The sequence below is a fragment of the Mycetomoellerius zeteki genome, unplaced genomic scaffold (assembly GCF_001594055.1).
Source record: "Mycetomoellerius zeteki isolate Tzet28-1 unplaced genomic scaffold, Tzet1.0 scaffold62, whole genome shotgun sequence".
Taxonomy (NCBI): domain Eukaryota; kingdom Metazoa; phylum Arthropoda; class Insecta; order Hymenoptera; family Formicidae; genus Mycetomoellerius; species Mycetomoellerius zeteki.
In genome coordinates, this window is record NW_017257632.1 from 3,854,813 (window position 1) to 3,921,048 (window position 66,236).

Below are 66,236 nucleotides of genomic sequence, written 5' to 3' on the forward strand. Positions count from 1 at the left end.
AATGTCAAATACAATTGCTATTTCTAATATCAGAATGATATGCAATGCTTATTTATGTTAAGAGCATGAGAATGTATTAAGTATATGTTCTAATATTTGTAAAAAGAAGCAGATGAAAATAGCAGAGTCTAAGAAATTCAAAGATAGTTATGCGACATTACATTTTATTTTATAGAGTCAGAGCTCGAAGAAAACATTATGTGTACTACCTGAAGAGATTATTTACGAGAGAAAAGTACGTTATTGTACAAGAATCTGATATTAATATCTATAATAAATATTCGCTCTTTATTAACATGTATGAAAATTTATTATATTGTCATATTTGGGAGATAAGGTTATAGTCTGTACATTGGTATTACAAAAAATAGACTTAATAATCTGTAATAAATATGGCAATGTTGTATCTTTTTAGGGTAATCATGCTGCCCTCACACCGCTGGAAGACATGTCCGCGGGACGAGGGCAGGCAGGTGGAGGGCCTCCTCAGAACTGTGAGAAAGTTTTTATACAGCGCGATTACAGTGAAGGTACTATGGTCAAGTTCCAAACACGGTTTCCTACAGAATTGGAAAGTAGAGTAAGTATCGCAGTCAATTTCTAATCTATGTATATCGCAAAGCTAATATATTTTCTGAAAATCAAAAGAAACGATCGAAAAATATTTATTAGAAAATATTTCTTCTTTAGTTGGACAGACAATTGTTCGAGTACACGATCAATCAGTTGAACAACTACTTTGCCGAGGCAGAGCGTGCCAGTTGTTCTACATACTGCGAGAGCTGCCTATACTGTCTCACAGGTTATCTGATAAGCATATGTACCGAAACGCACTATGAAAAGTGTCTACGCAAGGTTGCCAAGTTCATCAGCGAGCAAAACGATCGAGTGTACAAGCCACGCGGCCTCCTGCTGACAGATCCAACAACGCGCGGGCTCAGGCTAATAGAGATCTCGGTACTGGATAGACCTGCGTCGTGACTGCATATTAGCCGATCCAGGGAGTTCTTCATGTGACCCCCCGTGCAGTACTCTAGACATTATGTCGCCAGAATCACGGACATGCACGCGCTCGTGAGTGCCTGTCGGCACAATTATGGGGCATACCGGTTAGTTTGAGTCATTTTCACAAGGTGCCGAAATTCTGCAAGGCTTGAAAAAAGAAATTTTCCGTCAACGATATCTTGTAGGCCGCAATTTGCTCAGGTGCATCTTGCACGATTAATCTTGCCGAACACACGTGTAATGAGTCAAAACTCTCTTGTCGTTGGGCCGTACCTCGTACTTAATTCTGAAAGACAAATGTAGATTGATCTGCTGTGATCAGATCTGTAATACATGTATAAAAACCTGCGGGAAACAGGGATACATGCGGAAATGTACGCGATGGATTTGTAGAAATTTCGCACTGTCAGATCTATCTATCAATGTAATTGTAACAATGCAAGGTTATACAAGGTCAGTCTAATTGTGGCAAGAGAGTCTCGTATTCATTCGCATTCGTGATGTCTCGATCCTAAGTGGCAGCTGCTGCGTTCTTGAGGGAAAGCATGTATCCAAGCGCGTGAATGGGTAACAAAGCCGTGGCACTTCTATAGGTTCAATTTTCTATGTGCGTACACAGAACATATAACATACGAAAGTATATGAGGTATATATGGCGAATCAGGGTACGGTAGGAAAATGAAACTTTGTCTTCGTAAATGTTACTGAACGACGCGAGTTAACTTACCATGAACCACTACTTTGATTTGTCATATATATATACAACGGGGTCTACATATTTTTTTACTGTTCATTTATGACTTTATCGTATCACCTGCATTTAATTAATAAGACGTGAATGAGATGCGTGTCAGCGTAAATTACTTAGCAAAGAGATGGCATTCGATGTTAGCGTTTGTAGCACGTGTTTCGTTCAAATTCCGCCGAACTGAGAACCTCAATTACAGGCGAGTCTCGACGAATGCTGACGAACGAATCTCCGAGTTCTTCTCATCTTCCGCGATGTATCTTCCATTGCGTTTGTGTATCCACGCACGTTTGTGTATAAAGCATAAAGCTTTTTCACATACGTATGTACATTGAATGGGATGTTCAGTTCGTCGCGCGTGTGGATGCCTCTCGACAACAAAGATGGTAGATTTAATTGGAATTACTAGCACAAACATTTGCCGCGCCGTAAAGAAACCCGAGGATTGGCTAAAAAAAAAAGAAAAAAAATTGTGTAAAAAGCAGTGATCTATAAAAAAAATAAGTTACATTACAAATTGATTAGCATTGTGATCAAGGCGAAAATCGTTTGCGATGTAATGCGAAAAACTTTGTACATTTTAGTCCGTTCTCTTAGTCGAAACTGGTCACCCATCGCGACGCTAGACGCTTTTCATATTCCGTTCCCGCTAATTAGTTGTAAATACTAATGATCTCAAACGATACAACGATGCAACACCATGTTTACCTTTACTTTTTCTTACGCGCTTTGGGAGCCTAAAATAGCACGCGAGACGCAACGCCAGGAAGTCTTTTTTTGGCATAATAACTTCGATTCCAACGTAACGTGAGTCTCATGTAGAGAACGGTACGATGTACATATTCACACAGCACATTTTATCTGACGGATGTTCTGAGAACATCCTTAGAATGTACCTTTATAGAAATCTAATACTGGCCAATACTGAAAGATAACAATTAATTACTTATTTTAAGTATTAAAAGCACTGTTGCTCCTTACTTTTAATACTCAAAATAAGTAATTAATTACTCTCTTTCGGTAATAAATTGGCCAGATTTCTGTAAAAATAGGAACGTCTAAACATTTTTAAGATATTCTTCGGAGATCTTTGCTGTATGAATAAATACGCGTAAAAATCTCACGTGTCCACAATATCGAAAATTTGGATCGAGGTTCTTCATCGACTGAAAGCCTCGATTTACGCGCACTTGCCGCAGACACAACGGCGAACGATCTCTTGTTCTTGATCACAATGCCCGCGGAGTCTGCCCGACGTTGTAATGCGATGTTGGTGTTTGCTGAAAGGATCTTGCCAAATAAGCGTGTCACTGCCTCGGCATACGATTTCCTAGCGCGTATGAGCGCTTGGAGAAGACGTACGGAGATTGTCCAAGAAAGATCTCCGAGATCGAGCGAGAGAAAGATGATATCGAAAAAAAGGAAAGGAGAAAACAAACGAGAAGCCACAAGAAGGAGGTCTCCCGAGAAGTTTCCCGCCAACCAATTCTTTGGGACGTCGCAATATCACGTGCATAGGGCTCTGACTGCATGTACGTGCTCGCGTATGCGCATGTTTACATATAATGTATATAATAGCGGATTATTTGTCGACACGAAATATAAGGAGACGGAAGGAAGCAAAAAGAAAAAGGGGGAACCGTTTGTTATACTTAATTTAATGTAGTAGGACCAATATTGGATTGATGATCCGTAACTATAAAGGACACCATCGTACGAGTGTAATTTCTAAATGTTTTATTAATAAAAACGGCGTAAATATATGGCCTGTGTTAGATAATCCGCTCTCGATTCCCGTCGAGATAACGTTTCCGGCCTCTTTCTCCATTCCTCGTTTCATTCAAGTGTCCTGATTTTTTTAAACACTGCAGTGGAAGGACAAAATGTCGATAATAATATTTAATTTTTTATAAGTTATGTAATATATGTATATATATAATACATAATTAAAATAATAATAAACAAGGTAAATATTACAGATTAAATCAACTTTTTACTACGAGAGATAAATTATCGACTGCAATTGGAAAAAGCATAAGAATCCAGGCAACAAAGTCCAAAATCAAGACATGAGACGTTCTTAAGTTTGGATCTGCAATAGATGTCTTAAGCCTTAAGCCGTAAGAAATTGACCAATTACAGTCGAATGCGAGGAGAATAATTGATTTTGATTCGTCCATTTCTTATGACTTAAAGCTTAAAATCTATTATAGATCCGGGCTAAGACATCTTATGTCCCAATTTTTGACTTTGTGTTTGGGTTCTTGTACTCTTTTCAATTGCAGTCGATAATTTTAGTTTACAAAAAATTGTTTAAAATTATTTTGAACTAGATAAGATGTTTTTTATAAATTTTTGGATGCTGAAAACGATGCCGCAAATTAAATTTCACTAGCACGTTAGGTTTCCGAATTATTGAAGTTTAATGTACAAAAAATGAATTTTTTACGTTATTTTTTATATTTTTTGTAACATAAAGTAAGTGGAAAATTTGTTATCTTAGAAAAACCCTGTATTTGAATTCTTTACAACCTAACTAAAAAATAAGATATCAAAATTTAAAAAATATATATTTTACAGGGAATGAACAATACACTTTTAATTTCAAGGTAATATTAATCTTTAAAAAAAATGTCGAATATTGTTTAAAAAAGCTATTTTTTGGACATCAAACCTCAATTATCTTGAAAACCTGACATACTAGAATATTTTAGCTTGCGGCATCGTTTTCAGCATTCAAAAATCTATAAGAAACATCTAGTCCAGTTTGAAGTTTGAAATAATTTTTTACTGTAAACTAGTGTAATTTATCTCCCATGATAAAAAGCTGGTTCAACTGTTAATATTCATCCTGTGCTGAGTCCTGATTCCCATCCGAGTGTCACCCAAGTATTACTCCATTCTTGTTCTTTACCGAACGTTAGACAAGGATGACATGACATTCGGGGAGCACCCAGGTGGTAATCCGAACCGAAGACGAAGACTTCCTCATGGAGGGTATGGAGTTTTCCCAGAGTTCCTATGGATGGGATGGTTGAATTCTACATCCAGAATTTCCGAGGTATTTAACAAAAAATATGTGTTTATTTTTGATAAATTAAAAAAATTTTGAGTGATTTGACAAAAAACAGTATTTGAGTAGGGTGTGTATGTAAAAATGTATTTCGTACATACAACAAAAGATAAAATCTCTAGGGTAATTAAGTCTCTCTTTTTTTTTAATATTGAAATTATCATAATCACTCAACACGAGGGGGTAATCACTTAATGTAATTGTGGGACAGAGTCTCCGAAATCATTATAAAATTTATATGAAATTCCTATGTTTAATGCGATAATTACATGTGCAATCACGAGAAATCATTGTGTAATATTATATAAAATCGTTTATGTTATCAAATAACTTCATATGTAGTGAAAACAATTATTTGTAATGAGATGAAATTGTATGAAATCAATTGAAATCATGTAATCTGTAGGATAATATTTCAGCTAGTGGTTACCCCCTCGACTCAACACATGTGTCAGCAGACAATTGACACTTCAATTCTGGCAACTTGTGAGTGACTTATCCTTGATGAACTGACATAATCGACATCAATTTATTTATCCTTCGCTGATGATGATTCAAAAAGAGTCGAAACGTCCGAAATAAATTGTCATTTATGTAATCGTTTTAATGAATAAATTGTAAAAAGTCATTAATTTACGCATTGTAAACCGCACTGTATTCATTAGCCCGTTTCTTTGTTATAAAATATTTGTGTTGTTTTGAAATTACCTCCCCCTCCCTCGTTTGGATGACTCCATACCCAGAAAAGCCAAAAGAGTCTCCATCCCCGATCCGACACGCCTCTATATATTATATAGGTATAGGTCCGTATTCAGAACGAGCTTACAACGACGTTAGTGAGTTAATATACTTTAGGTCACGAATATTATAGAATTTCAGAGATAAAATTGCGCTTTTATCGATAAAAGCGCGTTCTGAATACGGGCCATAGTATTTAAGTTATTATATATTTATAAAATATTATAATCTCTAAACTATAAGACTCTTAATTATTGACGTTTAATCAATCAAAACGTATTTAGCAATTCGTTCTCTTATTTAAACAATAAATAAATAAGGAAGCATTTAATTGAAATAATGTTGATTTACATGGAAATTCAACGCAGAACTGGCACTGTGCACTGGCGCCCTCTCAGCGATAGACGGCTGAGGCAAGAAGCAGTAAGCCATATCGAGAAGAAACCAGAAAAAACTCGCAATATCATATTTCGATAGAATTCGAATCAGTTACGAAATCGAATATTATTTCTGCATTGAATGTATAAGTTCGTTTCAATTGTGTGTACGTTATAAATATATAGAAAATGTAAATGATGTAGAGAACGAATCTGAAAACATTTTATAGAGAACAGATCTGATTATTGTGAAGTTAACCAAAGTTAATCGCTTCGATGTGATATTTCGAGAATCGTAACGTCTCACGAACAAGTACAGATGCATATTCTATATAATTAGTTATTGATTCCATATATAATATAATTAGTTAATTATTGTCGCGATAATTCGTTATTCAAACAATGATGTATAATTTTACATCATAATTCAGTAGCTCTTATATTTGTTACATATTGGTTTAAAACAGAGTTGTCCAAGGTCGGTGTTTTTTGGCTTGAAATCGAAATGTATTGGTATTCATACCAATACATTCATATTACCGTTCCTACTCCTTCATTGCTGTTTTGTTCGGTCTCACTAATTTGAAATCGTTAAAAGTTTTTGACCTATGCCTTTCACTGAGTTTAAAAGTATTCTGTTATTCATATTTTTATAGTTAAATATATTATGAATAATAGTATCTTATAATATTATAGTAACAGAATACTTTTAAACATAGCAAAAGGCACAGGTCAAAAACTTTTAACGATTTCAGACTAATGTCGTCCATGAGACCGAGAATCGCGCGCTACGACAAAACAGCAATGAAGAAAAGAGTAGGAACGGTAATAGGTGCAAATACCGACACATTTCAATTTCAAGCCAAAAAACATCGACCTTGGACAGCTCTGGTTTAAAGATTGATCTCGAGCGCGAAAAATCTGACTCAAACATTTTTCATGACGCGTTAGCGTCGCATACAATCGCTATTTCTTATTGTCAATATTGTAATTTCAGCATCGTGACCTGCTTCCGTACTCCCGAAGAGTCAGGGTTCGGAGTTTCAACTTCAACTTACTTTCTCATCGAGGCGGAGGGTGTAATGGCTGCGCGATCATCACGGTTTTAAAATCATGACATGCATGCACAGGTATGCATGTCATGATTTTAAAACCAAACAAAAAAGATCTTTATATGCCTATTAAAAAATATATATAGAATCGGGTATTATGAGCACCTTAAGGAAATATTTTGATATAATATCTAGCATACTGAAGAATAAAAAAATCTTATGCATATCGTTTGATAGATTTGTTGATGTTTTATGTATCTTAGTATTGAAATTGATTATTTTAATGCAAATGTTGAAATGGTAGCGGGTGCTCATTACCCTCTGGGTAATATGAGCATCCTTAGGGGTAATATGAGCACAGGAAATTTTTTGTAAGAAATTATGCAGAAATAAAAGATTTAAATATATGTATATTATATATATGAAACATTTTATTAGAACAAATGCCAATCAAATGTTTGGTTAATATAACAAAAAGTAATGTTACATTTACAGATATTTAGTAAGTATTACCAAATGATAACAGTTTGGTAATACTTATTAAATATTTGTAAAAGTAACATTGTTTTTGGTTATATTAACCAAACATTTGATTGGCATTATTTCAGTATACATTTATATTAATAACTATTACCAAACTCTAAGGGGGTCAACCACTGCTTAAAAAAATGTACACTAATGTACAGTGGTTGATAATTATGGCAATACAACACACTTTATTGCTAGCATTGCTATTGTATTGTTAATATTGTTATCCTATATTGCCACCTATTGCGCGCAATATTACCAAGTATTGTTAATGTATTGCTATGTACAGCCGGCATTAGCATTACGCAAGTTGTCGGACCGATGGCTAAAACCTCTTGAATGTTGTTCAAGATCATGTCCTGGATAACATTTATCAAGATCAAGGCCATTGGTGATTGTACTTCTTATTTTCATTTTTACGTAAAAATGAATTTTTAATGCAAAAATGAAAATAAGAGGTACAGCCTGCAATGGCCTTGATCTTGACAAATGTTATCCAGGACATGATCCTGAACAACATTCAAGAGATTTTAGCCGTCGGTTGGACAACTTGCGTAATGCTAATGCCGGCTGTACTGTAACTTTCGAGCCTTATAACTCGAAAAATACTTAATGAAAAAATATTTTATTATAGTGTTTCGAAAAGCTCTCGAGGTAAGCTACAAGAAAATATAATTAAAAATAGGGGTTCCATTTAAAAAAATCGATGTGACCTTGATTTGACCTTGGCGATGCCACTCAAGGTCAAATTCATAGCGCCAGTAAATAGGTCTTTAGAAACCCTACAACTTTTATTTGAACACTTTTTCGATTGGACCTTATCCTGCGAAGATAAAAGGGTAGGAAGGGTGGTCTGAAACCCCGTATATTTAATATATATTCATTATTTATATATTTTCTGATTTATATTAATTAGATTAAATTGAAACGTTTTATTTTCGCTCATTTATGAGAATAATTTGAAAGGATTTAGATAGGATGATGTATCCTGACCGCAAAACCTGCGAAGGCAGATTTGGAGTAGAATCTGCTACCAATTTGCGCGCAAATTGCTAATATTTTGTTATCAGGATAATGATTTTTGAATAATGCTTCGGATAATTGTAAGATAAGACATCCAAATAAAACAATCGGTTACATTTTTAAGGTATTTCAAATAATTCGACACATCCGCGCAACTGTTTGAGCACATCCAGATTTTATTTAACCATGTGCAACAATTTCTGGTAGGCATATTGATTCGCAGCTATATCAAAAGACTAGAAACCAGTCTCACTCTCGTGTTGCTCAACTTTCAGACTCACACTCAGAAAACATAACACGTTTGGGGAATTTTATGAAAACTAATGAGGGCACTCTGATTTAACTGAGTTCCACAGTGTCCGACCGCAATTCGACTGACGTCAATCAAACGTGAAAAAAAGAGAAGTGTTAAATTACAGACTTTGATTGCTCAGAGACTGAAATCGCTCGATCCGGATACGTACATAATGATGGAACTTATATGGAAATGTAAACGAATTTTGCAGCGAGTAACGTAATTTATGTACTTGCCAAAGGGGGTCAATAGTTTGACAAAATTCAAACTGCGAAAATAATCGGTGAACTCACGATCATGCTTGCGTCACAGATTACGTATGTTGCATGCATGATTTAATCCTATCATTGTCTCCGTTTATGAGACATTGATGTAACATCAAAGTATCACCGCTCGCTATGTGCCCACGATCTTTACGTACACATAAAGATCTTACATACATATGTAATGAGATTGAAGAATAAATATTTCCGGACTTACGCGACTCCCCAAGTCAGCCTCAAATTCCTTAAAAGAAAAATCTTGTAATACATAATTTTTATTTATTCACGTATGAAATTGGAAATGCGTCCTGTTTAAAAATTTTTTACTTATAAAATTTAAACTCGTTGAAATTCTTTATTTACACAATTTGAAACTCATTAAATTTACTTGCTTATGAAATTCTTTTGTCTCATGAAATTCAAAATTTTTAATTTGTTACATGATTTAAATTATTTTTCAAATACATCTACTTAAATATCCTTTTTATTCATAAAATCTATGAAATATTTTAAACTTATTTATTTATTTGATTAAAAAAACTTTAAGGATTTAATTAAAATGAATAATTCGATTTTAAAGCAATTTTTTTTAATCATGTCAGTTGAGCATCTCTCTCTTTTTCTTTGTTATCGCGGAGATCGCTCTGAAGACGGGTCTAAGATGATAAGACAATTACTTAAACTGCGCTTGTTTCTGACTTAAACTGCCATATCGTGAAGCAGCGTGTCCGCGAGTTCGATTCGCACATTTTCAATTCGTAAGCGTCATCATCACCGATCCCTTCGTACGCCGAACTGTATAGCCTAGAATATCGTCAAGATGTGATACAAAAAGATTGTCAAAATTGAATTCATCATCATCATCATCATCATCATCATCATCATTATCATCATCATTATCATCATCATCATCATCATCATCATCATCATCATCATCATCATCATCATCATCATCATCATCATCATCATCGTCATCATCATCATCGTCATCATCATCATCGTCATCATCATCATCGTCATCATCATCATCGTCATCATCATCATCGTCATCATCATCATCGTCATCATCATCATCGTCATCATCATCATCGTCATCATCATCATCATCATCATGATCATCATCATCATCATCATTATCATTCTCATCATCATCATCATCAATCATCATCATCATCATCATCATCATCATCATCCTCATCATCCTCATCATCATCCTCATCATCATTATAATCATCATCATCATCATCATCATCATTATTATCATCATCATCATCATTATCATCATAATCATCATTCGACGACGCCGACACATTCACACATACAACACGCTTCCTCGTGTTCTACGGGATTACGATTATGAGCAATGTCGTTGTGAGGTGCAACGACCGACCGTCAAGTTCACTAGCTACCTAGCCATCGACTAAGCATACGTGTTTTACGTAATACCGTTGTCTACGTATTATCGCCTTAAAATCTACGGGCAACAGTCTTCTCGGAATCTGACGTGTGATGTATGCGAGATCACCTCGGATATTTCCCTTTGATTCTTTCTAAACTTTTCTTCTTCCTTTTCTTGGGCTATGTAGTTCATCGTCTTTGTCCTACGAAGATTCGCCATTTTGTTAATTATTTCGATATTTTGATTCGTCGTTTTCTACTCTGGCAATGGAGATAGTGGAAAATACTCGAAATTAATAGAGTATCCTCTTTGAGCGTATTTTCCTTTACAAGAATGTTTTCCGGAAATTATGTAAATATGCATTTATTTGGTTCTATAATTTTCATACTAATTGTAAGTTTTACATGTCTGACGTTGAACTTTGAATACATTAATTCGAATTTGTGCCTAATTCGGTTAAATAATATTGAAATTTTTATTTTCCTTTATTTTATTTAAATTATAAAATGAATGATGACAGAGTATCATCATAATGAATATCATACTTTATCTTTAGCATAATTTCTCGATTAAAAAAAATTAAACCAGTTTTTTGTTGAAACGTGATCAATTATCACATTTCGATCTATTTTACTTTTGGTTGAAAATTATTCTTTGACTTGAATATAATTTTTTTTGTCCATATTGTCAGTTTTCTCAGATCTAATTAAACTTGTTTTTTCTTCGCAAGAATATTTACTTTTTACAAATTACTAAATTTATCGTTATTTCTTCTCATTGCAAATTTTTTTTCTGTCTTCTTATCTTTTATTTCTTTTAATCGATCTTATATCTGATCAAATATTCTTAATTAAATGATCACATATAGTGATTTAATTAGCGCGAGCGTGGCATGGCAGGCAGCGCACTGGTCTATCATGCCAGAAGTCCCGAATTCGATCCTGGTAGGAACCAAAATATTTACGCTCGTGTCTCGTTTCGGAAAAGGCAATCTCCCGAGAGTATCCTTGCAGCCCACAGAAACCTCTCGAAAAATTTGCCATTCGGAACTGGCATTAAAACTGTAGGTCTCATTTGCTTGTGACAATTGAATAATCAGCGTGCGCACCACAAGCATATGAGAGAGGTGTAACACAGGTCAGAGGCTTAACGTAAGAGAAAGAAGAACAAAATATAGTGATTATTTCTGCAAATATCAATATTTCTTCTTTTAAAAGTTCTCTCAAAGGATTCATTTCCTGTATGTATTTCTCTGCAACTGAAAGCAGCCCCAAAAGAGCTTTATTCAAGTAATTTATTCGATATCATTCTACTCTTCGAGAATAGTCTGACTTAGTTATGGAAGCAGACAATATTATTCCTCTAAGAGCGACTTCTTGGTTCACCCTAAAGCTCTTTTTTAATGACAGCTCGCGTCTACACATCTGTCAAACTTCAGCTTCCAGGCAGTATCAACGTTAAAGGTTTTGTCTTTCGCGATCTCTCTGGAAGTTGCGATGTGTATTTAAATATTCATTTCCAAGTATTGCTATCCGTTGGCCCATCATTCAGGGATGCTTTCGAGCGTTGTCGAAGTTAGCCGTCAAATGAGCAGGCACAGCTTGTTCCGATTCTTCCTTTCTGGGAGCAACGCCTTCGACTTACCGGCATCCTCCGAGCTGCTTCTCGCGTAAAGAGATCTGCTGATGCGATGTCGGACTCCTTTGCTCAACGTACGTCCACCCTTTCTCAATGAGGCGAACCTGCCGAGCGACGATCTGTCCGGCATTTGTTCCTTCTTGTCAGCATGAGCGCAGTTTAAAGTTGTGACCGTGAACTCAATGTCTTTAGGTTCGTAAGAAACGAATTCTTCCACTGGTTCCTCGATCGTGTCGCGATCGATCCATGTCAGTCCCATCTCGACTTTTTCCGCCAAATCCTGCCAGTGCTTTCGATTTTCCGTGGTGCCTTCGTAGAGCGGCAGTATCCATGGAAACGTTTCCGATAAGACCTTGTAGAGTGGCAGGCAGATCACGTCAATGAAGCCGACCTGCATTTGTGGTAATTCATCCCTCCTCTCGCGATCCATCATCGCCACCGGCTGCTGGTTGAGCTGAAGGCGCTCTAGATCGCCTTGGTCGAAGAACTCATCAGCTACCAGCTTTGCCACGCGATGCTGCACATCCCAGGGCTTTGCTATCGCGCTCACGTCACACGCTGTCATCATCATGCCACATAGCACTGCGAAAAAAAACAAAATTAATTAATTATTTGTGATATTTGGAAAACTATTGAATAAAGATTATTATTAAGGAATTACATTCTTTCTTCTCCTCGCTCTGCCAATCAAACTCGCCCTCGTCGATCACTTCCATGAAGCGATTCCTCTTTTTAAAATACATCGCTAGGTCGGTTGACAGAATAGCACTCTCCACGACTTTCATCACGCGTCTGTAGTCTTCCATCGATAAACTCTGGAAGATATTGTTGCTATCAGAATTCAGGATCATGACGCACTGATCGAAGTGATGATGCTCCATTGTGCTGGTTGAGTAAAGGATTGCCAGTGGAGACTCGGTTTTCATCTGAAACGCATTGTTGGTGCCACGGTGATCTAGATCGTGACAGAGACAAGCCACTAGGAGTCCAAGAATTTCCAGATCGGTCATAAATTGTTCCATTTTGCCGGTCTTCAACATCGCAAACATCGTTTGCGCGACATTCAGCGCGTGCCGCCAATTATGGTACTTTACTGGTCTGTCAAGAATAATTCCCAATTGTAATTTTGTTTAAGATTGCATGTTTAGAATTTTCATGAAGAAATAGAAGCGTGAAACAAAATAAATAATGAAAGGAGAATATTTACCTATAATTTTTCTTCACACTCAGGATCCACCTACACAGAACGTCGTACGGTATGTGGAATTTCTGTATAAGATCACACTGCTTGAACATTCTGATGGTAGCACGGCACGTGTCTTCGTCTGTGAGATCAAAGTCGATGAATGTGAAACTGTAGAGGTTGTACGTTTCGGCGGACGGTATAGGATCGGAGACGAGGCGTAGAGCATCTTCGTTGTTGGCGGTCGCGTGATAACTCAGGCACTCGAGGGCCACCTTCTGCTTCGCCATCAGCTTACACGCGGATTCGTACATCTGCGTATTATGAATACCGAGACCGCAGAAAATAGCAAATGCCTCGAATATTGACACGTCAGAGTCGGTGAAGGATGTGCCGTTGTCCTGCAAAGATAATTTTGTTCATTATTAATCCTACATTACTCGCGTAATTTTTTTTAACGTAATTACTCGTGTGAGGTGATTCTAATATCTCAATATTATACTTCAATTTTCATTGTTCTCTTTGATGATTTTTATAACACATTTTTCCGGTCGAAAAGTCCTCTACCATTTTGTAATTTTCGCAATAGTTAACGAGATATTAATTTCTAAATATTGCTGAATAAACGGAAAATCGATATATAAGACAATTTTAAGATATCTTTCCGTATTTTTTGTGGAATATTTTGAAAATTTTTCTCTTAAAGAACTCTTAAAGCTATCTTAGAGCTATCTTATACGTCGATTTTAGACATTTTGCTCATTGGGTAACTAAAAAAAAAGTATTGCGAAAATTGCAAAATGTAGAGGACTTTTCGTCTCAGTTTTTTATTAGGAATAGCTATATAATTAGCGGGCGTTATTTCAATTACACCCTATATATCCTGGACACTTCATACGAATAATGAAGAATCAATAAGTACCAGTCGCTGTTAATAATTTTATCTAGTGATTGTTAATAAGAGAAGAATATCTCTTATTAAATAATGCCAGAATTAATACCTATTTTTTTTTATTATCATATGATGAATTTTATCATGCTACAATATCATTGCTTAACACTCAGCGATCTGTTCTCAAGCAACGTATAATATAGTTTAAAAAGTCAATAACATAAAAATTGTGTGATATATAATGCAGCACATATGCAGATTATCATTAACGGATTATTAAAGATTAAATGCAAAATACGTATATCTAAATGCAAATACAAACTATCAATAACAGATTAATAGATTATTCAAGATTATTATGGATTATTACGGATTATTATTGTACTTAAAAATTAAAAATGAAATTTTATCAATTCAAACCTTGTTGATCAATTGAGCAACTCCGATGACAGTTCTTTGTCCGTTGACGATCGGCATACATAGAATACTTCTGATGGGTTCCTTTCCACTCTCCATTACGTCTTTCTTCAGCCACGTGGCGACGTCGCCAATGTTGAGAATTTGACCAGTCGCGGCAACATATCTTGCGATCTGTCCCAGGGAACTCGATAGATTGTTGTTACTTGGTCGATACACCCGAGCTTCTTGTGTTTCGTTCTCCATCTCGAATACCATGGTAAATTTACTACCTTCGGTCGATGCCTGAAAACAATAGATTATGTAAACACTGAAGAATAAAAAAGATCTGTGGTATCTCTAAGAAAATAAAATGTTAAACTATTAAAAAGATTTAATGTGTTGATTAACGTCACAGAAGTTAAGCGACGAAGGAATATACGTTTACTTCGTCGGAAGGGTTGAAAAATTGCGTCTTCTTGTTTATTTATGTAGGTATATATTTGATTTATAAAGTCGAGATTACTCACATGCTGTTGAATAATGTCCTCCATGTTGATGTTATTGCTCTGAGTCGCCAGGAAAGAGAAAAAGATCATCAGACTTACAAATTCGAGTAACACGTGGCGGTGCCACTCACCTCTCTTCTCGACAACGGCTTTCTGCTCTCTTGCACCGACTTCCCGGGTCGCTCGACAATTTTCTCAAGATGTCCCTAAAACAGATTTTAGCATCTTTAATTGTGTTTTTAACTGCCATATGAGGTATTTAACTGGCATTTAACTGGGGCATTTAAAATTAAACACTAATTCGTTTTGTAACTAGTTTGAAAAATTGCTCTACATTTTTTTGCGACTTTATTATACAATCCGATACAATATTATCGTAGGTAATATATCATTGAAAAATTGAATTCGTGGAGAGAAAGTACTTACTGCCTCGCCGCAGTCCAAATCCAGCAGGTAAACGGCACATCTCTCGCACTTGAGCAACTCCTTCGCTTCGGTCATGATCTTTGTGACGAGACACTCGAGATTGTTCTGTTCTTCGAATATATTCCGCGCCAGATTGAGGAGTATTTGATTGCGCCGGTATTCCTGCACGGACAGCTCGAACAACTGCGCGTTCTGTATACCGATGCCACAGAATGTGAGGTATCTGCAATAATCGATGCCGTCGTAAAATTAGACGTGCGATCGTATTAATAAACGTATCGATCAACCGCGGTGCCGATTATAATTGCGCGTACATGGCAATTACATAGTCTTATAACTGGCCTTGCGCCATTATGTAATCAGTTAATGTTTACACGTTCCAACGTCTATCTAAGCGTCCGGTACCTAGTTATTATGCACAGTTATGCGAAGCTATCAATTTTTGGAACATATCTTCTACAATTTTCCCACCTTTGAAACACCTCGATGTCCCTGTCTGTAAATTCGTTGCTGCCGTTCGTCTTATTGATGATCTGAGCAACCCCGATAACGTCGCCCTCGTAATTGCAGATTGGCATCGACAGAATCAATGTCGTCTTATATCCGGTTCGCATGTCAATGGCGCTGTTGAATCTCGGATCCTGATGAGCGTGAACAGAAATATCTATTTTAATCTTGTCGACAAAGATACAAAACTGGTCATCGATTATAATTAGCTCTTAGACAATTACTCAGAGGGTTAATTACATGTTTTCTTTATCGAGCTACGACGTTGTAATAATCACGACGCCATGAGGTTAAACAGAAAGTTCAGAGAAATGTATCGAAACACCCTAGGAAATGTAATCTGAAACCTTGTAAGCGTCTTTGATGTTGATAATCTCCTTAGTTTGCGCTACGTAACCGGCGATGCCGACTCCGAACGGTATTTTTAGTTCCTTGTTCTTAGCCCGTTGGATGGCTTCCTCGAGCTCGGTTTCCTGAGTGACGTCAAATAGTTTCGCCACCAGATACCGATCCTCCAAGGGTCCCTTTGCCAGGAACAGGCTGCCGCGATCGGCATAAGTGAGTAGGCCGACGTTTACCAGGATCTTGTGGCAGAGGACATTGATGTCCAATTCGTTTGCCACGTCCCTTATCAGCTCCATAAATAGATCGCTCTCGTCCAATCTACCGAGCTCCTCGCGACGACCCATTAGCGTGCTGTAAGGCCTGGAAGATTTAATACTTGCGCTACCTAAGTACGAAGCGAGTTCCAATTATAAGTTCAAAAAGATTTTTAAAAGATTGATTATTTTATCAAAATATATAAAACGAGTTATATATGATATTTATATATCATTTAGTTTATTATATTTTATTTATGTTATTTATCTTAATATGACTTGGAGTGATTTGATTATATAACACGAAGATGTGAAATAAAGTTATTTTGTTGTTAATCTGTTGTTTTTTTACCTGTTGGGACTCCTGCTGCGCTTAGCGGGTGAACTCGAGGCCAACCAAGTCTGAAAGAGATCGGATGTGACGCTGTTACGTTTGTTCCGGTTGAGAAGGTTCTCTTCCTGCTGCACGCTGGGCGCGCTTGGTACGTTCGGTGTTATCGTTTGCAGCATATACGTGTTCTGCAACCTCTGTCGAAGCTGGAGGCTCGCTTTTTCCCGCAGCCACGTTTCGACCACAGCAGGATGCGTCTCCAGATATCTTTGTCATAAAAATTTAACGATTGTGCACACACAAATTTGTCATAGTTTTTATAAATTTTTGTTTACTATTTTCTATAATGGTTAACAATAATAATAATAATATCTAAGTGTTTAAACGTTATGGAAAAATAAAATAAAAATAATTTGTGTAAAATGTACCTAATATGTTGTTATATGGCAACTCTAACATTTCGTTAAAACTCTTCAAAAAGATTTAAGAATAATTAATTCAACAATATGCTGTCATTGAATAACACAAAATCAATATGAATCAATTACCTTCCAACTCTATCCATAGTGAGGTTGTCGTCCTCGTCGTATTCGTGTATAGTGTCTTGGCAGCTGATCCTCTTGCTTCTACACAGCCTGGCGATCTCAATCTCCTTCACATCAGTCTTTGTGCTTGTACTTAGGGGTACTTTTGATTCTGATCGCGCGGACGTTTTCAACTTTTTAGGACTGTCGTCGGTGGAGCCGACAATGTCCGATTGCTCGAGATTGGACGAGCGCACTAAAGGACAGTCGTCCTTCTCCGGTGTCCTCTCGGACACCGGCTTTGTAGAGATCTTCATCGTCTCGAAGTTTTCGAGGTTGTTGTTATGATTCGCCTACCAAAGGTATCGGAAATCGAAGCTATCTGTTTGTTCGCCACAATTTATCTTTTATCTCGCTATTCTGTGATTCTATGATGTTATTTTGTGAGATTGAAAAGAGAAACATAGTAAACTGAAACTCTAGGAGAAATTGAAATTCTAAACTAAATAAACAAAATTGAATAATGATTGACTTTTAATTGACTGGGACCTGGATTTCAATAATACACTTTTAGAATGAAAGAATTAGAATGAAAGAACAGTTTTAAAAATACATACATTTTATCAATTAGTAAACATTATTTTTTAAATTATTTCGATATGTTATTATTATTATTATTTTTACATACGTGAATTTTATAAAACATTTTGTATCTCTTAAAAATATGTTAGAATCTTTTACAGTACGAGAGAATTTATATAATATAATTTTTTACTTTTTAATTTTTTATAAAAGAGAATTATGAATAAGTAACAACATTAAATAAAAATTTTAGATAATTATTTTGTTCTAAAGTATCAAAAGCGACATTTAAGAATTCTTATTTTCTTTTATATAATTTTTTGACAATTTTTAAATCGTTAATATCCAGGTTCTCTAGTCACAAAGTGTCTTTAATTTGTTTAAATTGCAGCCATTCTGTTATAACGACAAAAGCATTAATGCAAATTGTTTAATTACTTCCGTGTCGACGGCCTCCGACAACTCATCATCCACTTCGTCTTCTGCTTCCATATCACCTTGAGCTTAATGTAACGTGCATCGAGCGCAATAGGAACGTTCACTTATGCGACGAGAATTATGCGAATAAGAAAAAGCTTCACATCTCGTCACTCCTTCGTTTCCCGCACATCTTTGTAAGTCTCGGAAATACGAATCTGAAAAGATTTGAGGTTTCTTCGTAAACTCTGCTCTGATAATCTTTCTTATTTTATTCTATACTATTGGTAATATTGAGATATCATTTTTTTGCTTCCTTTTTATAATTTGTCAGTTTACAGGAACAATTTATTAAAGGAACATTAGTTAAATTAATTTAAATGAATTAAACGAACAATTTTCATTACGCTGAATGCATCGATAAAGATACGAAATTATTATTGTTATAGCAACGAAATCACTTTATTTATAGACGAATGCCCTCGATAATTTGAACTGATTTTTAAAATATAAATATGTATATGTATAACAATATATAAAATATCCAATTTTCCATTTTACATCGTTTCAATTAACGTAATTCATAACGTAATTTACGAAGGTATTACTTTTGGAATAATCTGACAAGATCGCATATCCGACTTAAATATGCTTTAACATTTTACGATCTTATTTTATAATATACGAAATATTGTCTACGAATATCGAGGATCGAAGATGAATGAATTTTATATTTTATGAGTTGTGTAACTCCTATATGGTAAGGTCTTTCTTTTCTCCCCAGTTAGTCGTTCCTCTTGCGCGTTTTCGTCCTCTTTTGTTCTCCTTCGTTCCCTGCGGAGGATCGAAGGCAACGACCCACTGGGGAAATTTATGTCTAATCACTGAATTATGAAATTACACAATTCAATATTCATGAAGAAAACCGTCCAGCCGCCGTCGTCTGCAATTCTCAATGAGAATAACCGCTTCGCATTAAGTCCCTTGTTAATACGTTTCCTGTCGATGATTATCCTCCCCGCGTCCCGTCTCTAGCACATACAACTCTGACATTTTATCCGCTAAATTGGAATTGAGACTACGGATAATTGGAATGTCATGACGGCATGAGTGGATGCGAATTCAATGAGTATTTTTGTGAATTTTCTATTATTCTGAAGTGTATCGTAGAGCATCGCAATTATTTTTATTACGAGATACCATCGCATTACATCTAATTTTGGTAAATAAATTATCATTATGTTTACAAAATACTTGAACGCATTCTATATGCCTATTGCATCTTTTAATTTGAAAAATAAGAATATATTTTCTTCATCTGTGCGGTTATAAAATTACATTTATAAAATTAAACAAAATTTAATATAAAATAAATTGTATTTTATATATATATATATATATATTGCTTATTTGCGTTACTAAAGTTTGATTCGAAATAATTTAATAATTTTAATAACTAATATCTTGAAAACTATTGAAATATAATGATGTTCTCACGGATAAAAATATTTACGAAGACAAGATTACAAGTCTATTTTCTTAATTTTTGCGTGTTATAATATACTTTATCATGTTTATTTTTAATTTTTATATTTATTTTAATTACTCGAATTTAAAGTAAGTTTTTAAAAGAGTTAGAAACTTAATTTAACAATATTTAATTTAATTTTTTAAAAAGTGTAAAAGTGTAAATATATTTGTATTATATTTAGATCAAGTAGTCATAGAATTTGCGTAATGATTGTCAAATTAGAAAGGAACCTGTTAATTTATACTTGTTCAAAGAATCTACACGTTTAAGGATTCGTGATCAACGAAATTTTCCTTAAATTTGATCGTTTATTTGCTTACAAAACCTGAATAGATATGCCAGCATAAACATAGCTATCTGCATTGCTCACCTGCAGTAAACCATTCGCGAGGAATGTCTTATAAATGCAGCACACCCGCGTGTCCGGCCCGAAATAGCCATCACTCCTGCAAAATGTCATTCGCGATTTCTTTCCGCACGTGAACGCTCGCCTTCACGTACAATCGAGTCCTTCGTCGACAGCCACCACGTCGAACACACGTCATTTCAACAAATCACAACGTTCCTCGACGTTCTGTCATCATTTCTCTTGAACGCGAGCGTTATGGAACGTACGAATATACACAAAAGTCGCATTTTATTTTTATTCCACCCGCGATTCCCTCTCGGTAAACATACCCTCCTTCGTTTCGTCGCGTCGATATCCTTTCTTTAATTCAAGCATGTCAAGGATACATTCGGTCTACTGCGTTTCGTTCTCATCCCGGCATATGTCGGACACGATGTACTTCCGAAAGTGTTCAATTGCGATCGACTGGATGGAACTGATTGCTCAAAAAGCGCGACCATTGTCGCGCGATCACGCAGACGTATCTCGATGTAACTCGCGTATTTTTTTTTTTTCACGTTCAAGTTCGTCGCCGTTCGATATATCCGTCACAGTGTATTTCCCAGTCTCCGTATCATCTACGAGACTGCATCACTTGCGGCGTGCCTTTCCCGTTGCAAGATTGACGATCGAGCACGGAAAGCTTCGCCTCTCCCAAAGTTGAACTCAACCGAGGTTTTTTTAAATCATCTTTATCGCGTTATTTCCTGTACTAATTAATCTTTTATTTCTTTCTCATATAAATTTATTTAGGAGCATGCGATATCGCGCACGTTGACGAGCATGGAACAATTTAGCGACAGGATCACTCGCGATCAACGTGAGCTTTAAATGGAAGGATCTTCAGCCGCTTCCGGAAGCGAGATCATCACCTCCTTCGCATGCGGCTTCGATCGTCCCCACGTCGTCGGCCTCAAATAGAAAAGTTATTTCTTTCCTCCTCGCACCTTCCCCGCAAGTTATTTACCGAGGATCGCTCCGATCTCGCGCGGGACAGGATCAACGCGCAGCCCGTTGACACGCGACTACGAACTCGAAACCGCATCGACCGGTGCGTCCTCGCGAGCTCCTCTTTCTCGTCCTCATCCTTTCTTCGCCGACGGGATCGTCTCGTAAGAGAGTCAATGCCGTTGTCGCGATGTTGATCAACAGCCGTCTAATAATAAACTGGTCCTAGAAAAATCTTGAAATCATTGAATAGATTATCACTCGTTCTCAAAGCATCATTTCTCGAATGATCACTTTGTCCTGTCAGTATTATAATTTGAGATCAGCTCGCTGGCACTCTTCGCAGCTTCCGCACTTGCTCGGGACACCTCTTATTTTCGTTTTACAGTTTCGAAGATTCGTATTTCGAAGGATTTCCCGAATAATAGTCCGAATGGAGAATTATCCCAGGTCTAGAATGATCGCTGCACGACGATCACCAACGCTATCGTGTATCGCAAATACGTTTCACGCCGGGACGCGTCGCGACGCGACACGACAGTCGACGACGACGACAACGACGACGACGTCAATAGCAGACAACTGCGGATCGGTTGAAAGCTCCGAGCTTACTGAAGTCTCCCTCTTGGGTCAGGCGGACGCGGGTGTTCGAGGAGAGCGGCGCGGAGTGGAGCTCGGCTGGTTACGCGTCCGAGCCTCCCACGGCTTCTCCGCTCCGATCCGCTCTGCTCCGCTCCGCGCGTGTCTCGTACGCGACCGTCTTGAGATATTACTATCTCCGCTTCGTACGCGCGTTCCAAGTATGTGTACACGTCTGTATATATTTGAGTATCTCTCCTTAGTACACGTGAGTCCAACTGACGCTTATCGTCCTCGTGGTTGTGAGTACTACTCTAAGTAGATATCAGTACATCTATATACGCAGCGAAGCTCACAGACGCTTATCTCATCTTCGTGAGCAGGTAGCTTCGATCTCGATGTGCGCGTGTGCGCAGAGCTCACAGACGCTTATCTTCCAATTGATGTAGACAAAGTTGCATGTGTGAGTTGTGTATATATGTCTTCATATATATATATATATATATATATATACGTGTGTGCGCACGTGCGGCAGGGATACCGAGAGGAGACGTCTTCTCTCTCGCGCGCTCTCTCGCCGTGCTCCGGGAAAGATCGATAGTAGCCGGTGGAGAGAGAGTATCCCGGACGCAGGCAGACAGGCAGGCAGAGGCAGGGCAAGCGGGTAGATGGGCAGGCAGGCGGGCAGGCAGGCAGGCAGGCAAGCAAATAGGCAGGCAGGCAGCATCCCCTGCTGCTTGCGAGATTTTCGGCTTCAAAATTTCGCAAGCGCCCGCCGATGTGCGTCGATATTCGATGATGCCGCGGCTCGATCGATCGACCCGCTTCGCGCCGCGCCACGCTTCGCTCTCCCGCGCGTGTTTTGCGGAAGCTAACGAGCGCGGAACCGTTAATCGAACACCTGTTCCTAATGCGTTTCGGGAAATTTAACTATCGACGTGTGCGTCGTTATTAATGCGGCAATGTACGGGTCACGCCGTTGAATTTCAATTCTTAAGAGCACTGATATCACCACTCATGAAATTTTCATGAAATTTAGGCGGTATTATAGCAAAGGTTACCACGCGATGTATCTATAATCATTAATAATCGGGCCGTTAAAATAAATGAGATTACTCTTTTCCACGTGCATGGCCTTTGATATTCGATATAATAATTAGGATGTCGAATGCGCAGATCGAGAAAGAGAGGGAGAAACAGAGGAAAAAAAGAAAGAGACAGAGACTCTGCAGTAGTACTTAAGGATTTAATCCTTCTTCGAACGTAATGAGAAATAATCCTATTAGTTTTTGTGACTTTTTGTATGATCGCACTTACGATAGACATTAGTTTTTAGCCTCATAGAAAATATTGGAGCAAGGGACTGGAGTGTCCATAACTTGTAAGCTCTACTCAAACACGGCTTGATATTTAAAAGTAGCCTCGCAAATTATTTTCTTGTGCTTTTGAGTTTCAATTAATTTTAAGTATTGTCAACGGAAGTTAAAGAGCATCGGTATGTTCTCTAGTAAACAAGATTTAGATCGGCTAACAATCATTGCGTCCTTCTCGCACTTAATGCCATATAATCATTTGGTATTATATGTAAACCCTTATCAATGCTAATTGGCAAGCGTTTCGTGTTAACATTCTGTGGTTTGTTATGCAACATACGCACGTGCGTGTACATACGTAACTTTGACGTGCATCCATCACGAGAAAATCGGATTACGTTGACGTCCATATACATATACACAGTGTACCGCACATTTTCCTTTAAATTTTAAATTTTCGCTGTTTTTCTCCTTCCAGTTTTGAATGAGATTAGCACAATATTTTAATTTCCAGAGTGATATACTTAGCGATAATTTGAACTAACTTTCCGTCAAGGCCGAATCTAAATGAAACACTTAATTTGCCAAAATCAATAAAGTTTTAACGTTAAATATTAATACAGTTTGAATGTAACATGCAGTTAAGTCTTTTATCAAACTTTAGCTAAGACATTATCGATTATGCATTCAGTCAGAAAATTGCCAAGTACGAGAAAGCAGAACACGTTTTCCGAATATTTTGTATATTCAGATAGTACATAGTCTTATTCTTCAGATTCTTCCTTGCATAATATTAATACGTAAGTCAGAAGTATATATTTTTTCTTCAAGTTGTCTTGATTATGTTAAAATTATTCAACTGAACTGATGTATGTCTGGTCTCTTGCTATTATTTATACTAATATGATTGTTATCTATTTAGTTAGTTAACATTTTTATCCTTTTATCTCTGACAAAGATATTATTTATTTGTTTATTTTTGAAAATAGATTGAGTGAATAAGGATTTATCTATCTATTTTACGAGCTTCTATCTGTGACGTAATCTTGCCACCGAAATCAATGTGTTTACATTGGTGTCAGTTATAAACGATAAATCAAACGCATTCCCATTTCTCAATCCTTTTTAGGATAGCCAATCGACAATTAACTGTTCCGATTTAAAGCGAATGTCCTCGCGAATAACAGACATAACGTCGAGGTCATTTAGTCAAACTACTACAGCTTTGTCTTCTTATTTGTATTTTTCTTTTTCTCTTTTCATTATCAGCTCTGCAGTTTGATTTTAACTACGATTCTAATTCTAGCGCGAGATTAATGCAGCAAGATTGAGTTGTATTTTCTGCCACGTTACGGAAATAAATCGCGCGTTTAGTAAAGCGTTTCTTTACGACAGTCTGCGAGGTCTTGCCGTTACTTACAAAGTTGTACAGAAGTATTTTAGCATAATTACAACCACCAAAACGAAGAAATTATTTATACTCGTGCGACTAACTTGCTTATAGTATATAATGTTTTGTAATATGAAAATCGAGATGTTAATATTAGTGAAAGCCTTTAAATATTATTAAGAAAGATTGAATAAAAGAGCGTATATAGGATTTCATAGAAACATGAAGCTGCGATAGAGTCTCTATATTTTCTCACAAAATTATGTTTTTTAGATTATAATATACATATTGTTGATAATGTACATATTGTTCTCAACTTTTTCTCGATCTTTTCTACAATGATATTAAAGTATAAAGGAAGATTCAAAGGATTTGGGATCCCAAAGTCTGCTTCGATTTGCGCGTATCGGCCACGCGTATCGAGCTTTGTGGAGCACACGATAAAACATGTGTAGCACAGCCGATGTAGGTGGACAAATTGCCAGGGACGCCGATATTGCCTAGGACAGGATTTCGTCCCGTTGGATTCTGGCCAGGTTTAGAAAATGGGATAACGGATCAGAGGACGGGTAAAAAGAAGATTGCGGAGAAAATAAAAATCGCGAGAAGGGTCATCGAGATTTGATGGTTGCTGAATGACTTTTTAGCGATGACGAAGAGGAAAACGGGTCAGGGATTGAATGAAGGCATTAAATTTCGCTCAGGGTCGACGACGAAGGCTAACGTTTTATCGTGGGGTTTACTTCACGATCTTGCATGCAACGCCGTGTCACTAATCTCTACCGCATCACGGAATACGGAGATGGAGATGGCGGCTGGAATTGGGGTAACGCGCAAGAGAGGTGCGAATGTTTAAAGTTGAAAAGCATTCGTTGAAAAAAAGGATAAATGAAGATATCATTTGTAAATGTCAAATGCACGATGTGTGCTAAGCATGAACGTTTCGAGAGAAACTCGCGAAAATCATTATCTTAATATTACATACTATAACTTACAAACTCACGAAAGAATGATTTTGCTGAAATTTCTATAAATTTAGTTAGATACAGGTACTGAAAATTATTTTATTTAGATCATAAAAATAATTACTATACGTTCAAATAAATATTTATTAAAATTTAGTACATTTTTTAGTGTGGCTAAATTTTTAGATACTTCAACAAAACTGTTCTTTCCGTACATGAAATATAGATAAATACGAATTTTATATTTGTGAAAAAGATTAGAGGAAAGTCGCCGATACTGACATAGGTCTCTTAAAACGACACCCCCTTATTTCTCATAAACAAATTATTGCATGTTATTAATACTAATAAAATCATGATCTGTTTAATTAATTAAAGAAGTACAAACTCATAATTCGTATATTTTGTATTTGTGGTTTGTTTCTATACCAAATCAGCTAAAAACGAATTCTACGAATACGAGAAAATAAAATTCTTACGATTTTCTTTTGCAAATTGCATAGTTTAAATAACAGTGACTATATTATTGATAATATTATATTGTTTTAAATGCTTGTAGTTTCCTAAATCAGTTTTATTTATATTATTTTTTCGCATAGTTTTTTCATAATACGATTTAAAATTAAAAATTGGGGTGTAGCGTAAACCCCTACACCTATCTGTAAAACAGACCATGAGTTAATTTAATCTTTATAATGTTGTTTTATAGCGTCAAATAGCTCTATTGAAGCTGAAGGTAATCGTGCATATATGGAAAAACTATCGCGTTACATACTTGCATCTTGCAGAACAGCATAAAATAATTATATGCATATATGCATATAATTCAATACAAATGTTTTATAACGAAGTGAAAAGATTCTGGAAAATCTTATATACATTCACTTGTAGGTACTTTATATAGATAATTCCTGTAAAAGAAAAAAATAGATATATAATACGTAGCATTACTGCCTACTGTGTCAGTTTTGGAGCCCATTTTGTCAGACGCTCATTTTTGCTTATCTTATGAAAAAATTAATTATTGCAAAATTGCAAACAGTATTATAAAAACTGCTTATACTATCTGATAGAAGACACTTTTTCATTTGTACTTATGTTTTTAAAGTTTTATTTTTACTTTTTGTTTAAGAAATATTGTCTAAAAACAAAGTGGTAGTCGGTGACTTTCCTTTATATATTATACACACAATATATAGCGAACAGAAAATTTCTTGTGAAGGATAGGTTATTTTATAATCGTCTAGTGAAATATGCTTGATTAGGAAAATTACAGAAGACGATCTCATCTCTTCATCATCTTCATCTTCTGTCTGCATGCTACAATCGTTATTGCTTGATATATCTCATTTATTTACCTTACCATGTTATTTTGTCATTACTCTGAGGCTTTGCGTTACTAAATGAGGCCATCAACGTTTCGTTATACAGGGGCAGTCGAAAATCATTGGACCATAATCAAGCTCTTCCATTAAATATGTGTACGACGTTCTTTCGTCCATTCAGTCGTTGACTTCTCCCCTTCATCGTCATTTGCGTTTTATTATGGCTCTCTTTACCTACCTCACTTCTAATGATGTGGTCGACAGCTTTTATGCACGACGCACTTTATTTCGTGCGGAATTGAAGCCGCATGGACCCTACACGTATATCGATTTCCTATTTATAGGATATAATTTAACCAGCTTTATAATTGTTTGCTCGTTACGGAATACCAAACAGATGATCTCTTCGACTAATTACAGACACATACGAAATGATAAAAAGAATGATTATATTGTCTCTGAGGAAACTGCAAGGAAATAAAATGAAAATGAATAAAAGATACACAATTTATATAAAAAATTATAATGCAATAAAATAATTGTTCTTTCAATCTTCGTTTGATGCTATTATTTCTATAATTTATTTGTATATAAAGTCATTTATTATCACAGAGAAGAAAAAACATATGTTTTATTATCGATTTTACAACTGAAATTAATCTCTTGTGGGATATATAATGGGATATCATGAAAGATACACGATATATGATATAGATTCGAAAGGCAATGTTAATTAGCGATATACAATTTCCTAACACAAAACTCAATATCGATTGATTAATTAATGACACCTTAGTTCTGTACTATTAATAATTCAGCACTGCTGTTAAATTAATATACAAAGTTTTTCGAAGGGATACTTCATTTTTAGAATGCTATCCACGTATGTCGCCCACAGGGTTGATGTTAACTTCTTTCGCGGCGACGATGGCGGTGGCGATTAGTTTAACACCCTTGCTAATGACGATCGGCGTTGTTCATCGAGTAAACCCTGGGGTACAAAGTCACGCCCCATTTCGCCTCCTCTCTTTCTCTCTCTCTCTCTCTCTCTCTCTCTCTCTCTCTCTCTCTCTCTCTCTCTCTCCCTCTCGCCATGTGTTCCTCGTTTACAAATCCTTCGAACAACAACGACATCACCGTCCTGTTTACTTTACGCCTCCGATTTTCTCAAAGAAAAATAGTCAAGATTTATCTATGCGCTTCCTACGATCAATATTTACGTCAACTGATCGGACAACCGAAATCATTACACTGTTTGCATGCGAAAAATTGTACAGCTAGGAAACGCTAATACATAATTGGAAGTACGAACGATTCTTTCATTTTGTATTATTAACAATACTATAACTTGAATAAAAGATTCAAATGCGACCAAAAATTTCGCGAAATTAAATATCTAAATGAAGTAGGGGAGATCGGGCTAGTAGACTCATTTTTCAGTTTCAAATTTTTACAGACGAAATTAAGAGACTTATCGAAAAAATAAATTCTACACCTACTACATATATTTGACTATCTAATAATATTTTAATAATAAGAGAAAATTGATAATATTAAAAAAAATAATTCAAAAAAGAATGCATTTTTCTAATGCATTCCATCTAATTCAACTAGCCCCGGGACCGGGATGAGATGACTAACGGTATGGCGTAATTTGATTAAAATTATTAAAATGAAAATTAATGTATTTTAAGCTACATCTTTGGATACATATTAATAAAACTTTTATAAAAATATATTTCTAACACAAACATTCGTTTCGCAGGGTAGAACAATGCTTCTTTTTGCTAAATTCATTCATTTCATGCAAAAACACGTCGAATGAGTCTAGTTTTATCGAGATTGAACGTGAAGGAACTAAACTTATAACATTTACCATTGAGGTAAATCTCTTTAAAGGAATGAAATATTGAGTAAGTACTATAAGAGTCGTCACTAAATGAGCCATACAGCCTCATGCTGTGGTAGGGGGTTTACTATCCCCATCCGTTCATTTTTCAAAAACATTAACAGTATACGATAACAAAGACAGATAAACAAAAAAAATCTGTTGGACTTTATTAAGTAAGAACTACACTTACTATCTAAATAGAAATCAAATATCTCAGACAATCATATACGATTGTAAAACATAAACTTTAAGGGGATGCTGGAGTGATCAAATTATCATATTACAGTCGTATAAAAATCTTCGAATTGACTGAACGGAATAAAAAATCCTTTTATAGGATTAAAGTAGACGCAAAATTAGAAGGTGGTGCAGTGGACCTTGTACTAAAATCGAAAAAAAGTTAAAAAATTTTTTAACTTTTTTTCGATTTTAGTACAAGGTCCACTGCACCACCTTCTAATTTTGCGTCTACTTTAATCCTATAAAAGGATTTTTTATTCCGTTCAGTCAATTCGAAGATTTTTATACAACTGTAATGTGATAATTTGGTCACTCCAGCATCTCCTTAAGAATACAAATATTTACTTAGGCGATTTTTAAAAATTGTAGCGTAACTTCTATCATAGATGTGTTCGCAACGAGATGTTACAGCAGACTGAGCGGCAGTCGCTGTTGCGTGCTCACCGTGCTCAGACACGTTTACGCGTGTCTCGCGTGTTTTGTTTTTAATGTAACCTCGATTATTCTACTTATCCCTATAGTCTACTGACCCCGGTCTCTCTTATACTTTACTTATATTATTGATTTTTAGCTCTTCCCCACGTTTCTAAATTCCACATACAAATTCCTTGTAACATCCAATTTTGCACATAACCGTGGGACACGCAATTGATCGAATACATTGTGTACTGTACGGCGACCTACGTGAGCTAATGACAAGTCAATGCTTGCAGCAGTCTGTAGAATCGTTAATGCAACGTAAACGAATTTCGCTGTAGATTGAGCATTAATAAGCTTTCAGAGCTATCGGCTACACCGGCCGATCGATTGTCGTCAGTTTCCACTAGCAGAAGCGTGTATTTCTTGTCCTGTACCGCTCTTGTGAATTCAGCGAATTCCTGCTCTTCGATCCGAGAAACGTCGTCGTGCCATGGACGACAGCCTCGGGGATGTTGTTCGACCAATAATTCACTTGGGTTACCAATTATGATAAAGATGTGGTTCTGTATAGCGCACTTAATTGGGGACACAATGACATTACTAAACACTATTTTGAGGTGTCCAAAAACAAATTTAATGATATTTAATGTTGTGCGATTGTTTAAAATGAAGACAATGGCTCGCGAAAATTATATAATAATTAGGAGATATAATGTCTTAAAAAACATAACGAGTAACCGACACAGTGTATCTTTTGAAATGGAAAGGAAAAAATGTTAACGTATATAGCAATTTACAAAATTTTCCGAGTTAATTAATATGATATTCAGTTTGTGATTGTTGCTAAATAAATTATTTATTGTCAAAGATCTTCGTCGGAATCGTAAAATCTTTCGTAGGGTGTGATGGATTGTTGAAACGTTTCGTAATCCTTCTTTTCCTCTTTCTTCGCCAACAACTTCCTCCGTTCCAACGTGAGATATATTAACAATGGACAATATGCCACGTTTACGATGCCCACGATTCGCATGACCCACGGGAATCCAATGGCTTTAACCATTTCGCCGCCTGTGATGGGTCCTTAAAAAAAAGCGATTTGCGCAGATATATTTTCTATAATATATTCGAGTTCTTTTTAATCATAAATTGTCTCAATAGAAAACAGCGTCTGCCAAGGGCAGACGAATTTGACTTTTACTTTATATTTCTACTCTTTAAAATTATTCCTTTTTGTTCTATATATACAATCGGGCTTAATTTTCCGATTGGAGTGTCTTACCTAATGAGTAAGCTAAACTGACAGCCACTTGTTGGATCGAATAAACGGGTCCATAATTGCCATTTCGATCTACTAAGCTGGCTAGTAATGGCACTAAGGCTGCATCCGCGACGCCGATGCCCAGACCCATTCCCAGATGAGGGAATATCAACTGCGACATTGTGTTCGCCAACGGGATTAGAATGGCACTAACGCCGACCACGAACATAGCCAGAATCGCCACTTTACTACGCCCGTAACGATACGCTATTACGCCGAAGAAGTTGGTCCCGATTAAATAGCCCACGCTGTCTGGTATAAATACTGTACCTAGTTGCCATTTCTGCAAAGATTATTAATTGAAGCAGTGCTTTTCCGTATTTTTACAAAATTATAATAGAATTTACAAAATTATTTGCAAACGTCGAATAGTATTTACTCATATTGTTCTTGGTTTACTTAGTCTTATTATGGTTAATGTTAAAATTAGATCGGTTTATTAATACAAATAATGAATTTATGAAATTGTATTCAAAACCTGCCATTGATATTTTTTTTGTTTTGAAATAAAATCTCTTTGTCATATACTTACCTTAGGTTTTATGTGAGTCCGAAGCCAAATCGGCAAGCAAGGCTCTAGTATCGCCATCGGCGAAGTCGAGCACCAAATTGCACCAGAGATAATGAGAATGTGTGGATTAGACAATAAATGTAGCCAAGTAGGTTGCTGCTTGCTTATCTGAGATATATGAAAAAATAAAATTTAATTAACAATTTCTCTTTAATATATACAAACACGCATACTTTAACATAAAATATACGGGAAATTAATTTATTGTTATTTTAAGTCTTTAGAACAATATAATTCTTGCAATACTATTGACAGCTAAAACTTATTAAAAAACGATAAAATTGTATAGCAGATCTAAACTTACTTTTTGAAAAACGATTCCTTGAAAAAGAATACTTATATCTAATCATATATCTATATATTTCGAATAATAAACTTTGCTCTACGCTCTATTTATATTTTATTTGCAAATATAATTTAATATTATCTTAAAACGTATTAAAATATGTATTTAAAATAATGAATGTTACACGTACCTCGATGTTTGTCTGAACATCTAATGTTAAAATTTGCAGACCTAGTGAAAATAACGTATTTTGATATTTTATTATTTTTGTGCAAAAAATGCGCTTTCGACAATTACAATTACAAAAAAGAATTACTTACAAATTAATATAACAATGAGACTGGATACCAATAGAAATGGTGCCATTTTTCCTTCAAGATCGTAAAGCACAGAACCGATCGGATAGCCAAGGAGAACGCCTAGGGCGATGCTGCCGAGAACAAAACCCATGATTTTAGATCTTTCATCTTCCTCCGAGTATTGAGAGGCGACCAGTGACATGCCGGAAACTGCTATACACGCTGAAGCTATACCTTGAATGCTCCGAGCCAAGAATAATATCTCGTATGTTTGTCCAAAAGCGAATACTACGACAACAATGAAAAATGGAGTTTATAAAAGTTCCTTTGAATTTTATTTGAAGTCTTTAACTTCAAGCACTAAATTAACGCAGTTTCGTGAAAGCAAACGGTAGTTTTGTAAAAACAAATTTAAATTTGACAAAATCGAAAAATTTTTTCGGTGAATTTGAATTCAACTTGTAACAATATTTGACTGATATTTAATTTTTTACTTCACTTTATTTATAATAAAACAACGTTTTGCCTGAAATCATGAAATAAGACTCGAATCATTAGAGATAAACATTTCTCTAATGGGGGGTTCTATTTGTTGCACAGATACGGGTGAAAGTATCGTCTATAACTTACGTAGAGCAGCCAGCAAGAGGCTGAGATTTCCCAAGAACAGAGGTCTGGTATAGCCTAGAGTGCCAGTGAGAGTGCCCACGGCGGGATTCAAAATTAATTGGACCAGAGCCTTTGAGCTTAGCAATAATCCCACTCGACCGTTTTCGTCCTCTTCGACGCTCGAGGTCGTATTCGCGTCGAGCGTGCACAGGTAATCGGGGATAATCGGCACTGAAACATGTCCGAATCAGTGAATTGTTTAGTTCGCGATTTGTCCTCATCGTCTTTCTCTCGGATTGGTTGTAATTACCGACTACCGTCAACAGGACATTATCCAGGAAGAGGCTGAGATAGACCACTACGATGGTGGTCATGCGACTATTCTTCAGATCGCCTAATCTCATCCTTGATCATCGATCGGTTTAAGATAAAAAAAAATTTAATACACTGATACAAGTCACTATATCCGCGAAGAATTTAGTAAAAAATTAGGGATTTATCTTTAATAAAAGTTCGAAAGTAATTTTTTAATTTTCGACAATTAATATATTGGTAATTAATGATTTTTAGATAAATAATATTATTCAAGTATGAAAGCAAAATATAAAATATAATTTTTTAATATTTAGCATTTGAATCTCCAAAATAAATTTTAAGAAAAGAAAGAAACATGAAATGTAAATTACAGATAGGCTCTTTTATTTAGATTTAGAAATACTATTTTGGACGATCTCTACATTTCTCAATCTATTTACTCAAAACGAATCTCTTTTGAATTTCAAAAAATTGCACGGTTCCCTTTTTTCTTTTTCTTTTTATCTTTCTCTCTCCCTCCCTCCCTCTCTCTCTCTCTCTTTTTCCGTCGACTTGATAAGCACGTAATTCAAATAGTTCGAAAATTTTTCTTAGTTTTTCTTTTTTTTGTCACTTGAAAGGCACATCTAAACGTGACTGGAAAGCGGACGAGTTTCGTGCGAGCTTTTATAGCCGCTGGAGCTCGTTCTTGCGCAGAAGCTTTTTCATGGGGGGCAACGTGAAGGTTGGTCTGGGCACCATTTCACGAGCCGATGCACTTTTCGATTTATCTCCATTATAGCGACTTATCGGCCGTCGCCAGCCGTTCTGATTTTCGCGGTTTTCATGATGGTCTTATGATGTGGAAATAAACCTTAGTATATGTAGTATAGGAAAACGCCGGCGACGAGGCTGACGAAGGAGCTGCGCGCGTTTGATAGAATTTTCGGAGAGTTGCGTTTTTGTATCTTCTTTTTTTATATGATGAGTTACGAATGCGATTAGTTAGAATTAAAAATTTGACAGCTGAAAATTTTATTGCTACCGTATTTTCGATTAATATCAAACTTGAGTTATTAAGCAGCTATCATGATTAAATAATTTTCAAGACGTAGAGTCAATCACAGTCAATGTATCTGTCAAATACCATTTATTATAATATTTTATTTATTTTCATTATTTCAAAAAATAAAACTCGAAAATTTAACGTTAACATAAATTTGTAAGTACTATTATTTAATTGTAGAAGCTTTATTTATGCATTTTTATTATAACTTCAACATCATTGATGTTTCATACATTTCTTTCAAAAAAATAAAAAATAAAAAGAATTAGCTCTAAAACCGTCGGAGTAACTGCTGTTGAGAGTTTCAATAATGAAGTAACTTTATATATTACTGAATTTTAATGAACGTAACTTTGCATTTAGCGTCACGAGAAAAAAAATAAAAAGGGATAAAACGGGTAAATGACGAATTGTTCTCCCATACGTCGCATTGTGGTGAACGCAAATTTCATTTTCGCGAGTCCCTTTGTTGTATACTCGCTATTTCGCTATCTCGTCATCGATATTCCCGCGGAGCACACACCTGTGTCCTGCTTGCGAAATTACGATCGACCATAATGCAATTTTGACGTTGAGGTACATGCCAAATTGATTCTGCGCCATGTACGGCGCAGCTTTCCATTCGTGTCCTCCTCGCATGCAACGAGGAACTTCCGTCGTCGAATTGATCAACGAGCTAGTAAATAATTACGAAGTTCAATATTTAGCAAGATTTATATTTGTATTTATAATCGCATTTCCGTTAAAGAATTTAACTAGAATCTTGAGATATGATTTAATAAATAGATATCGTATTTATAATTGCGATTCAAGGAATCACATGAGATGAAGATTGTTAAAAAACTAAAAAGATTCTGAGTTTTATTTTATAACTTCAATAATCGTTTCTTGAGAAAAATGGATATGTGTATATGTGCTATCTTTTAAATTTTGTAACAGAGAGAAGAATGATTATATATTTTCATGAAAAATCTGTGATATATCTAACAAATTTATAAAACATTCTAATTGTTTACCGAGCAACACGAAAATGAATTTTAATCTGTAAATAATTGCAGATTTAATAATCTTTTGAAATAGAGCAATTAATCAAATTGTCATTAAAAATAAAAATTGAATAACTCGCGTGTAACAGTTAAATTTTTTTTATTATATATTGTAGTATAATGTATATACTAGGGATGCAACGAATATCCGGCAACTATCCAACCAATCTGGCCGATTTTTTATAATTCGATCATCCGGCCGGATAATTCAGTTATTCGACCGGATTGTGAAAAAGTCGTTTTCCACAATTTGGATAGAAATAATTATGCATAATTAAAATTTAAATTCTCAAAATATTTTATTATAGGAGAGAGTGGACTAAATCGTGTTCCAAATAAGATCCTTTTTAATTTAAATTTTTAAGAATCCTTTTTAATTTAAATGAATAGATACGGTTAAGCAGATTTGCGTACTATTTATAACGTAAAATCCTTATAAGGTATCGAACATATAATAGCAGTTGACTGCAGTTCTCCGTCATAACATTCACAGAATAGATGCAAATATGTATTTTTAGTCATCATGCAAAAATTTTTTTAAAAAAGAAAATCCTTGTAAATCATTATTTAAAAGGTGTTAAAAATTTGAAAGGTAATTGATTTAAGATATAATTAAAGAGTGTAGAATTAAAAAATATCAAGCATTTTGTGATCACTTTTGCGGTTTATTGTTAAATTTGTTCCAAAATTCCAAAGGACCCGTGTCCAAATCGGACAGTACAGTAGATAACTTATAGGCCTGGTTGTAGTACTGGTGATTGGCCGACCAATTTGATCCAAGGAAATAATTAGAATTAAATCAGTAAAATATCGTGAGTCATCAGACTCAGTAGATTAATTAAGTTTTATTGATTTCAGTTTTAATAATATGAACTGTCAGTAATTTTTTTTCTGAATAAAATTTTTATCTTTGACTGTTAAATTGCTCGGTTTTACTTTAATACTAACAAAAATATATTAAAACATTTTTAAATTCTATCTAAAAATCTATAAAAATAGGAATGTTCGATTTGAATTAGGGGATGGTCCGATTTGGAACCTATGGTTCCAAATAGAACTGGAAAAAGTGTTTTTACATTTTCCATTATAGTTCAACACAGGTGAGAAGTACGTCAAAATGGTCTAAAGTAAAAATGAAGAGAATTAAATGATCTTTCCAACGGCACCTTCAGTTTTACGATCGGATTTTATTTACGCCTTATAGAAAACAAAAACTGCAAATAAGTCCGATATTTAGGCCACTCTCACCTACATATGTATGTACATCTGACTAATCTATAAACTACATATTCTTTTATTAATGTTTAAATGTTAATTAGTGTATTGTTATATAATATAATTTCAAAATTAAATTAAAATAATTTTTATGCCTTTATTCTTTATGTATTACATTTTTATTACATATTATTTTTAAATATTTTATATTTACCATAAGAAATATGAACATTTCTATGTTATCAAACAATAATCTATTTCCATCTTCTGTATAAATATTGTATAAATTTGTATAGCATATTTATAATGGTTTACACAAAAAGATTCTCTTTTTATTTTAAAAAACAATTTTTAGTTTTTCAATATTTTTGTGAAATTTCTAGATAAAATCCGATTATCCGGCTTATCCGATTTTGCTGGATAAAATTTGGTATCCGGTTATCCAACAAATCATTATCCGCTATATCCTTAAGATTTACATACATATCAATCAAGTTGAAATTGTCTTATAAATTAAAATTCAAATAATATTTTTATTTCAAAATATTATACTTTCGATCGAATGGAATTATATACCTTAGGCAACACTTTAGTTCGTAAAATAAGGCGCAAAATGTGCGATAATAGTCTATCTTCCAAATGTAATAAACGAAATATTCAGCATAATTTTATTTTAGAAAGCTTTAAATTTTTCGAGGCAATAACGACTTGCTGGTGGCAATAACAACACGATCTTGGTTATTCGTTATTGCCAAGTACACTTGTGTATACAGCGCGCTGTGTTTATGCAAAGTCGCCGCGCTACCATTTGCACATTGAAACTCCAACCGGTGTCTTCACAGACACAGCCGGCAGATTGTTGCGGGAATCGTTCCGTGTGTCATTGTGTTATTACCCCTCGAAATGTGGAAAAAGCGTTTTTACATTTTCCATTATAGTTCAACACAGGTGAGAAGTACGTCGCGACAAGTAAATATTAAAAAATATTAAACACCGTCATATTACATGATTATTAAACCCTCCGCCGGCAATGTTGGACTTTAAAGATACAGTCGATTTTTGGATTGTGAATTCTGGTTGAAACATTTAAATCTGTAAAAAATAACTAAAATACAATCCAACTTCTATGACAGTAAAATCTCAAAGCTTTCACAAGTATGTAAGAATTTTTTCAGATTTTTATATACTCTGAAATAATATAAGAATCTGAAGTTTGAAGACTCAGGTTACGAAAAGTGAAAATTTCACATTGCCAATGAAGAGTTAGAATAAAATGATTATTAGACCGCATAATTAAGTATTTGTAAATGTATCGAGATGACTGTTGTTTATCACAAAAACATTTCGTGTAATTTATTTTATTCGGAATAGGAATTGTATGGAACGAAATAGAAAACGAGAATAATAAACTATTGTTTTGAGATAATGGACAATTAATTATGTACATATCGCAATGTATTTAGTGATACCTATTAGATATGATAAATACGATACCTCGTATCGTATTTTGAATTTTTGATTTAAATATAATTTGCCTTATTTAGCGATTAATAGGGCGGAATAATATACAAATCACCTGATCAAATTATTCTAGTAACGAGAAACTGCGTTAGGTATATCGATTATATATTAATAATTAATTTGAAATAGAAAAAACGAAACGAAAACTAATAAATGTTAATAACCAAGCAGTGAGAGCATTAATACATCGCCGTAGTTGGAGCGCTATTAATATACCTAATATATTGTTGACAATTTCACATTCAAATATAAACTGATTAATGTGTGAACGTTTCGATTTCTTTCAAATCTTCAGCAATGTTAAATTAATTTTCTTTCAATATCGATACATAAAATTTCTCCAATAATTCCGTATGATATGTTGCATATGGAATTACTGGTTGTGATCTATTGAGACAGAGGGTGAGTTGAAAAATATAAACTTATATCATTTTAATAAGAATCTTATTTTAGACCGTAAATGTGAGAAACATAATCGATAAATTATATAGAAGCTTATATATCGAAGCTGGATCTTTAATGCTTAAATAATTCAAAGTGAATTATATATATATTGTATAATACATGCATATATACCATATTTGTAGTCATTCGAACTGCGCGCCGAATTGGTTTTCCGGACGTTTATAAACGCAATTAAACTACTGTAATAATATCACAAATTAAATTAAATTGATAAGTAATGTTTTAATAATTCGATGCTCAATCAGGCATCATATTAGAAAAATGTTAATATACTGAAAAAACTGTAAATAAATTTATTGCGAAAAGTATTATTTCGGCCGGGAGTCGAACCCAAATCTCTTGTATTCCATACGAGCGTCTTAAGCCTTCAGACTACATCATTTCATCATAATTCACATAAATTTGTCATTATTGTACTCATTCGTAGTCACTTGATTAAGCAGCGAAGAGACAAAATTCTCAACCATAAAGTAGGAAAAAGCTCATTCTCTGTCAGTTTTAGGAATTAAATTTCAACAATTGTAGACCAAGAAATTTTATGTATAGACATTGAAAGAAAATTAATTATATTCAACATTGCTGAAGATGGTTCGAAAGAAACAGAAATGTTCACACGTCAATCAGTTTATTTTTAATCGAATATATGAAATTGTCAATAATATATAATTACGCTCCAACTCTCTCTCTCTCTCTCTCTCTCTCTCTCTCTCTCTCTCTCTCTCTACCACGATGTATTAATCCTTACAAGGTACAATTTGGTGCCTCATCCGTCCAAACATAGGTCATTAGAATCCGTCCGTTTTTTTCACTTATTCAGAATGGTTAAAAAATCTCTAAAAATTCATCAACATACTTTCAACTTGCTAGAATAAATATTGAAACTTCATTTTGGAAAATAATAAAATGTAGTATAATTTATAATTACCGAAAGACTCAAAGAGACTTGCACGAATAGGAATCGCTCGGTCACTAGTAACCTGATCTTGTACGGTAGGGATTAATGCTCTCACTACTCGGTTATTAACATTTATTAGTTTTTGTTTAAATCTCGAGAGCCCTATTAAAAACTTAGTATAATTTTTTAGAAAAAATGGAATATTTAACGTACAATTATTTTCCAGGATACTTAAATGCGTGTCGGGGGGATTGAATTGTGTACGACCTTATGACGTTTATTTGGGTACGCAAGATCGTTGCAAGTCGAGATGTCATTCATGTGGCAATACTCGAGTCGGCAGGTAGCGCGTCGCGTGTAATTATGATCGAGAGTGCCGTGCAAAGTACGAGCGATTATTTTATTGCAATGATTAACATGCGCGACCGTGTTTTTGCGAGAGTTATGTTGTGTCGTGTATGAATAAGCAATGAGGGAATCTAACAATGAGAAGAGGAAGAGTCTAGGTGGTATCGAGCGACGGCGGAATAACAATGGAGTGAGTAAATAATTATCTTTCCATTCACTTGTTACTTGTTACAGAAGTAATCATTGCAGTATGCGCAGATAATAATGATTCTTCTAGATACTTATAAATTATGCTAATCGTTGCTATAATTAGATACGTATATTTTTATTTTATAGTTCAATGCAGTTTCTGTCGCAACCCTGCTGTGCATCATATCGATGTGTGTGTGAGTGACCGAATATTATTTTTAATATTACTATTTTTAATATTACTAAGATAATAGTGTGTAATCTGTGTAAAAATTATATCGGTCATATGTATAAAATAAACAGTATGTATAAAAATAAAAGGTTTTTAATATAATTTTGTATTCATTTGAAAACTCAAGACTTCCTTAAACAAGGAAAAATTATTTTAACCCACTTATAACAATTATTAATTAAAATATTTAAATAAATAATAGAATGCGTCAATGTACTAGTGGCCGGACAAGCCGGTCGGACACTGAGACGTAATTGTCCCGACCACAATTGGAAAATTAATATGTTGACGGAAAATAATAATATAAATAGATGTTTAATGACAAAAGACAACTAATTCAATTTGATCTTTAAGCTAAAAAAAGCATTTGAGATTAATATTAATTTAAATAAATAATTTTGTGTAACTGTCCGGACATAGGTACTGTCTGATCCCAGTGACTGGACATGTACCTATGTCCGGACATAACCTATGTCCATTTACATAACACTTTATTTATTTATTTAAGTTAATGTTAGTCTCAAATGCGCTTTTTAAAACGTAATATTATATTTAATTGCAATCTTTAAATGTAATTAAATTATATGTAATTAAATTGTAATAAAAAAAGCATTTGAAATTAATAATAATAAATTTTATGTAAGTGTCCGGACATGTCCGGACGTATGTACAGGGTTCTTTATTTATATTTTATAAAAAATTTATAAAGATAAAAGCATTAAAAATTAAATACTAGACTTTAAAGTTGTCAAAAGCGGGTAATTCTGCTGGCACCTTCGTTTTCCTGATCCTTTTCGTCTTCTTCTTCTTCATTCTCTTCTTCTTCATCGATTCTTCGTTTTCTTACCATATTCATTGGACTAGTGTATCTTATGGGATACATTTCGATGTGTTGTCTAGAGATAGGTGAAGAATTATCTCTATTACAAGTCGTTTCTGTGTTGCTTCTCTCTTCCAAACTTATTCTCTGAGATTTATAGATTTTTGGCTGCGTGTAAATGACATTATTTGTTGCTAAAAACTGAAAATTTAAAAGATTTTCTAAATTGAAGATGTACATACGTCTGACGGATCTTTGTACAATGATTTTTTATACAATTCAATCATTAACATTATTATAAACTATTATCTTCTAATATATAATACATAAATTGCATTTACATTGAGTATATTATTAGGAAAACAGTGCTTTTTTGTTTATTATCTGCTTATAAAAAATATATATCTGATTAATCCTTCACGGCTTAATGAATATTCACCTCCATGTTCTCGACGTACATTCGCGGGGTGACGTAAGCAGCGTCGATTTCCTTCATTTCCGCGTAACATTCGCAATTATTATATGTAGGCATTTCGTAGTGATTTGGACTTCTACATCTCTCGAAGTATTTTGAGTTCGAGCTTAAATTACCGTAGTAATTTGGATATGCTGATGGCATTCGCAAAACTTGACTTTCTCGAACAGGATAAATATAATCGGGGGAAGAACATGACTACAATAATAATTAAAATTATAATAATTGATAACGCACTTTATTAAAAACAATGTTAATATCCAAAATTCGTTATTACTTTTAATAATTAAGACTCCTAAGTAGTCACCACAATCATATTGAATCGTGACGTCAGAAGCGAGAAGTGACACATTAATTTTTATTATGTGTAATTTGTAAATAAAGACAATTTGGATAAAACGAAATGATGCTTTGAAACAATTGCAAAAATGAACGGAAACATCCCTCCTGACAGTCAATAAATAATCGTAAAAAGTGATAAAAGCTACGTGAAGTGCTTTATTCAATGCGCATGCGTAGTCTATTTTTAGTTACACGTATCTTTTATCACTTTTTACGATTATTTACTGACTGTCAGGGGGGATAAGCATTCATAAGTTTTCATCCATTTTTACAAATATTTTAAAGCGATCTCATCATTTTGTTTTATCCAAATTTATTTACAAATAGCAAAAATTAATGTCTCGTTTCTGACGTCACGATTCAATATGACTGTGGTGACTACTCAGGAGCCTTAATCAAGAGAAAATATAGAGCATTTAAAATGTGTAAAAAATATATAGCTTTCTGACCTGCCTGACAATTGTATTAACAGTCGAATCGGTTAGTAGATTGATAGGATCGAATCTTTGTCCTGAATCTTTCCTTTTGGGTGTGTGCGTAATGTAATATATCCTTGGTATTAAGACACCGAAAATAATTAAATAAGCCGTGGCAACTGTACCGAAGAAAACGATTGCGTCACGATTTTCTGGTTGCATCAACATGAAGCAAGTCAACCATATTATCCATATTACTAGCAGACCAATAGCAGTGCCAAAGAAATATTTTCCTTCGTGGTAATTATGTTGTATTCGGATAATGAAGTAGGAAGCGACGAACAGTGCAATTAATAAAAATATATCGTATCCTGGAAACATATAACAAATATTGTAATTATAATTTTAACAAAAAAAGCAATACTATAATACTATAATTACTTTTGAATAATTTCAAAAAAACTATTAAAACATAAAATTTCATATGTATCGAAAGGTAGAAAGAAAACGCATGAATAATATTAATATTAATACGATATAATAATTAATACGATATAATAAAACGTAAAATATTAATGAATCTTCTAGAGAGATATAGAAATCAGAATAAGGCAAACTACACAAATTATTTTTTTCTAAGAGAAAAATAATCCATTTAGAAGATTCAGGAATTAATGAAAAATTAATAAACAATCCAGTCAATATACCTAGTAACGCAATAAAAATGAGACTCCTGATGACAACAGCTGAATTCATTGTGCTCAGAACGAAATACATAACCGACATGGCGATTTGCACGCCGAATGCGAAGAGCGCCATAAGACTCTGTAAATATCCATTAATGTGAATGATGAAATCACCGCCTGTGGACAAGGCTAAGAAGAGCGTTCTCGAGAGCATGATTGAGAATGTGAGGCCGAATGCGAGAGTGATGAGAAGGATCTTCCAAGCGTTCAGATTCTCTGCGCCGAAATAATCGTCCGTCACGCAGAAGGGCAGTGCCGTCAGTAAGGTAAATAGGTTGGCCAGGACGAAGACGATTGTGAGGATCAAATTGCCATTAAGAATTTCCTTAGTCGCGAGACGATAGACAATAAAAATCACCATGACGCAGCACACACATATAAGAATACCACATATGATGACAATCAAGAAAACAGGAACATAGAAGTTGTTTTTTAAAACATTTTTGCCAACGACATCTACTGAAATGTTAAAATAATCGTTATAGGCAAGCGACATTAATCTCTCGAAAAATAATGCATATACCATATATAGTTTAAGAATTTGTAATAATTATAATTCCGATAGAGATTTGTAGACATAATATTTTAGATAAATTCTTGGATAAAAGCAATTCGGTTGAATGACTCGTGTAATTTATGTACTCATAGTAATTACATTTATATCATTTTTACCTTTTGTATCGCGACCCTGAAAATTCGTGCAGTTTTCGCAATTCTTAATGAAATGCTCCAGACAGAGCCCCGACATTTCGAATGTCGTCCTCTCCGGGAGAACGCGTAATTTGGGTACTTCGATCTCGTAAAGAGCAACGTCAACGAACTCGTGCTGCATTTTCGTGGTGACCACGTATCTCAGCAAGTGTGATCCAGGTTGCATATGGAGAAGCTCGTAAACATCAAAATCGCGAATTTCCCGTTGCAATTTTGATGTCTGCGATTCTGGAGATTGCGTCATGATGCTACTCTCCTCGTCGATAGAGCAGCTTCTCTTGCGGAAATTCTGGAAGACTTCCGCCAACTTGATGATAGCCTTCCCAATGTCGAGAAGATACGGAGAGTGGTTCGCTGAGTTGTTGGAGTTCTCCAGAAATTCACCCGCGCTTGAGAAATCGCCAAGATCGAAACGAAGAATTTCCGGTTTAATGACATACGATTCGGATGGTATGAGGTCTGGAAAGTTGAAAATATTGTTGATATGCTAAATTTAGATTAATATCTCTCATTCAAATTTCAGCTTATTGTTATCTAGGATCATTGGTAATATAATAAGTTATCAAAACTAAATTTCTAGAAAAAAAAGGTTATATGAATTTCTTTTATAGAAATTCAGTAAAAACGTTTATATAAAACATGAACAGATTTCCATTTTAATTTTGCACATTATGAGAATTCTTGTTGCATTATATTAGATTCACGTGAATTAATTTATTTAATGGTTGTAGCATCGATTAACTTCAATCGTAGTTTAACCGTCTCTATATCTCGTTTTAACTGTAATTCTGAACAGAAACAAAAGGCCGCTCAAACTAAGGTTAAAGTTAAACGATGTTGGCGAAACTGTCTCTTAACTGCCACAACTACACTTGGATAATGTAACTGCTGTTACGAACATAACTTTACGTCAATATTTAATGTAATGTAATAGTTGGCATTAATTTAAATTATTGTTTCTATGTTCATAGCAGACAATTTGCATTAAAATTATGAAGACATCACATAAATACTCCCACTAGTCCTACTCTCATCCTTTTCACTTTTATATTTGATTAGATAAATAGTCTTTCTTTTAATATAAAATATAGATATTTTGTTTTATAAAATATATCATCGCGCACAGAAATCAAACTATTATTCCTTAACAATTTCTCCGTTATCCATGGATATTTAAATTTACTTGCCGTTAATATCTGAATTATCAAGCGGCAGCAGGAACCATGTTTTTCCGGAATCTCTCGATTTCTCATTCTCTTCCAGCCATCGTTGCACGTCATTTCTCTTACCGATTGCGACTATCACCGTTTCCGTGACGTTCGCGTACCTGTTACCGTTGACACGCCTGTCACTTCGTTTCACGCACACACCAGCGTCCTTGGTAACTTCCAGGAAATGATCGAGAACAGAATCCGTGTTGGCGTGCACCAGATCGACGATCTTGTACTTGGTACTCAGATAATGCGCTAGGATGTCGATCATGGGCATTGTGAAATCTCGTTCCTCGTAGATGCCGATTGGCAAACCATTGTAACTGTGAAGATACTCCATCATGGGTCCATATTGGGATGGCATCAATATACCCATCTCATAATCTGGCGCGCAACTTTGTTCAACCGCTACTCGCAAAACTTGTCTAAACACTGTAATCCTATCATGACACGTGTCGAAGATTCTTAACCCTGAGTAACATACATAATAATTATTCATGAGAATTTATATCTCAAGTATCATATATTTTAAAGATTATCATGATTTCTGAAATATGTTAACAAATATACGGATACATTTCTGAAAACATATGTACTGCAAGTAAACGTTCCGTAAAATTTAAGGATTCACCGTTTAAATCGCATTAGTAAAAAACCGGATATCGAGATTCGGCGAAAAAAATTGAATAACTTTTACGATGAAGAAAAATTGAAATATTTTATGGCGATGCTTCGGAGAATAAGGTTTTGAGGATGTTCTGAGCGACGTACAAAGTGTCGATGAAGACGATTCCTCTGAATCTTCTCCCTTAAAAATTTTTTTCATAATATTATAAAATTTCTTTGTATTAACATTATTTCATATTTTTGTAATGTTAAATAAATAATTTTCTGACTAAAAATGAAATTTATTTGTTTTTTTCAAAAATCGCTTTGTTATGATATTCCAAAGAATAACAATTTTTCAAAATAATTAAGGTTTTTTCAGCGAGCATCCCTAACTATTTTTTTCCTGAAAAGTCATTCCTCAAAAGTGCGAATCTAGGCAAATTTTTTTTCTTTCAACTCATTGCAAATATAACGCACGAATTTTTAACACATAAAAAATTTCTATATTTCCCTCTGTATTTTGCTACATAAAAAAGAACAATATGATATCTGAGTTTAAAAAACATTTAGAATACAAAGAGATATAAAACAATAAAAAATTTTTTTCCTGGTTTTCCACAACTGATTTAACCCACAACTCATACGACGTAGTGAAAAACAGAAGTTTACATGCAGGTTTAATCGCACAAAAGTGCACGTAAGAAAGAGTTTGTTTATTTCTTTAAGAAATTTATATTCTCAAATTAATGATTTTTCATGAAAATAAAGTAATATTTGACTAATTGTAAATTATCATATAAATTTTTATGATATTTTCATTTTGCAAATTAATTTTTTTATCGTTGTACGGTACAGACACGCATAAAAGTGATCTATTTTACTTACCTAATTTCACATTTGGTATGTGGTTATATTTGTTTAAAGTTCGCACGACATGCAATACCGTCAAAATTTGTTGAAAACCTTTTTCTGACGATACATTGCAATGCTGTCCGTAATTCGCGTCCACGAAGACTGTCAAATGTCAAAAATCAGAAAAAGATAACATAAAAGTTTTTCTCAATTTCTCTTATTGATTAAAATAAAAAAGTATTTAAGAGGTAGAGAAAAAATTCTTGGTACTTACATGTTTTTTATTATACTCTAGATTTATAAAATAGATTTATAAATTTATAAAAAAAGTAGTTAAGCTGTATATTTGTTGAGAGATAATATATCACATTTAATTATGTTTATAACTTTTTACTGCTTTAAATTAATTTACGGTGCAAACTAATTTCCTCATAAATATAAATTATATGTAAATAAATTTTCAGATTCAAATTAAATTGATTAAAATATTATTAAATTAACGGCTTACCAGTTAAAATAGCGTCACCTGTGGTTTCCAATAATGCATTATTTTCACAGCACAGTATTTGCTCGCTCATGCTCAAAGTTAACAGAACCATACTTAGCAAGAACGAAGCCTTAATGAGCATATTATTCGCCATCGTTTAATTTGTCATCAAGGCATAAATTATGCGCATGCGAACTTCAGCAAATAAAATCTCTATTCTGATTACTAATAGCTTTAAATTAATTTGTAAGATTTTCCTAGAAATCATATTTTCCATACGTTAGTTTATTATTTATTTATTTTACAACGAGAGAAATAACATTAAAATAAAAAAAGGAAGATAAGGAAGATAATTTAGCAACAAATTAATGATTATGTAATTCTTTGCTGCTATTTTATGTTTATTTTATAATATTTTATACTGTTATTTATGTTATTTTACATTATTTTTATATATTTCTATTACTTCGTTAAACCATAACGATCAGCATTCATTATATCAGTATCAATTATGATTTTAAGTAACATTATGTATCAGCTTGCAAAGAATCATTTAGCACGAAAGGCATTTTTCATGAAAGTTCTATTCGTTTTCTCGAGCATTAATTTCGATGGCATTTATTAAGTCGCGTGACAAGCGCCACTTCGGCGTTTAACAATCAGTACGAAACACGCACGAAATCCCGCTTTACCTTCGCTGTTCCAATTTTTGTGATTACCGGCGAATGTCAGGGCCTATTTTACGCTTGGCTGATGGACCTAAAGCTTCAGAACCTTAACTTCGATATTGATCTTCCCTCTTGAATAATTTTGTTGCTCGGAAAAATTCTACTCTCCGCGAATATAATTTCCATCGAGATGCACATGACTGACTACTTTTCGAACGACATCGTTGAAGAATTTTCACCCCTCGGGAAGTTTCGCCACTTTGAACATACCTACTTGTCTCCAAGCTCTTGATAAATTATTCTGAGTGGTTGTGTCACTTCAAATTCTCCCCCGAATAATAGTAAGCACCAGATTCCCCAGGCGTGATGGTCGTCGTGAGAATCGCTACGTGCTTTCCCATTCCATGACATGTGGAGTAAAAGTCGCCATGACACTACGCGACTTTCGATGCTATCTATGGAAGCCGTACTCTTGTCAGACTAGCTCTGTTTTTTAAATGGATTATATAATCAGTCACGTTGCTGCTAGGCGTGATGCGTAATTGACAGTTGACTTTTCTTTTTAAGTGCTGTTATAATATAAAAAGATTTAAGTAAAAATTGGATAGAATTTGCACGGAAAGGATAGTTTTGCTCAAGTATCTAAGAATTTAACTAGATACAAATTTGAACATAATATTGTTGGACTAATTGTACCTATAGAACGCTGATTGCTAGAGTCCGATCGAAACTTTTACCGAAACTAAAAACAAACACTCATTACAGTGTCAGTTTCGACTGAAACCATATTAGCTTTCTTCATAAATATTAATTTTAATATGTGTAATTATTGTTTCAATAATTAAATTATGATATTTATGAAGAAGTAGTACTTATATTCTTTCGTCAAAATTGACACACAACCGAAAGGAGGATGTTAAAAAAGTCCGATTTTTGGCCTCCTCTGCGAAAGAGAGGCTTAAATAATCACAAAAAGTTGTTGTTTGGGATCCACATGGAATAGTAAAAATAGTTTTATATTCCAAAAATGCGGGGAAAGTAGATTTTTTTTGTTATCTGTGTCTCCTTTTGTAAGTCGAATTTTCATATACTACACTAGAACTTATCACACTGAGAAAAATGGTCTGGTTGGATTAAATAGTAATTCTGGTGGAAAATGGACGAATCAGAATTTTCTGGTTAAATCTATTAGAATTCTAGTTGAGATAATTAGAATTCTGATTGATATAATTATTCTGGTAAAAATGAGAATTCTAGTAGATTTTACCAGAAATATTGTATCAGTCAGAATTCCTGTTATCTCAACTAGAATTCTAATAAATTTAATCAGAAAATTCTGACTCGTCCATTTTCAACCAGAAATTTTTTTCAGTGCATGAATTGGATATATTGCAAAAGTTTCTCATGATAATAGGTACTTACAAGGGAAGTTTCACAATTGTCCGGAACCGATTTAATTCTCCATGAAATATGTTGTTAAACACGAAAATCTAAAAGACATATTTTTTTATACGTGCCCTAATGTTTAAGGAGTGAAACTTCCCTTGTTAGAGGTTTTAAAGGTTCTCATGATTCTATTATTAAACATGGCATGATTCTATTATTAAACATGGCAAATTATGGAAATAGGGAATCTAAAATGGCGCCATCGACATTCAGTTTTATACGTAGGGTTGCGTAATCGATTTTTTTTATCAAAATGAATCTGAGCATGCTGTGTAAGACAAATTGACTACGAACTTATTAATTAAATGGAACTATCAATGATGGCGAATTCAAAATGGCCAATCCAAAATGTTTGTGCTCGATTAAAATCACATAAATATATTTCATATAATAGGATGAACGCGCTATCTTTCGACCTCTTCTATTGCACACTGCTAAAATAAGATTAAGAAAAAATTCAAATAAAAAAGATCTAAAAGAATGGTGGATACTAAACAGCTAATAATTATTTGCTTCATCCAATGAAAATGGTTTACTTGACTACTCTCAGTCTAATCCAGAGACAACAGCGAGGACATGGTCACTATCTCCATTATTTTTTATCCCTTTTTTATATTTTTCTTTTTTTAATTTTTTTTTCATTTTATATATAACTTTTATCGTTGGATTTTTTATGTATCTATTTTTTATGTATCCAATCTTTAAAACCTTTATGTACCCATTATCATGAGAAACTTTTGCAACATATCTAATTCATGATAAGTTCTAGCGTGGTATACGAAAATTCGACTTACAGAAGGAAACACATATAACAAAAAAAAATCTACTTTCCCCGCATTTCTGGGATATAAAACTATTTTTACTATTTTATGTGGATCCCAAACAATAACTTTTTGTGGTTAACCAAGGTACCACAGGGGAGTAAAAAATCGAACTTTTTTAATATTTTTATCCTCCTTTCGGTTTCGGCCGAGATTGAATTATTGTTTCAATAAATTACGATATTTATGAAAAGTATATAATGTATGGACATGTCTATACATATATGGCCTTTAGAGGATTCCTATTTTTTAATTTTGGTTTCGGTTGAAATTGACATGTAGCCGAGTGTTTCAGTTCAGTTTTAGCAAAAGTTTCAGTCGGACTCTAGCTAGAATGATACATTTTTCGCAACTTCAGGCTTAAGATTCCTACGTAATTATTTTTATAATCCGACAAAATTATTTTCAGATTTATATTTAGTTCAATTTCTAGATGATTGAACAAAATTGTTTTTTCCATGTGACCAATGTACTATACATTAAGCTTTATCTTATTAAACTTTACAACTTTATTACACTCCAGAATTAAAAATACAATTATCTTCGATATTTTCTTTATATATTCTATCATTATTATACACGAAATATCTATATGCTATAAAACGTCATCTTGTTCTATGTGACTTTGTAAATAATTTTAAAAAACGGCATTTGATGTTAATTTTATTGGAGTCAGAATGATAGTTTAATCATCCTCCGACCTGTCAAGCTGTTTCTTCATTGAGAAGAAGCCTGAGAATCGGCGTAGTTAACTTAATTTTCACAATTCCATTTCACGACGCCGCGTCTTCGTGATTACAAATTTAATTTGTCTAAAACATAGGGCGAATGTTACGACGACTGTTATAATTATTTTATATCCCTCGTGATACTTTGCTTTCTACCAAAAAGATTTACTTTTTAATATTGATAGCTCTATAAATTTATACTAGTTAATTTACGCTGGCTGAAATATAATACGTCAATTTAAGTTTTCATTTTTTGAATTTATATAATTTTGCGCTTAAGATTCGTGTAACAGAATGGAGGTGTAATTTTCCAGTATAACCGGTGAGTTTTAAAATTGAACGAATATACAATGGAGTTCCTTAACATAAAATAATTCTTGTATTCAGATGTTACCAACCATAAAATTGTTTAAAAAGAGTCATTCACACTATCTAATGAAGAATCACTCAAGGTTTGTTGGAATGTGCTTACATTTGCGATAATAACACTTAATTTTGAATTTTTGTTAACTGTTCGGGGTTTTTTAATTATCTTGAAGATGACTGAAAATAACAGCCGAAATGTCGATGTATGTATAATAAGAATAAATTTGTATCGTTAACATACACAAATAACCGTGTATATAGCTCTTAGTAGCTCGGTTTTATTGTAATATTATTTTTTAATACTATTGTATATTATAGTTAAAAGTTATAACTTTTTATTATATAAGTAAGATACTTATCAAGCTGATATTTCGTAAAAATTGTATATATTATATTGATACATTTTGATATAATAAAATATGAAATATCTCTTAAAATATTCATGTTTTGATGATCTTATTATATCTTTATGTATACGTTATTCAAAACACATCAGAAAATGTTCAGAGTTGCACAAGAAACTTTTACTCATGGGAGTTGGAAAGTTTCTCTAGTCGATAACTGAAAAATTGTTACAATTTTTTTATAGCAATGCTCATAAATCGTTACTTATAATAATAGATTGTCAATATCACTAACGGAATAATCATAGTTTTACGATGATTAAAATAAGATTATCGTAGAGCGTATTTATTTGCTAGTTTTTCAATTAGAGTTTATTCTCTGAAGCTTTGTAATATATTCAAGACACTGTACAGTGTACAGCAGGCCTGTCCAATGAGCTCCGGAGCCAAAACGCAAAGCCATCGACGCAAAAAAATTCAATGTGAGTAATTAATTTCAAGGAATGTAAAGTGTTGATAAGCATCACTCAGATGCGTATCAATATTTTACAGTCCTCGAAATTTGGAACTAAAACTTGTACAAGCCTGCTCTACAGGAACGAGAAAATACATAGTCGTCTTAACTATAGATATATCTGTGTGGGATGACCTGCTAGTAGGTAGCAGGTAACCGATGGTAATGTCCAACATAGTATTCGAGCGTGACGTAGCACGCCTCTATCCTAGACCTGGTCTAGGGCAAGCTTGTATCTCCGATATGACTGCGATAGTCATTTTCCCAGGAATCATAATTACCATGCACACAAGATTAAACAATCTCTCGGGATCCCCAGAAGAGCGTGAACGTTCGTTTTGGACTTTTATCGAGAACAAAGGCGTTTTGTCTATTATTCTGAGAGTTTTTCTTTTTCCGATAAGAGAATCGCGTAGCCGCGAACATATCTAGAGCATTTCCACACGTACGAGAAACGTCTATAAATTCGGTCCTAGACTCCGAAACTTGTGATTCCGTACACGGCCAGCATGCCAGCCGAGGAAGTGGCCGGCTAGCGAGCTGCTTCGATCTGCACACTCGGTTGCTTCTCGCTAGGCGCGCACAGACCCAGACATCTATATAGTCGAACTACGTTAGTAATTACCTGGCTAGGGTTGCACCATAGTGCTCTGTAATTATCCGAAAAGTTGCGTGAATGGAAACGATAGGGTTTAGAAAGCCGACAGCGAAGACCGGTTATTTAGAGAGCACGAAAGATGCCTTTTTTAAAGACTGTCTATTGTTCTAATTGTGTCGTATTCATAAATTTAATGAGAATAATAATTCTAAAAGTTTCTGTATAGTAATTCGACATAGTATAACAAACATGTAAAAAATGAAAAATACAAAATGTAAAGCACAAAGGAAATTGAATTTCCTCTTATCCTATAATTTTTAATATATTTTTTAAATGTTTTTCGTCCTCATAAAGTAAGATAATTTAATTATAGAATGTAAAACATATAATAAGTTAATTAATATAATAAAATAAAATACGTTTTTAGATTTGAATTTACATTATAAATAAATAGAATCATAGTAATTTAGGAACGGAAGTTAAAATTGAACCATTGCCTTTCAAAATTGCGTTTATTTTTTATATTAGCTTTTCTTTCAATTTATAATTTTATTAGAAATACCTATAAGATTATAATAATATGCTGGAGATATCTAAAAATAAATCTCTCAAACTAGTATAATAATTTTAAAACACAGCTATTCTGTTTCCATTCATTTTAGTTTCCATTCGCAAGAGAAAAAAAATTGTCGTTTTTTAAAACTTTTTTTAAATTGATGTATCTTACGTTCTAATTGAAATTCTACTTTTGAATTGTGAAATTTATTCACGAATCTATCGCAAGGTCGCAATGTGTCGCTTCTTGTTCGTTATGTCCAGTTAACGCCAACGCGCTCGACATGAATCTCTCACCCTATAGATTGTCCCCAGCTAGAAAAATCTTTGCAATCGTGTGCACATTGCATGTCAAGGACGTCCCATTATGCAACTGTGGACAGATGCAAAAGTTTCCGTATAAAGGAGGCGGCAGATCGCCGCATTGTTATCGAACGACATCTCACCAACTTTGAATTCGGGATTTACCGCGACCTGGAAACAAAAGAAAAAGCTACTCATCTCGAAATCCTCTGTGGAGTCGGAGTCCGCGATACTCGCGAAGTCGCCTAAAGAGATCTCGTATTTGATATTTATGAAAATGGCTTTATTACGACCGTACCTTGAGCGTATAATGTCCTGGCTCGAGCTCAGAAATATCCACCCACTGGCAGTCGATATTGTGCTTGTAAATGTCACTGCAATTAACGGAAATACCTTGGTCTCCGTAATTGGCGCATTTGTATCTAAATCGGTAACGATATTTCAAATTATAAACTTCAACTAATAGACGGATTTAATCGCGATCATAATCGCGGAAAGAACATGAAGGAATAACGGTAAAATTACATGTGCGTGTCAAGCACAAAAAGAGGGGCTTACTATTGTTATCATGTGTTATCAGAATTTTTACCTGGGTTGAACATCGGGCATACATTGATTGTCTTCGAGGCAGAAGGACGCTTTGTGACCTTCGGCAACTTTATTGCCACTCGAATCGATTATGTCGAAAGTGGCGAATACTTCCATCGAATGATAATGCCTGGAAAAGGAAAATGGAATCATCAAGGAAAATCAGAATTAATGGTTCTTTCCTGCGTCAACATTTAATTTAATCATTGCAAAAATAATTCTCAAATTTAACCCCAGTGTTTTTAAATAATCGATAAATTTAATTAAAATCATTTATTGCGAAAAACGTACAAGATTCTTCATTTAACGTTATATAGGCTAATTTAAATGTTTTATTTTCTTGTCAGAATTTTTCAGAAATTTAATTTTTGTTCCTTATCGCGTGGTCGAAGATGGTTAAATATTATTTATATTGGACTATTTTTATCTGATGATAACTCAAAAAAGAGTTGAAACGTTATAATATATAGGATGCATCACTGAACGCTAAATGCTGTTTACATTGAATTTAATTTTGTGCTCCAAGAACCGCGCCTGACTCATAATGATCATTTTCTCTATTAGTAGATAATTTTTATTATCAATTTTAATTCGGACTGTATTTATTTTTCTATTAAACATTTTGCTTTTTACTTTTTATTAGAGATTTTTTATTAGAGATGTTAATAATCAATCATCATACTCCGAATAATTTTCTTTATATAACTCATTGATTTCAGATATTCTACAGTTATTATTCATTAATAGATAATACTCATACTAAGAATGCTGAGAATATCCTATGTATATCGATGTATTAACCCTCTAATGGTAAGATTTCTTCAAAACGTATCTGGTAAGGTAGGGTTGGATCGATCAATTCGATACTTCGTTTTGTTCATTTTTCATGTAGTCAATATACAAAATGAGTAACAAAAATAAATAATAATGAGACTTCTTCCTCTGTTTACTTACAGAAAAAATATAGATACATAGAAGCAAAGATCATATTTGGTCAAAATAGATATTGAGGCTAATATGTAATATTTTTTAATGGACCTTACAATTTTCAGTTCAAGCAACAAAATTCAAGTAAAAAATATAATAAAGTTTGTTAACTGACTTTATATAATTGCAATAAAATAAAAAATACTTTGGTATTCATATATTTCAAATTTTATACAGTACCCTCCATAAGTTTGGCAATACCCTACGTTTTAATAAAATATTATATAAAGCGGACAAAGATTTGTTATCGGTGCTCATTCAGCGCCGTTATTGTTGATTGACTCACATATGACACATGTGCCATTCCCATAAATGTTTAGGCACAGACGGACGGAAATCCGCGGTACCCGCATTTAAGATTCTTGCGGTGAAGCGTAACAGTCGTCTTGTCTCCATGTGCCAATTTTCGGATTCGCCTTGCACCTTGTAGGCTTGCGAGGCCACGCAATTTTCCTCCATTGCGCATTGCAACCAGTAGAGCTGACGGTCTTCCAAATGCGCCGTGCGCATCAGTTCGATATGATCGAACACAAGATCAGCCATCTCCCGATGACACACCACCCCCGCCATGTTCTCCGTTGACCCTAAAATTATGATGTGATTATTTCGTGTCGATTCTTAAGTCCATTCTACAATTGCATAAGCATAATTGTAAGTTATAAGAATTGATCAATCACAGTCGAATATTCTCCTCAAATTCAATTGTGATTGATCAATTCTTACAACTACAGCCACTTACAACTGTACGCTTACCTAATTGTAGAATAATAATTTTTACGCGATACCGAATATACGATGAACACTAAAATTTCACGCTCGCTTTTTGAGATGAACACGTACTTCCTTATAATATTTTTTCAGATGTGTATGTTAGCATTTACTATGAACACCCGATATATTTGACAAATACTACATAGGAGTTGAGAGAAAATAAAAAGATAATATTTTTACTATCAGATTCACATAGAAATTTCAGCTGTGACATAAATCGGAAATAAGGAGTTTATGTAAAATGTTTTTTGTTCACAAATTTACATTTTTTTCCGACTTATGACATAACTGATTTCTTATGCAAGTCTGATAAAGAAAATAATCTCCGCGAACTTTTCTCATTTCTTTTATATTTATGGAATATTTCTTCTTCACAGAATATTTTAATTAATCTTTAGAATACACAATTAAATACTTGGGCGATTAAGGAATAATTGGTATTTAACTCTTCGTCTGTAATTTGGGTAATTTTTAGCACAAGCAAAATTTCACTTTCAAATTTTTCCGAAATAAAAGAGGGCGGAATCTGATTTCTCCTCCTAAAATATTTTGTTAAAAAAACTATTTAATAATGTAATAGAGATGTCGAAAAATAACTCTGAATTTTTCCACATTTTTTAAAAGCTTAAAAAAGTAAAACACTTGGACTGTACGGAGAGATTAAAAATATGATTGCAGATAGAGGAAAAATCTTTCTCTATCAAATTTTACAAAGATTATTCTTTAAATAAGATAATTGAAATCATTTAATAATATCATTATATATATTTGTTACATAAATATTACTCTGATAATATTTTATAAATACGTATCTCATCGAGGATGTCAGAAGTACCTGGACAATCTGCAACCTTGTCATGTAGGCACTCTGCCAGATTTTTCTCGTTTCCATTGCACTGTACCCCGCTAATTGATATCGGGATGATTTCCCCATTGCCGAAAAAATTAGTCTGTATCGCGTCAGAGGCGTAACCGAGGCCCAATTGATGGCAAACCACGGCGGCTTCGAGAATGGACCAACTGTCGCCGCAAATGACACCCCAATCTGAAATTGAGTGACCACGCGGATTTGGTGTACGTCTGGTGAATTCAAACATATTACAGTTTTCTCGCTGATATATATATATATATTTAAAATAAAATTTAAATACCTACATATAGTATAACAGAGATTTAAATTCGAATATATTTTTACCTTTTTGTTTTATTTTGACGATTTAATAGAGCGATTAAAAACGTGATAAAATATTGTTATTTACAAAGAAAATACGTGTATCTAATATATATATTAATTGTTTTGGTTTTTTCAATATTTATTATACTCGCGTTTTTAATGATTCTTTAGACAAAATTAAAGTTCCTGCTTTAAATTGCAATTAAAATTAATTTAATTTTGTATAGTTCTATATATATAATTATGATTAATTATAATCTTCGGAGTAAATTGTTTTGTTACCTGCATTGCCTAATTTAATTTCCACTCGACCCTCGGAATGTACGCGTCCTCCGGATAATCGTAGAGCCGTGCCTTGCTGATATGTATCCTTTATTCTGGTCTTTACTGACTTCTCTTGTGAAATTGGTGCCGATGCTCTCGTTTCCTCGTCGCGCGAACAAATGACGCCAGCAGCTTCGTTACTACCGCAATCGGAAATGCCCCATCCGTCGAAACGGCATTTCGCAAGTTCGATCTCGGATCCGTCGCAGTAAACGTTATCCATCCAGTATCTTCCTTCGAAATATTTTTTATGTAAAAAATTGCACGCTTGTATTTTATATTTTAATTAAACGCGTTGACCGATAAAATAACATTGCATACTTGAACAAATAACAGAGTGAAATAAAATAAATTGTAAAATAAAATTGGATAAAATGTAATATCTATATGGTATTATTACTATAGTTTTTCGGAGATAACCCTTAACGCTGTATACTAAAAATATGACGCGTGATTGCCGATAAATTGTAATAAACGAACGGCTTATTATAGATGATCTTGTTTGTCTCGGCTATACACGCAGCTGTTGCGCTCGACTTGTGAAAGACAGTGGTTTAAGATGAAAAGACAATAAATATCTCATCTCACTTCTAGCCTGACCAAAGTGGCCGTATGTCGTTGCTTTAATTGCACCGTTATAGCCTAATTGCTTGCAAACCACATTGGCCTCGAAGTCGTCCCATTCGTCGTCGCATATATTGCCCCACTTCCCGTCATGAAGTATTTCCACGTTTCCTGTGCATACAGCAATAAAATCTCTTGCTTACGTTTTTCCTATTGCGGTAACTTGGCACAATAAAAAGGAAGTAGTCGATTTACAAACTTTCGATTTACCATGAGAAGCATTGTCACAATGACATTTCAACAACGATAATGAAAGCCACTTAACTTAAAGACAAAATTTATTAAAATTTAGTAAAATACTAAAATAGTATTATTAAATAATTAAAAGAAAATTTGCATTATTATTAGTATTATAAACACACGATAACATAAATCATAAATATAACACTTAACTTTCAACTACAATTATGAAAGTGCACCTAAGTTTTAAAATGTCCTGTTTGAAATACAGAACCTCTGCCTTACGGCAATTGATACAGGGAGGTTCAAAGTCTTTTCACTTGTAATTTAGAACCTTATAGTACCGATCATTGTGTACAATCTTCTAAAATTTTTGCTTTGGTTTCAAATGATCTATTGCTCCACATAAAGGTTTCGCTGAAGTTTTTAAAAATTTAGCTACATACAGATGTAAAAATTATTTTGTTGAATCGTGAAAATAATTATGTAGGATTATATTCAAATAATTATGTAAGATGCTCAAACTTGTTACTAGAATATCAAAACTTTTTGCAGCATTGCTCATCATGCTTGAAATTTTTATATAATTATTTTGATGATCCAACAAAGAGCAAAATCGTTCTTTCTATGAATAGTCGAGAGTTAATTTTTAATTTATGGAATAGTCAATTTTAATTATTACAAACATTAAACAACAGTGATTATAGAGAAAGATGCTTAATATTTTCTATCATGTCTTTTATTAACGATTTTAAAAATCAGTACTGTTCTAGTTGTATCAATTTATCTGATTGTTTTAATTGAAAGCATTAAGTATGTATTTAGTTACAATTTTTTATTACAGTTTTTAATATCGCTTGCATTTGGTTCAACAAAACGCGGAAGAAAAATGCAGTGACTACGACCTTCTGTCTTAACAATACAGAAGAGCGTAGCCGGCCGGCATTGTGGAGATCGCGACCCTATTTTACGATCTAATTTTACGGTGAACATGTTATGCTGCGATTCCCGGTATTGCGTGTACATATATGACGTATGGTGCATGGTTGTTGGCATAAATCTTCCTCGAGTTGACCTCTTTTTAATCGTCATCGCGCGAGAGCGACTTGAACGGCCGCGCGATAAAACTCGCGCGCGAGCCTTGTTTTTTATCCCCGCGAAACAGAGTAGGAAAAGAGAGGAAAAGAGAGAGAGAGAGAGATTTATAACCCGTTTATATTGCAACCGCGCGCTTTATCGCGGGGAAAATATCAACCCTGAACGAGTTGTGCGTCGTGCTTTCATCCTGGTCGGATTTACGATACGGGGTGCGCTAGTTTTACACGGTGACGTCTCGTTGGTGTACAATCGATACAATTACCACACTCAGTCTGTTGTAGTAAGAATATCGCGAAGATGCGTAATTGATTAGTGCACCAATTGATCCGATTAAACGACGAGGTTTTTTGTTCCGCATACGTCACAGCGCGTTCCATGTGCTTCCTTGAATCGCGTGAATTTTATGCGAGATATATGTATTATCTTGAGATAAAACGAGATAAAACGTAAACGAGAGAATTCGCGTTTTTATTACTGTTATCATCGCATTTATCATTTGTTATCGCTAAGTTGTGAGTCCCGGCGATTTTTAAATAGGGGACAGTTACTGAGGTCACTTGTTACATACCCAGATTTCAAAATATTACACATTTGATTAAATGAAATAAGAAGAAATATATATATATGTGTATTTACTTCATTAATAATTTTAAAACGATATTTATGTGTAGATATGTAACATTAATAATGTTTATGATAATATCTAAAGTTTTCTCTTTTTCTTACACACATCACAAAAATAAAAATATAAATTTATGTAAGATTACCATTTGGTTGCCGCTATACGCTTACAATAGGTTAATTAAAAATAATTGAGATTAGGTGTGACGACGGAGAAGCACCTGTTACGATACACCCCGTCACAATTAGATCCGGGGTGTCATATTTACGTATTTCAATTATTATTTATGCAACAAATATATGTTAAGACATTAATATAACTGTAAATTGTTATTTATAAAATAAAAATTCTATAGAAATAATTGAAATTATAATATGGTGAACAGATTGATAAATATAACATTTTATCACTGATTTATTTTACTTTTGGCTATGAAAAACCGAAAATATTTTCTATTTCTGAAAATATGCTATTTAGTCTGAAATAACTTATTGCAGCATGACCGCAGTGTTTTTATGGAAATACTATATTTTTTATGTAATATTATCGTTTGTTGTTTTGCAGCAATTTTAAATGTAACAACATGCCCCATGTATTAACTATCCCCGGTCTCCCCTAATCCTTTTCTCAACGAAGACTGTCGTCGCTCGATATTAAATATTTTAAAGATTAAATCTAGCATAAAATAAAACAAGGTAGCACCTTCGTGTTCGCCGTTTTCACCTCCTGTCAGCTTTAATGCTCCCTCCTGTTTCTTTAACTTTCGGAAGTCCTTTCTTAACTGCCTAACTATGCGCGTCTTCTTGTCGCGGTTGTTGGCCCAGGTAGCGTTGTTACTTGTGCAAAATTCAAATACAGCTAACAGCATTATCAAGCTAAACGCGATTCCCACTCGTCGCAGTTGCAGTCTCATTTTTCTTGCGTTTTGAAAGTTTTAACGTTCAACTTAACGAAAGTTTTATGAACTGCCAGAGTCTAATCACGATTTACACGACTTACATTCAATGTATCATTGCAATGATTCATCGTCCGATATTGCATGCGATATTTTAAAATAATTAGAATTTCGATGAGCACTCACGATTTAATCACACTTTCCTCGGGTTGTTCTTTCGTTACGAAGAATACAGAAAAAAATTTTCGTTGTACTGAAATCGTGTGCGCACGATTCCACGGGCTACTGATCACGCAATATGTACGCAATGCGTTCGCTTCTTGTTTCATAACGCACACTTGTAACATGACGCCGGCTTATAAGATCATCGGCGGTCCAGATGGCGGATTGTTTCTTTTCCCGCATCGCCGATCTCTTCCTGAACGATTCGTTAGCCCTGATGACCCGTTTAAGTCACATGTCGAAGCGATTAGAATAGCCATGACTCGTCCCTGACGGAAGACTTTAAGAGGAAGGGATGTATCTTCTCTCGATTTACGGTACTTGTTTTGCAATTCTTTCTACATTTTTATTTTGCAGGGTATGTGCTCCAAAATTTATAATGCAGCTTTACTTTTAGTTTCGATAAATTATAAAATACATGACGATGAATATGTCAAATACAATTTTAAAGAGAATACAATTTCAAAGAGAATATGTTTTTATATGGGTAATAAAAAGATAATTTTAATTTAGGATTTAAAATTAAATAATAATAGCAATGTGTATATAAAAAGAAAAATGTAATTATTAAAAATGCAACTTAAATCGAATTTGACGAAACGATTTAAATTCGAACATTATTGCAAAATTATTTTTTTTATAAATCAAATCTTATTTTAAAAGGAAGGATCAAAATTACTTGCTTATTGTTTGTAGAATTTGATCGTTTATTCTGCGTTTGTTCACATGCTGAAGCTGTGTTTTACTTCCGAAAAATTTACGCCCGATTGGTATCAATAAATCTTCCTGATTTTACGAATGAACTATGTGATCCACTGTGATGATTAATACTGACATCCGCACGATTCGAATCAACCGTTTATAACGCTTCGGGTCTCGTAACGTTGCGGAAACGCGCGGCATATTGTTTCGTCGTGCACGTAGATGAAAATCAACTAGTTTAACCCTCAATTACAGTTAAATTTGGGCAATCATGATGAGGTCAAATTGTGACCCCAATAATAAATTACATTAACGACGCTTAGAAAGCAATTTTGATTTTCATTACTTAGCTCTCTTTATAGAGAGAATATCATACTTTTACGAAGATATCTGATGACATAAAAAAAAGATAAATAAAATAATAAACTCTAACTATTCGAGCGCTCACTCTGATAATCTTTACGAAATATCGCAGATCAAGTTTGATCTCGTTATTGTATCGGTACTCAAAAACCGATACGTCTATAAGTATACATATGTATCTATATCGCGACAGCTTTTCAAGATAGAATATTTCATATACCACAATTTATCATCGCCCCATGTTGGATAGCATTAAAGTCTAATAGATAGAAAATAAATACAGAAAGATAGATCTGACAATTTTGACCTTCTTTAATGTTATCTAATATAAAAAATATCGCAAAATTCAATAAACATTAGTTTCCGTATTAATTGTCGCAAATAAAGTTAATATATTATTTATTTATTTTCTTTAGTTTTCATTATTAAGGATTTTTGAATATTGACTTATCTAAATTACGTATTTAATTTTACGGATGAAAAACCGAACATCTTTATTGTGCGTTGACGCGTTTATCTCATATTTTTTCATTATCAGTGAAGAGTCGTTCCGATAATATACCTGTTCCAAGAAAGTGAATAAGTGCACTTGCGTGTTTTCTCCTGCGATTCTTCGCTCTGATGGACGTGAGTTCGGGTGTCATCATCCGTTACCAAGTAGGAGGTAGATGGCTCGATCTAAAAAAAAAAAGTTTAGAAAGCCTGCGGTGAGACGCGGTTCTTGTCATTCAATATGTATCATTCTTAATCATTGCGCAACCATCATCGGGGATTGCAGGTTTTATATTAAGTAGAAGGTCGGCAAAAAAATCGAAGAATACGTTACTGCATTATTAATTAAGTCGCTTTTATGGCACTAAATATATTGTGGATAATTTTTAACATTTCTTATAAATTCTAAATAACGTTTAAATCAATAATAATTCTATATTAAATAAATAAAAACAAAAACAGCGTCACGTTTTGTTTGTGTAAAATAAGATTAATTTAACTGTAATTATTATTCATTTAATCTTTTATAAATTTATATGTTTTATCGCCTTTTATATTATATTTTAAATTACTTATAGTTCAAAAATATAAATAAAAAAATATTCTTTGTGGACAGTAATTCAAGCGCGATTGAAAGCACGTATCAATTTTTTGTCTCCGTCCTCCTTGATTGCAATTTCATCGTAGTCGTTAATTCGGTGTGATGTCGGTATAAAAAAGAATTCATATAATTCATGTAATGGACCGTGCTTTCGACACGCTTTATTCTGTGACGTAATCGCGCGAACGAACGTGTGGTGAAGCAATTATCGTGTGCTATGCTCGAGTGAAAACAGCCCACGACTAAATTCTTGACATACTTAGGTCATGAAACTAACATCGAGGGATGAAGGGTCGCGAGAGATTATCTGGCCCGTAAACGATTTCTTGTGGCACATGGCTGAAGAAAAAATCTTTCTTTTTCACTCTCTCCCTCATGTAGAGCAGATAATTGCTTTCGTCACAAACTGGAAGACCCACTCAAGTTTATATCTATATTTTCTATTCATGATTTTTAATAAAAACAATTAACTCGCGATAGGAAAGATATAGGATTAAAAGTCTGCATAAAAAGTCTGCATTTTTTATTTTTAATTACAACAAAATTGCATATTTTACAACATTCTTTTTTCCAACCGAATGTTTCTTATCTTTTGTATAAAATATTTGAAGTTATATGTGTAAACTATAGATATGATATTGAGCAAAGAAAGGATAAATAAAATATCTAGTTTAATAAAACAAATATTTGACTTTATGATATTATATTTTTATTTTCCACAGTGGCAATTTGTATCTAAAATACTATCAATTTTACATACATATAATTTTCTTTTCTTTCTTTCTTAGTAAACACTAGAATTTAATTACAACTTATCGTTCGTTAAATCAAAGACGATTGAAAAAGTGTCACGCCTTTGAATAAGTAAAAGTTTACTATTGGCGCTCCCTGGTTGAATTATTAATGTCCAATCGATACTAGCAGCCTATTCGGCTGCTGTTGAAGATGCGCGCGTGTGTGTGTGAACGAGAGAGTGAGTATTGGGTTGTTATTACAAAGACTTGAATATGGAGAAGAGCGAAAGTGGATCACTTTTATGTCGCGCCCACGGTAGCAATGGACATCATAAATCGCGATCGTATGCGTAGCAGCACGGGGATGTTGCAGGTGCTGGATGCAGCGATTGGCGTTCGCTGTTTGATCGCAAGTGCACGTTTCACCCGATTAAGCACATAGCGTCGTTGAACGGTTTGTCGATCGTCAATTTGCTCGCTCGAGGAGTACGCTTAATTTAATAATCGCGCTTTCTTCGCGTTCAGTTATACAATCGGCGAAAGTATATATCGATTATTACAGATTAAAAAAGATTAATGCCTAAATTCTAAACAGAATCGTAAGACTCGTAATATATTCCTGTAAGACTTGTAAGAATTTTTTTTTAAGTGCTTATACCTTTATACAATATTTTTGCAGACAGTTTCTTACTAGCCTAAAATTTACAAGAAATCGTAGATATTTACGAATAATCGTACGTCTTACGACACATACGCATAAAATTAGAATACTAGTCATAAATTCTTACAAGTTTTACGAGGACACATTACGAGTCTTACGATTCTGCTTAGAATTGACCCATAAGGATTAATAAAGATCGATCAAGAGAGAAAAGAATGAATTTGGAAAACGATTCGAGAAATTTGTAACCACAGCCAGCTAATTTACAGAAATTCCTCTTATTCAGATTTAAATTTAAGAAAAAAATTTAAGGGAAGAAAGAATATTCAATTATTCAAATTTTTTTTAATATCCGCTTGAAATTCTAAATTCTAATTGTTATATTACCACGAGAATAATCTACGTAAAAAGCAACGCGAAGGCAAATTTTTAACTGAAACCGAATGCGTGCAGTTGAAGAGTTGTTCAGAAATTGGATTTCAAAATAGTTACACCCGACTGATTGTGAGTTTGGAACTTGGAGTAATTTATTTCGTTCCATGAATCTCCCTTTGCGTTTACACAGACTGTAAACGTAATACGCAATATTCAGTGTCTGTCGAGGGTCTTCGAGGGAAAGTATATCATTTTTATATGTCATTCTTATTCGTTGTTGAGCACTTAAGCGTAAAAACGAGTCTAGACGTTGGTGCAATATTTATTATACCGAATCACTCGTAATCGCTTGCGTATCGGAATATGTGGGCTATTTTCCAGAAAAGTTTGCTCGCACTGTCGCCTGAAATTCACTGAAAGACTTCAAGAAAGATCTTGATTTCGTCCAGATATTCCATGCGCTCTGTTTGTCCTGCAAACATTTCCCACTCCGCATTTCTTACATATCTCTGCAGTCTGCTGCTACGTCTATTAGAACAATCCGTCAGTTTTAATTTTCCGATAAATATAACGATAATCAATATACTTTGAAATTATTAACTTTATCATACATATATCACATTTGAATGAATTTTAAATAATATAATTTGTGAATAATTTTTATTTTCGAAATTATTACTTTAATAGAAACTATAATAACTATAATAAAATCACACAGAAAGGATGGTTTCGTTCAAGTATTTAAAAATTTAACAAGATACAAATCTGAAAATAATTTTGTTGGATAAAATAATTATGTAAGATATTTGTATAAAATAAAAAAGAAATTGTAATTAAGAGACTCGATTTAAGCTAAAATTAATGACAGTAAAAAAAAATCAGCGTCTGACATTCCGTGAGATTTACTGTAATTGTATTTGACGCAGGATTATGTATATCTTTTTAATCTTCCCTTCCGCACACGTTTGAAACTCGCGCGCCGGCCGGCGGCGAACAATGGCGGCCGCATCGGCGGCGGTCGATAGAGTCTAGGGACTCTACCACGCCCAATCGCGGCCGTCCGCGGCGCACAGCGCAGGCGCACGACGTGCGCTCGGTGCGCTCGATGCGCTACGCTACGCGCAGTCTCCGGTCTCACTTCTCACTCCCGTTCGCGCGCGTCCGGCGGGAGCAGATACGCTGCGTCCTTCTCCGCATCGCTACGCAAAGGAGCGCATAGCGGCATAGCGCGCCGGCTCCCGCTTCCCCACCACTTATAACCTCTCATCCGTCGCGGGTGTCTCACGCCTCGCGGCCTCGAGGCAGTGGCACGCCAGTCAGTCGGTTTTTGTCCATCGCGTGCTGCGGTTTGTAGCGACTTGACGCCGCGAGATCAACTGAACGGGGTTTTACACAATCGGACACACACGGTGACGGAAGTTTTTACATTTTATCCGGTATCTCTCTTGCCACGACGACGTCCGCGTCGTCGCGTGGAGCGCGCGTTTTCGATCGGAAGGAAGAAATTAAGGAAAGAAGAAAGACAGCCGCGTTTCTCACTCTATCTCTTTCTGCCCAGGGCAGGGGGGAAGAAGAAGCGCACCTCGTGGGTCCGTGCGGCGGATCGTGGCCGCGAGACCGCGCGGTCGGCCATTGTGCTTTCTTCGTGTCGCCGATACGATCGCGCGTTGTCTGTCAGCCTAAACCCTAAACTAAAAGTGTTCAGTCTTCAGTGTCGGCTTATATCGAATGAGTCTGCGAGAGAGACGTGTACGTGCGCCGTAGCTCGTTGCCGGCTTCTACTTCCGGAGCTGCACCGCCGCCGCTGTCAGCCGCCGTCATTAACGTCATCATTGTTACCGTCATCGTCATTGGCGCCTTCAGTCTGCGGCTAGCCCAGTATCAGAAGTAAGTGCGGCAGACAAAAATGAAACAAAAACGTCGTTCCTTTATGGAGCGGAGACGCGGACGTGAGACTCTGTC

General features: G+C 34.4%; 6 protein-coding genes across 10 annotated transcripts in view; 2 read left to right on the plus strand and 4 right to left on the minus strand.

Annotated features, from left to right (window-relative positions):
- LOC108728472 (golgin subfamily A member 7) overlaps positions 1-2,669 on the plus strand; it is a 3,333-nt gene extending 664 nt beyond the window's left edge. For 2 of the 4 annotated variants that reach the window (XM_018457029.1, XM_018457031.1), the window contains 3 exons: positions 176-235; positions 416-580; positions 691-2,669. In XM_018457029.1, coding sequence (XP_018312531.1) covers positions 176-235; positions 416-580; positions 691-981 — 516 coding nt within the window. In that variant the 3' untranslated portion in view covers positions 982-2,669. The remainder of the gene's footprint in view (positions 1-175; positions 236-415; positions 581-690) is intronic. The other 2 variants (XM_018457030.1, XM_018457032.1) reach the window with 1 other exon arrangement.
- An 8,628-nt stretch (positions 2,670-11,297) lies between these two features.
- Pde6 (phosphodiesterase 6) lies at positions 11,298-20,462 on the minus strand. 2 transcript variants are annotated; one of them, XM_018457345.1, is made up of 13 exons: positions 20,407-20,462; positions 18,527-18,723; positions 17,531-17,859; positions 17,004-17,249; positions 16,400-16,748; positions 16,017-16,186; positions 15,546-15,768; positions 15,251-15,325; positions 15,141-15,179; positions 14,635-14,916; positions 13,347-13,723; positions 12,801-13,237; positions 11,298-12,721 (listed from the first exon to the last, which is right to left on the minus strand). In XM_018457345.1, the coding sequence occupies exons 2-13, from the start codon at positions 18,578-18,580 to the stop codon at positions 12,084-12,086; spliced, it is 3,219 nt and encodes a 1,072-aa protein (XP_018312847.1). In that variant the 5' UTR covers positions 18,581-18,723; positions 20,407-20,462; the 3' UTR covers positions 11,298-12,083. The 2 variants fall into 2 exon arrangements, with proteins under 2 accessions (XP_018312847.1, XP_018312846.1); XM_018457344.1 differs by having other exon boundaries at positions 16,400-16,757.
- A 9,877-nt stretch (positions 20,463-30,339) lies between these two features.
- Positions 30,340-32,982, minus strand: LOC108728522 (synaptic vesicular amine transporter). Its single transcript, XM_018457098.1, has 7 exons — positions 32,889-32,982; positions 32,600-32,809; positions 31,991-32,257; positions 31,861-31,901; positions 31,346-31,492; positions 30,775-31,096; positions 30,340-30,575 (listed from the first exon to the last, which is right to left on the minus strand). Exons 1-7 carry the CDS (start codon positions 32,980-32,982, stop codon positions 30,358-30,360), a joined length of 1,299 nt encoding a protein of 432 aa, XP_018312600.1. The 3' UTR covers positions 30,340-30,357.
- Positions 32,983-40,539: 7,557 nt separating this feature from the next.
- On the minus strand, positions 40,540-46,672 carry boss (G protein coupled receptor bride of sevenless). The gene is made up of 8 exons (XM_018457402.1): positions 46,540-46,672; positions 46,065-46,193; positions 44,547-45,041; positions 43,321-43,818; positions 42,610-43,107; positions 41,936-42,273; positions 41,109-41,342; positions 40,540-40,870 (listed from the first exon to the last, which is right to left on the minus strand). Exons 1-8 carry the CDS (start codon positions 46,670-46,672, stop codon positions 40,598-40,600), a joined length of 2,598 nt encoding a protein of 865 aa, XP_018312904.1. The 3' UTR covers positions 40,540-40,597.
- A 5,948-nt stretch (positions 46,673-52,620) lies between these two features.
- LOC108728675 (Lysyl oxidase-like 2) lies at positions 52,621-60,606 on the minus strand. The gene is made up of 8 exons (XM_018457400.1): positions 59,932-60,606; positions 57,294-57,440; positions 56,664-56,939; positions 56,043-56,252; positions 54,723-55,020; positions 53,451-53,579; positions 53,160-53,283; positions 52,621-53,032 (listed from the first exon to the last, which is right to left on the minus strand). Exons 1-8 carry the CDS (start codon positions 60,140-60,142, stop codon positions 52,910-52,912), a joined length of 1,518 nt encoding a protein of 505 aa, XP_018312902.1. The 5' UTR covers positions 60,143-60,606; the 3' UTR covers positions 52,621-52,909.
- A 4,863-nt stretch (positions 60,607-65,469) lies between these two features.
- Positions 65,470-66,236, plus strand: part of Gprk2 (G protein-coupled receptor kinase 2) — a 34,208-nt gene continuing 33,441 nt past the window's right edge. The window contains exon 1 of the mRNA XM_018457399.1: positions 65,470-66,161. The gene's annotated coding sequence lies outside the window, so the exon portion shown is untranslated. The remainder of the gene's footprint in view (positions 66,162-66,236) is intronic.

What these genes read in the sequence shown, in the direction of transcription:
- Pde6 (XM_018457344.1), bottom strand. Translation starts at nt 18,580, where the DNA reads ATGGAAGCAGAAGACGAAGTGGATGATGAGTTGTCGGAGGCCGTCGAC. An exon ending in ACTATGGATAGAGTTGGAAG is followed by an intron (nt 17,250 to 17,530) that starts GTAATTGATTCA and finishes TTTATGACAAAG; the next exon opens with ATATCTGGAGACGCATCCTG. An exon ending in AGCCGTTGTCGAGAAGAGAG is followed by an intron (nt 15,180 to 15,250) that starts GTGAGTGGCACC and finishes CTGGCGACTCAG; the next exon opens with AGCAATAACATCAACATGGA.
- LOC108728522 (XM_018457098.1), bottom strand. Translation starts at nt 32,982, where the DNA reads ATGAGATTAGGCGATCTGAAGAATAGTCGCATGACCACCATCGTAGTG. An exon ending in TCTCATTGTTATATTAATTT is followed by an intron (nt 31,902 to 31,990) that starts GTAAGTAATTCT and finishes TATTTTCACTAG; the next exon opens with GTCTGCAAATTTTAACATTA. An exon ending in GGACTCACATAAAACCTAAG is followed by an intron (nt 31,097 to 31,345) that starts GTAAGTATATGA and finishes TAATCTTTGCAG; the next exon opens with AAATGGCAACTAGGTACAGT.
- boss (XM_018457402.1), bottom strand. Translation starts at nt 46,672, where the DNA reads ATGGCGAATAATATGCTCATTAAGGCTTCGTTCTTGCTAAGTATGGTT. An exon ending in CATACCAAATGTGAAATTAG is followed by an intron (nt 45,042 to 46,064) that starts GTAAGTAAAATA and finishes TATGTTACTCAG; the next exon opens with GGTTAAGAATCTTCGACACG. An exon ending in TCAGGGTCGCGATACAAAAG is followed by an intron (nt 43,108 to 43,320) that starts GTAAAAATGATA and finishes TTAACATTTCAG; the next exon opens with TAGATGTCGTTGGCAAAAAT.
- LOC108728675 (XM_018457400.1), bottom strand. Translation starts at nt 60,142, where the DNA reads ATGAGACTGCAACTGCGACGAGTGGGAATCGCGTTTAGCTTGATAATG. An exon ending in AATTAAATTAGGCAATGCAG is followed by an intron (nt 56,253 to 56,663) that starts GTAACAAAACAA and finishes ACTCAATTTCAG; the next exon opens with ATTGGGGTGTCATTTGCGGC. An exon ending in GAATGGCACATGTGTCATAT is followed by an intron (nt 53,580 to 54,722) that starts GTGAGTCAATCA and finishes TTCCTTTTCCAG; the next exon opens with GCATTATCATTCGATGGAAG.